Here is a 72,089-nt window from a genome sequence, read left to right as displayed (position 1 = left end):
AGGATCTCAACCTCGCCCTGTGCAACTGGGTCCTGGACTTTCTGACGGGCCACGGCCAGGTGGTGAAGGTAGGAAACAACATCTCCACTTCGCTGACCCTCAACACTGGGGCCCCACAAGGGTGTGTGCTCAGCCCTCTCCTGTACTCCCTGTTCACCCATGACTGCGTGGCCAAGCACGACTCCAACACTATCATTAAGTTTGCTGACAACACAACAGTGGTAGGCCTGATCACTGACAACGATGAGACAAAGGAGGAGACAAAGGAGCAAGACAAAGGAGCTGATCGTGGACTACAGGACAAGACGGGCCGAACAGGCCCCCATTAATATCAATGGGGCTGTAGTGGAGCGGGTCAAGAGTTTCAAGTTCCTTGGAGTCCACATCACCAATAAACTATCACGGTCCAAATACACCAAGATAGTCGTGAAGAGGGCACGACAACACATTTTCCCCCTCAGGAGACTGAAAAGATTTGGCATGGGTCCCCAGATCCTCAAAAGGTTCTACAGCTGCACCAGAGAGCACCTTCACCAGTTGCATCACTGCCTGGTATGGCAACTGTTTGGCATCTGACCGTAAGGCGCTGCAGAGGGTAGTACATATGGCCCAGTACATCACTACTGGCCAAGCTTCCTGCCATCCAGGACCTACAGTATATACTTGGCGGCGTTATAGGAAAGCCCAAAAAATTGTCAAAGACTCCAGTCACCCAGGTCATAGACTGTTGTCTCTGCTACCGCATGGCAAGCGGTACCGGAGCGCAAAGTCTAGGACCAAAAGGCTCCTTAACAGCTTCTACACCCAAGCCATAAGACTGCTGAACAATTAATCATATGGCCACCAGGATTATTTACATTGACATGTCCTCCCCCTTGGTTTTTACACTGCTTTTTTTCTTTGTCCCATGGCAAAGCGTGTAGAATTTTTTTCCATATATATTTTTTGGACCCACACAAATTTCAGCAGGCCCACCCACCAACGAATTTCTGGCTACACTACTGGTCACGAAAGCTTCCGTTTTCTCTGTGTGCTCTTTGTAAACAAACATGCCATTGACTGGCTCAATCAGCTGCTTTGGGGAACGGCTCCATAATGAACAAATAATGCAACAGGCAAAATTAACAACATGATCTGCAATATCTGCACAAGGTGACTGCAGGATTATTTTTTAAATCGTACCGTGGGTATATATGGTATACCGCCCAAGCCTAGCTGGAAGTGGTCAATAAGATCAGATCACAATCCTATCACAATGCGTCTTTTAATCGTCTACACCTGTCTAAAAATGTGGGCACAATCAGAATGTGGGCACGGTCAGGACAAAGGATACATGTTAGCACCAGGTATTAACAAGGCTTTTTATTTGCACTTTCCTCTTCCCAGCACGCCCACCCATACCCTCCCAACAGAGGTCTTGTACTGTGTTAATGTGTTGACAGGGAGCCTACTCTGTAGTGGTCTATGGGATTATCTCTAAGTGCATACCAAATGTCACCCTATTCCCTCCATAGTGTACTTCTTTTGACCAGGGCACATAGAGTTCTAATGATCAAAAGTGGTGCACTATGTAGGGAATAGGTTGCTATTTGGGATGCAAGCCCTGCCTTGAAAGATGAAAGCTAGCCGTTGTTTATTGATCAGACCTGTCCTGTCTCTGTGTCCCAGAGCCCCTAAACGCATCACGCATGAATTACTGGACCAAACCATCACAGCAGCTTTTAGGAAGCAACATGACAACATGAAAAGACAGCCATGTTTCATATCTCTGTGGTCATCATGGTGGAAGGTAAGTTGATCAGGGAGGGACTTACGGGGTGGACTTCTGTCAGGGAAGTGCAGGAGGTACAGTGTAAGGAACAGAGTAGGGAGGGGTGACATGAATCATTCTGTCTCATATGTGATCCTGTGGTACCTCTGTTCACTAATCTCACGAGAATGATCTTACATTAGCTACAGTATTTGGTTCCTTGTGGAATATAGGCAGGTTCCAAACCAAAAACACTTAAAGCATGAGGAGCAACAATACATTGCTGGAGAAGAGAAGTGTTTGAAATGATTTAATGTTACGGATTTAAAGCAGCAATATGTAACTTTTTGGGCGACCCGAACAAATGCACATAGAAATGTGAGTTATAGATCTGTCATTCTCATTGAAAGCAAGTATAAGAAGCGGTAGATCTATTCTATGTGCACTATTCCTATGCTTCCGGTTCTTTAGTTACATTTTTTTATATTTTACCTTTGGTTGTGTACACCAGCTTCAAACTGTAGCGGTGCTTAGGTAAAATCAATGAGGAAGCCAAGCCAAGCCAGTGAAAAAGGCATATTACAACCTATGTTGTCATAATTGCGCTGTTTGCTCTATAACCCATTCGTTCATATGCCACCGTGATATACAATCATGCTGTGACAACAAAAAGACAACAGTCACACAGTTGCGGAATAAATTCAATAACACATACATTTGTTTCATCACAAAACCGGATAGCAACATCTGTTCAGTGAAGTCCACAACACAAATATTGCATAGAAGAAACAGTTATATCACCTGCAGCATGGTCAAGCAAGTTAATGTTTGACAGTTTACTAAACAACTACTGATTTAGAACCACAAAGTTACTGTAAGTCAGCACAAAGACAACAGGAGCACTGCCTCGACAATTCAAGCACCATTTCAACTTAAACATGTAAACATCATCAAATCAACAAGACTGTATATGCTTAGCTAGTTTAATAGAATCAAAACCAGAGCAATTTCTGCATAGTGCATCTTTAAGTAATGGAAAAAAGGAACTCCTTTTTGTTAAATGATTTAGTTTGATAGGCAACATCGTTTCCCTCTTAAAATAACAAATTATAGTATCTCATCCTCTAATGCGTGAGCTACTGAAAACAGCAGTGACCCTCCTGGTTTGGTTCTAGACACAGCTATTATCTCTCTGTAGAACCTGCAGAAGCCAGAATGAGTGTGACACAATGCTCACCGGAACTAAAACTCTTTATTTCGTTAAGTTTTTGTACAATGTACAAAACAATAAACGCAACAATGGACATTGATGGGAACTGGAACACACTATTCATACAAGTCAATCAAGAGCATCCCAAACATCAAATCAAACTTTATTTGTCACAGGCGCCAAATACAACAACCTTACCGTGAAATGCTTACTTACAAGCCCTTAACCAACAATGTAGTTCAAGAAAGAGTTAAGAAAATATTTACCAAATAATCTAATGTAAAAAATTATAAAAAGTAACACAATAAAATAACAATAACGAGGCTATATACAGGGGGTACTGGTCAATGTGCGGTGTCCAGGTTAGTCGAGGTAATTTGTACATGTAGGTAGAGGTAAAGTGACTATGTTTAGATAATAAAACAGCGAGTAGCAGCAGTGTAAAATTAAATGGAAGGGGGGGGGGTCAATGTAAATAGTCCGGGTGGCCATTTAAGTAATTGTTCAGCAGTCTTATGGCTTGGGGGTAGAAGCTGTTAAGGAGCCTTTTGGTCCTAGACTTGGCGCTCTGGTACCGCTTGCCGTACGATAGTGGAGAGAACAGTCTATGATTAGGGTGACTGGAGTTTTTAGAGAATTTTTTGGGCCTTCCTCTGACACCACCTAGTATGTATGTCCTGGATGGCAGGAAGCTTGGCCCCAGTGATGTACTGGGCCGTACACACTACCCTCTGTAGCACCTTATGGTCAGATGCCGAGCAGTTGCCATACCAGGTGGTGATGCAAACGGTCAGGATGCTCTCGATGGTGCAGCTGTAGAACTTTTTGAGGATCTGGGGACCCATGCCAAATCTTTTCAGTCTCCTCAGGGGGAAAATGTGTTGTCGAGCCCTCTTCATGCTCAATGGGTGGTGACATGTCTGGTGAGTATGCAGGCCATGGAAGAACTGGGACATTTTCAGCTTCCTGGAATTGTGTAAAGATCCTTGCGACATGGGGCCATGCATTATCATGCTGAAACATGAGGTGATGGCGACAAATGAATGGCACAACAATGGGCCTCAGGATCTCATCATGGTATCTCTGTGATTTCAAATAGACATTGATAAAAGGCAATTGTGTTCGTTGTCCATAGCTTATGCCTGCCCATTACCATCAGCCCACCGCCACCATGGGGCACTCTGTTTACAACGTTCACATCAGCAAATGAGCTTCCCTAAGACAGTTTCTGACAGTTTGTGCAGAAAGTCTTTGGTTGTGCAAACCCACAGTTTCATCAGCTGTCAGGGTGGCTGGTCTCAGATGATCCCGCGGGTGAAGAAGCCGGATGTGGAGGTCCTGGTCTGGCGTGGTTACACGTGGTCTGTGGTTGCGAGGCCGGTTGGACGTACTGCCAAATTCTCTAAAACGTTGAAAGCAGCTTATGGTAGAGAAATGAACATTCAATTCTCTGGCAACCGCTCTGCTGGACATTCCTGCAGTCAGCATGCCAATTGCACACTCCCTTAAAACTTGAGACATCGGTGGCATTCTGTTGTGTGAAAAAACTGCACATTTTAAAGTGACCTTTTATTGTCCCCAGCACAAAGTGCACCTGTGCAATGATCATGCTGTTTAATCAGCTTCTTGATATGCCACACCTGTCAGGTGGATGGAGTATCTTGGCAGAGGAGAAATGTTCACTAACAGGAATGTAAACAAATTTGTGTGCAAAATGTGAGAGAATTAAGCTTTTTTTGTATATGGAAAATGTCTGGGATTTTATTTCAGCTCATGAAACATGGGACCAACACATTACATGTTGCATTTATGTTTTTGTTCAGTATAGATTAGACAGCGTATCCAATCATGGCCCGGTACTAGGGAGCCACCCTCCACCCCACTGGCCCCATGCCCACAGAAAGTACACCATCTGGGGACCACAGAGCCCTCACCTCTACCCCCACCAGCCCCTCGCCACCCTGCCTTTTTTATTCTGTGTATAGTGTGGAGCCATAAAACAATGTAACTATTAATTAAAGCTCTTCATATCTCTGGACAAATTCTGTACTAAAACACAGTTTGCAGGCTGAAGACATACACTCACTAGCCAGTTTATTTGGTACACCACCCCGTTCACGAAAATGGATCGTTCCTACAGACAGTGAGTCACATGGCCGTGGCTTGCTATATAAAGCAGGCAGACAGGCATCGAGGCATTCAGTTACTGTTCGATTGAACATTAGAATGGGCAAAACGAGTGACCTAAGCAACTTTGAGCGTGGCATGATCGTCGGTGCCAGGAACGCCGGATCCAGAATCAGAAATGGCCGCCCTCCTGGACTTTTCACACACAACAGTGTCTAGGATTTCCCCAGAATGGTGCGACAAACAAACGATAATCATGCAAGCTAACATGCAGACCACAAACAGCATGGACCAACATCCCTTTGGAACATTTCCAACTTGTAGAATACATTCCCCCAGAAAACTTCAGGCTGATCTGGAGGCAAAGGCGGGTCCGACCCGGTACTAGATGGGTGTACCTAATAAACGTTCTGGTGAGTGTACTGTACCAAAGTGATGTTGCAGCAGGAGAGGTGTTAGCGTTTTCCATTATTTCCTTCCCTCTACTTCCTCTGAATTGTCACAGTGCAGTTCCAGGGCTGATTGCCGCCGGTGGGCATGAACACAACTGACAGGGAGAGAACACACATACGTACACACACACAGGGAGTTTAAACTCTATGACTTCATCTGTCTGGGTGGGTTGTTGGCCTCCTCCGTGTAAGCTGTAATTCAGTGTGTCATCGCCCCCCTGCAGCACGTACAGTATGACACACTGACACACACACACACACCACAGTGAGGTAAACATTGCCTCTCTGACATGCCTGATCATCCCCATCTCCTCCTAGACTCAGGAGTGGGATGAAGGGCAGCAGAAAAAAACACATTCCATTTGCCGAGGGGCGTTGGAGCTCCGCACTGTAAACAGTTTTTCACTGTCACTTTCTGCTCCCTGTCTGAGTAGTAAAAATAGGTAACTATTTGTGAGGTTCCCATATATGTATGGATAAAGGGCTGTCTAGTTGTGGATAAACAGGAGTAGGCATCAAGGGAGAAGGGTGTGAGTTTGAAATAAAGACCTGCCACTCACCTTGCACCAAAAGTCTCAGCAACACAGTTCTGTGCCTGAAGAATGTTCCGTGTTTGTTCAGTTCGTCTGGCCTGGGAACAGAAGGCTGAGTAACGGTTAACACGTTGTCATCTTTCACACCACTGACTGGACTCCCACTCTTTGAAAGTCAGTGGGGCTTTTTAACAGCAAGTTATAACAACTTTTTTCTTACCAAACAACCACCTGTTTACTTAGTTTCAATAACAAATTGTATTTATTTTATTTGAGCTTTTTCACTGGTTTGCTCTTTGTGACTGATTTATGGAAATTGGATGGGTGTCTTGTCTTTGCCATTTCAACTAGCCTAACAAACTGTCACGACTTTCCCCAGTCTTGTATAGACTGCAGCTTCAATAGCCCTACAGCCGTTGGTTTTGCAGTTATGAACTCTTAAACTCTATTAACTGTATTCTTCCTCAGGGGAATAAAAAACACAGAAACGGAACAGGTAGCCGAGGTTTGTTTTTCTAAATCTGTCAGTCATCTCTGCTCAACACATGGCCAGCTTGCTGAGTCGTCAGCCCATCTGCATTACTATAGGCTTCTTTTGACACTAATGGAGCTATTTCAGAAAGCAATAAACTGTGGGGAACATTAGCTGAGATGCAGAGGGGAACACACTGAAATGAAGAGTAGCTGACGTGCGGCACATCGCTAAGATGTCTCCCCCAGGCCTCCAAGGGGAAATTATTATTCCAAATAATACTATTAAATTGAGAAGGGGGAAAAATGAAAGAAATAAACCACATGTATTCGCCAAGAGATAGAGTAACGAGACTCACGTTGAAGATGTGAAAAAAACACTGTGTTGTTATGTAGCCAATCAGGCAGTCTCACCTGTCGTCCTTTATGGTGCTCTGTCTCTTTAATTCTCCCACGTTCCCCTCCATCTATGGTGTTTTTACACATGATTGCATGTGCTTGGCATGCTGACACTGACAATTAATTCCTCCATATTACTAATTGAACGAGCAGAAATAGAAGCAGAAATAGTAGCATAATTAAAAACAGAAATCCAATCAAATATGCTTATTTAATGCAAGTCCACAGATGAGGTTAACTATTCAATAAAGATGTACAGCACACATTTAGAAATAAATCCCTCTCACTGTTCAGCAAGCAATCCCTTCAACAATGCTAATTAATCACACTATCTTTTCCCACACTGGATACATCAGCCCTGGCTCCCCTCTTCAATTAGATTTACCTTCATACTGTAATGTTAGTGTTTGGATTAAGTAGAATTACCCAGGAATACTAATGTTTTAAATCCTCCTTAGCCTTTGACTCATTGTGTATCAGCCGCTTGACAGCTATCTGGGATTTAACATGCTGTGTTGTGGGGTTTTATATAGTATGTTACGCAAAAATATGCCACAGATATTAGCAGGAGCTTCCCTGTTGGGTTGGAACCCTAGTCAGTCAGTTCTGTGTTCCAACTCAGAGCTGTGGAATGATTCCATCATTCTGGAGATTCTTTCCGGGTTCCGTCAGAGGATTTTGCTGTCCCTGTATGGTCTCCTTTAGAATCTCTGGATGGTTATTAAAACCAAAGAGTAATGGGGCAGAAGTGAGGAGGCAAAGGAGAAAATGAGGATATCTGGGGGGAGGAAGAAGAGAGAAGAGAAGGAGGGGCGGAAGGGCTATTGTTCTCTGCCTCTTCAATCTTCTCCTACATGATAGGGTTTGATTTTCAAAAGGCAGCTTTGTTATAAAATGGGTCCAAACAGAGGCGACATAGGGACCCAAGTTGAAACACACATTCAACATTTTCCTAGAGCTGGGGGATTCGTCGTGAGAGGAGAGTGACTGTGGAAATATGTAAATGTTCCCTGATACTCTCCCTGAGCGTCTTGCCTCACCCTCATCCCCACCACACACCCTCTCCCCCATTGTAAGGAGTCATTGACAAACTGTAGTGTGTAAAGTGGCTCCCCTGTAATCCATCACTGCAAACACCCTCCAAACCTCCCTACTCTTGTCTCTTTTTCTGTCTGTCTCTCTCTCCAACTCTGTCTGTCTCGCCATCTCTCTGTGTGTCTGTCTGTCTCTCTGTCTCGTATCTGGCAAGCCTTACTGAATTATTCATACAATATGCTTTCTGATTAGTCCCATCACTGCAGTATTTCAACACTCACTAAATGTATATTCTTTTTTTCCCGGCTGGTTTTTCTTTCTCTCCCCTATTCTATGCCTCCAAACACCATATTCCATTCTCCTTACTGCCATTCACTGTCACACAGATTTGCTAAACTGGATGTGACAGGGGAGAAGCTTTTTCATGCCACTTATAAAAGCCATACATTTGGTTTAATGGACATTTCTCTTCCCTTTCCATTTTCTCTCTCTCCTGTTTTCATGCATTTGCCTTGACCATGAGGATGCTTCTTTTCGTAAGATGTTTAATTTTAGTTTGTCACAGGGATTCAAGGGCTACTATTTGCATATACAGTACCAGTCAAAGTTTGGACACACCTACTCACCAAAGACATCAAAACAATGAAATAACACATATGGAATCATGTAGTAACCAAAAAAGTGTTAAACTAAACAAAATATATTTTATATTTGAGATTCTTCAAAGAATCTGGTGTGTCCAAACCCTTTGCCTTGATGACAGCTTTGCACACTCTTGGCATTCTCTCAACCAGCTTCACCTGGAATGCTTTTCCAACAGTCTTGAAGGAGTTCCCACATATGCTGAGCACTTGTTGCCTGCTTTTCCTTTACTCTGCGGTCCTGTAGGCCAGGTCATCTGATGTAGCACTCCATCACTCTGACTGACCTTCATGTTTTAAAGTAATGATGGACTGTCGTTTCTCTTTGCTTATTTGAGATGTTCTTGCTATAATATTGTAACGACCCTGGGTTTATAAGCGCGGAAATCGGCTCTGCCACACGAGCATGCTTTTGCGGCACAGTCGATAGCGCGCCGGACCTCGGGCTAGAAGGTCGAGGGTTCGAGACCTGCTCCCTGCTGTTTCATTATTTCATTATTTCATGGTGTCAGAAGTGGGGTCGGACCTTGCATCCACGACAGTGCGTGTGCTTGGCCGGTGAGCGCGTTCCTGTAAGACGTAGAGCCGCAAGCTAGCACGAGGACACGCTCTTTGAAAGGAGGAAGTAGTGTAACAACCCTGGGTTTATAAGTGTGGAGCGAGCATGCTTTTCCGGCACAGTCGATAGCGCGCCGGACCTCGGGCGCTATTTCATTACAATATGGACTTGGTCTTTTACCAAATAGGGCTATCTTCTGTATACCACCCTGACCATGTCACAACACAACTGATTAACTTTTAACCATGCACACCTGTTAATTGAAATGCATTCCAGGTGATCTCATGAAGCTGGTTGAGAGAATGCCAAGAGTGTGCAAAGCTGTCATCAAGGCAAAGGCAAAGGCAAAGGGTGGCTACATTGAAGAATCTCAAATATAAAATATATTTTGTTTAGTTTAACACTTTTTTGCTTACTATATGATTCCATTTGTGTTATTTCATCGTTTTGATGTCTTCACTATTATTCTACAATGTAGAAAATGGTAAGAATAAAGAAAAACCCTTGAATGAGTAGGTGTGTCCAAACTTTTGACTGGTAGTGTATATGTGCAAATGGTAGCCCTTGAAAAGTAAGTATATATATTTTTTGGTAATCAGCTCCTGTTTACATAAACAAAGAAATTAACTTGGCGTGTATCATTGTTTCCCAGCAGCTACTCTCAGGCTGCCTGACTTGTTTGAGCAGCCTAACTCTGCCAATATGCTTTTCTCCTCATCTATATTTTAGTGTACAGAGAAAGCAATAAGCTCAATGAATGAATTATAGGGACTTGTTTTTGGTTTGTAGGCTACCATTGTTGAATCAGAAAGGGAGAGTCAATGTGCTTGATACTGTATGTCACTGTGCGCTGAAAAAGTGGGCTGCTTGAAAAGTCTAAATCTTCTGTCCTATTTTTCTTTTTTAGCTCTCACTCTCTCTCTCTCTGTCTCTCTACATGAAACATCTACTGTAAGTAGCCCAGTATATTTTGGTTCCTTTATATAACAATGCACTGCTATTCAAGACCTACACATCTCTCCTTCTCTGTTGCTCTCATAGAAATGACATCCGGTGATCCATTTCTTCACAGGTACTATACATGAAGAAACCTAAACATTCCCCAGGCATTAGCCATAATGCCTTATAATAACTAGACAGATCTGGAGGCAATACAGTTGTAACAGTCCTCAAAATGGTACGCTATTCCCTATATAGGGCACTGTTTGACCAGAGACCTATCAATCCCGGTCAAAAGTAGTGCACTATATAGGGAATAGGGTGCCATTTGGGACAAACCCATTTTCAGACACCCGTTTTAGATGTCTTCCAGTCATATGTGGAAGAAATCATGTAAAATGCCCTATAAAAACTATCCAGTTCTGAAGGCCATACAGTTATCAGACTTGTAGAGCAGCAGACACTCGTTTTAGCCGCCTCCCACAGCTGCGACCTTCCTAATGAGGGTTGGAGGGGAGAGCTGCTGCTGTTTACTCCATCTCTCTGTCTCTCTCTCTCCCCCCCCCCCCTCTCTAGTCATCATTAAATATCATCATTTTAAGCTGTTCCCGTGTCATTTACACTGCCACACAACCAGTAATGACGTCAGGAAACTGCAAGGTACGAGCTGACAAATAGTATTTTTTTTTTACTCATCCTATAGGGAGATAAATATGAGTGGAAAATGGATGTGATAGATGCATCTATGACATCCATTTGCATCTATCACATCCCCTGGGACCTGGGGACCTATGCAGTCATAAGTAGCATGTTTATGGATCATTTGATCCCACTTCATGAAACAGGAAGGGAAACGTAATCAAGATGTGAGCAGCTGCCTAGTTTTCCCTAGTCTTTCTGTCTCTTTAATCCTAATCTCTTTTTGCTCTCATCAAACCCTCATCAAGACTCGTCATGTTTGACGATTACACACTTGAATACATCCTCAGAACAGGAAAATGGTTTTTAGAGAAGTTCAGACTGTAAACATTAGATGAGTTCTACAGTACATCGCGGAACAAAGCAATAGAATAGAGAACTATGGAGATTGAGCAACAGTAAAACAGTGCTCTAGTGCTCTCTAAAGGCCATTCTGGAACAGGGCATAACTTCTCTTACTTTACATACTGTATGCTTTCTGTACACATTGGTTACATTGCCTGCTGCTGTATGACCTGGAATCAACACTGAAAAGTGATGAAATGGAGTGATATTCCATTTAGTTTCCAGGTTAACTGCTGACTGAAGTTGACTGAAGTTCAGTGATGCCGTGCTAGAGAAGATCTCCTGCTAGAAGGGACCCACAATAACAGTGATGCCGTGCTAGAGAAGATCTCCTGCTAGAAGGGACCCACAATGACAGTGATGTCGTGCTAGAGAAGATCTCCTGCTAGAAGGGACCCACAATGACAGTGATGTCGTGCTAGAGAGGGATCTCCTGCTAGAAGGGACCCACAATGACAGTGATGTAACAGACTTTTAGGGCACAGCCAGGCAGCAGATAGTTTGTTTACCCTGGAGGATCATATGTTTGACTGCACCATGGAGATGAACCTATTGAAACATTGATGCCTGTGTTCCATTGAGGTATTCCACAAGCATGGTTTAAGCCTCACAACCTGCCTAAGTTTCTTCTCTGTGGCCACTTCACTTTAAGAACAACAAGAGAAAGGAACTATCTCTTTCTGTGTTGGTAAGTGGAAGTGCTTCACAGCTACTTACCCATATTTTATGGGGAAGGTGAAACAAACTGACTGTTCTGAGAATATCCTTCTCTGTAGGTCTCACAGTATGCATGGCTCTAGATCGGAAATGCACCAAAATGTGAATACCGGTACGAATGTAAATATTAAAGCATGTAAATGCAGGTCACAGTGTTATAGCTACAGTTCTGAGGTGAGTCATGTCAACAACATCTCCATCTGACTAGGAGAGCCAGGGTTGGAAGAGCGGGAGCTGTGTGTGTGTGTGTGTGTGTGTGTGTGTGTGCTGTCTGAAGCAGACAGAACCCTCCCCCACTCCTTCTCCTCCTCATCCAGTGTCATTTACAAGCCTGTCCTATTCTGAGCTACGATTACACACTGCCTCTTCACTGATTATGGAGAAACGTGGGTTGGCAGGACATAGCACAGAACATAGCCCAGCTGGGTACAATTTAGCAGCACAACATACACACACTTATGCAACCACTCTACCTTGTCATGGTCTTTTCACTGCTGTGTTCCCCTATGCCTCCCCAGAGGAATCATTAGTGTTTTGTTAGTGGTAAATATTGTAGATTTTGTCACCTGATTGTATTTCCCTGCTGGCTCTCAAAATCCCCTGAAGGTGGACATTATGCATGATAATAAGTTGGGTTATACAGTACATCACAGGTGGCTGGTGGTACCTTAATTATGGAGGACAGGCTCATCGCAATTGCTTGAACGAAATGAATGGGATGGTATCAAACACATCAAACACGTGGTTTCCATGAGTTTAATACCAATCCATTTACTCCATCCAAGACATTTATGAGCCGTCCTCCTCTCACTAGCCTCCTGTGCAGTACATGTCCAGTCTGTATGATGGATACTGTACATATTCCTACTGTAAACAGTTACTATTCCACTACAGCAGATGGCGCTAAAAATCCTGTCGCTTCTTCCCGCTTCACCGTTACGTGACCGGATATGCGATTTCCAAAACATTGGTGGGATGTGCAGGCTAATACATTGAAGCTCAGAATAACTCCTAATGTATGCACTTGGGGTTATTTTCTTACAACTGATGATATGCAGGTACCCCGAAAGCAGTTTTAGTTAGCAAACAAGTTAAATGTATTCGCTTTACCGACTCGTTCTTGCAGAGTACAACCATGTTGAATAGCTAGCAAGCTAGATAGCATTCAATCTATATTGTCTGACTGACTGACCAACATTATTACTGACAAAAACGCACAGGACACGGAGGGAGATGGCTGGTCAACTACTTGAATTTGAGACGGAGATGTTCCTGAGTTTGTTTGGCTCGGACGGGCTGCTGGTGACTGCGGAGGGCATGGGGATAGACCGCATCCTGCTGCAGTTCATGCGGGTGTACTCCGAGGAGGGGAGTCTGGTGCTGCTGCTGAACACTACCACGCCCGAGCAGGTGGGTGAATAATAGCGGTGCTAGGGGAACGAATGGTCAGGGGCCCAGTTCAGGAGGGGCCAACGTTACACATCGATTATAGGTGGCTACTTGTCATCACCTGTTTGACTTTCAAGGTTGCATCAGGAGGGCTTCAGCTAGGATGGACGTCCTTGGTTGCAGATCTTGCATGAATCGAACTCTAGGTGAAGTTTGAACAACGTTACATGTCTTTCTATGTAGAAAGTTTGTAACAGTAACCAATAACCCATGTTCCTATTTGTGCTTCTATTTCCTCTGCTAGGAGTTCTTCACAGAGCAGCTGCGAGCTGAGGGAGTGAGCCACCTGCCCCGGACAGTGACCAGTGATGTTCAGAGTACAGAGCGCTACGAAGTTTATACACAGGGAGGGGTCCTGTTTGTCACCAGCCGTATCCTAGTGGTGGACTTCCTCACTGACAGGATACCTGCACACCTCATCTCGGGTCAGTATATAGTGTAGGCAAAACTATAGTTTTTACCTACCAGTTATATTAGTATGGATAATGGTACCAAATGGTCCTGGATACAAATCAGACTGGGATGTGTGAAGACAATGCCCTAAGATGTAGTTGCTCAAAAGGACACTCATATTGCTCTCTCTGTCTAAGCACTATCCTTTCTCTGTTTGTGCTGCTTCACTTTATTTATTTACCTTGTTTACACCGACCCACAACTTTCTCTGTTTTCCCCAGGTATACTGGTGTACCGGGCTCATAAGATAATTGAGTCTTGCCAGGAAGCCTTCATCTTGAGACTGTTCAGACAGAAGAATAAGACAGGCTTCATTAAGGCCTTCACAGACAAGGCCACATCCTTCTCCTCAGGCTTCTGTCAGGTGGAGAGAGTCATGAGGAACCTCTTTGTCAAGAAACTTTTCCTCTGGCCCAGGTGGGTGGGGGAGACCTTTTTATTTACTTTTTTACTCCTTTGTGTGGTACCTTCTTGGAATATTGATGATGATGGATAGTTCTCTCTTTCTGCTCCCACCTCTCTCTCTTTTTCTCTCTCTGTTTCCCCGCCTCTCTCAGGTTCCAGGCGTCAGTGAACTCGGTTTTGGACAGACACAAGCCAGAGGTGGTGGAGCTGCATGTGTCTCTGACCCCGGCCATGAGGGCCATCCAGAGCTCTGTTCTGGACATCATGAACGCCTGTCTGAAGGAGCTGAAGCGCTACAACCCCACGCTGGAGGCAGAGGACCTCTCCCTGGAGAATACCCTTGGGAATGCCTTCGAAAAGGTCAGACTTGTTTGTTACATAGGAATTAAGCATCAATACCCACTGGAGTAAACTAACTACAACTTCTTGCAGTTCAGCAATAACCATTGTATGCATAACACAACTCAATGTGAATGTAAATTTATTGTTCTTCATATTAGCGTTAGTGATATAAAAATATGACTGCACACTGCTCGTCTCCAGACTAAAGGTCGACCGAATATGATTTTTCAACGGCGATACTGATTATTGGACGACCAAAAAAAGCTGATACCGATTAATCAGACGATTTTATATATATATTTGTAATAATGACAATTACAACAATACTGAATTAACACTTTTATTTTAACTTAATATAATACATAAATAAAATCAATTTAGTCTCAAATAAATAATGAAACATGTTCAATTTGGTTTAAATAATGCAAAAACAAAGTGTTGGAGAAGAAAGTAAAAGTGCAATATGTGCCATGTAAAAAAGCTAACGCTTAAGTTCCTTGCTCAGAACATGAGAACATATGAAAGCTGGTGGTTCTTTTTAACATGAGTCTTCAATATTCCCAGGTAAGAAGTTTTAAGTTGTAGTTATTATAGGAATTATAGGACTATTTATCTCTATATCATTTGTATTTCATATACCTTTGACTATTGGATGCTCTTATAGGCACTATAGTATTGCCAGTCTAATCTCGGGAGTTGATAGTCTTGAAGTCATAAACAGCTCAATGCTTGAAGCACAGCGAAGAGCTGCTGGCAAATGCAGGAAAGTGCTGTTTGAATGAATGCTTACGAGCCTGCTGCTGCCTACCACCGCTCAGTCAGACTGCTCTATCAAATATCAAATCATAGACTTAATTCTAATATAATAACACACAGAAATACGAGCCTTAGGTCATTAATAAGGTCAAATCCGGAAACTATCATTTCAAAAACAAAACGTTTATTCTTTCAGTGAAATACGTAACCGTTCTGTATTTTATCTAACGGGTGGCACCCCTAAGTCTAAATATTTCTGTTACATTGCACAACTTTCAATGTTATGTCATAATTATGTACAATTCTGGCTCTTCCTGTACAGAACGCAAGAGAAGTGACACAATTTCCCTAGTTAAAATAAATTCATGTTAGCAGGCAATATTAAGTAAATTTGCAGGTTTAAAAATATATTCTTGTGTATTGATTTTAAGAAAGGCATTGATGTTTATGGTTAGGTACACAGTGCTTTCTTCGCGAATGCGCTTGTTAAATCATCACCCGTTTGGCAAAGTAGGCTGTCATTCAATGATAAATTAACAGGCACCGCATCGATTATATGCAACGCAGGACAAGCTAGATAACCTAGTAATATCATCAACCATGTGTAGTTAACTAGTGATTATGTTAAGATTGATTGATTGTTTTTTATATGATAAGTTTAATGCTAGCTAGCAACTTACCTTGGCTCCTTGCTGCACTCGCATAACAAGTGGTCAGCCTGCCACGCAGTCTCCACGTGGAGTGCAATATAATCGGTGTCCAGAAATGCCGATTACCGATTATGAAAACTTGAAATCGGCCCTAATTAATCGGCCATTCTGATTAATCGGTCGACCTCTACTCCAGACGTTACTTAAATCAAGGCATCCACTGTACTCTATTGACCACTTACAGATTTTCTCTCATATTCCTGTTTGTTGTGCCTGTTTGACCCCCCAGACCATCCGTCACTACCTGGACCCTCTGTGGCACCAGCTGGGAGCCAAGACCAAGTCTTTGGTCCAGGACCTGAAGATCTTACGTACCCTGCTGCTCTACCTCACCCAGTACGACTGTGTCACCTTCCTCAACCTCCTCGAGTCACTCCGCTCTAGCCAGAAAAACTTTGGAAGCAACTCTGGTAAGAAGTTGTAAGAACTGTCCTTGGAGAGTAAGAGAATATGAATAGCTAACTGCATTGCTTAGTTTCATTGGAGAGCTATCATATGAAGGTCTCTGTGTTTCCCCTTCCATTATGTTCGGCAGCCCTAGATGCTGATTCAAAGAAAAATGTCACTTGACTGTGGTTCATTTCAACAGGGTGGTTGTTCCTGGACTCCAGCACCTCCATGTTTATTAACGCCAGGAGTCGGGTGTACTGCATTCCTGAGTCCAAGAAGAAACTCAAGGTGGGAGCTGACACAGAAAAACAACAAAGCACTTCAGGTAACTAACTGCTCTCAAAATATACATTCAAGCACAATCTCTATGGCTATATTATATGTAATTCTACTTCTTTCAGAGGAAGAGCTTGAACATTTCGCTACATCCACGATAACATCTGCAAAAAATGTGTATGCGAACAATACCATTTTATTTTATGCTTTCTGGAGCTGAAGAAAATGATTTTTGTGTGTCTGCCCCAGAGGTGAAAAGGGTGCTGGTGCTGGAGCAGAACCCAAAGTGGGAGGCTCTGACAGAGGTGCTGCAGGAGATAGAGAAGGAGAACAAGAGCTCTGAACTCAAACCAGGTCAGCCACTAGCAAATTACAATATAGACAAAGTATTGTATATGGACACAGAAAGCGTAACATATTCCTACCAAAGCTATGACATGCGTTGTTGGTAAACTGTTCAGTCCTAGGTGGTGAGTCTCACTATTCTTTGTCTGATTCCCCAGGCCACATTTTGATCTGTGCCAGTGATGACAGAACCTGTTCTCAACTTCATGAGTACATCAGTCGTGGCTCAGACTCCCTACTCAATAGACTCTACGCTCGCACCATTGGCAAAAGAGATGCCCTGTTCGACCCAGACGCACACAAACAAGAGGGCCAGAGTTGGGCCAGAAAACAACAGCCTGAGAAAGAGACCAAAGGAAAAAAAGCCAAAGGGAATGCAGCAACCAAGCCAAACTCAAAGAGTAAAAAGAGGCCGTCTCTGACCCTGACTCAAATGGTTGGCAACAGAGAGGGAGAAGTGATGGGCAGCAGTGGGGATGAGGGAGGCCTGTTGGAAAAGGAGGAGGAGGAGGAGCTAAAGTTAGACTTGTCGTCTGACGCCTATTACGGTGTTCTGAAAGAGCCATTGACTGTTATCCACCCTCTGAGGGGTTGCACTGACCCCTACAGTCTGACGCGGGTACTGCACGAGGTGGAGCCCAGTTTTGTGGTGCTTTATGACGCCGAGCTCAGCTTTGTTCGTCAGCTGGAGATTTACAAAGCCTCCAGACCGGGGAAATCACTGAGGTAATCAAACAAAACCTTTATCCCCTCATTCATTTTACACAGATCTTCTGAATTACATGTTGTTGTTTTCCCAGATGAAGTCATTCATGAAGCATTTCCTCCTCCTCTCAGGGTGTACTTCCTGATCTATGGTGGCTCCACAGAGGAGCAGAGGTACCTGACTGGTCTGGCTAAAGAGAAACAAGCCTTTGAACACCTCATCAGGTCAGACATCTGCTGCATTATATTATGATCATCCTTCAGTTTCCATACCATGTGTTAGTTTGTGAGCTGTGCTGACTGACTGGGTGTCTGTGTGTGTGTGATTGCAGGGAGAAGGCCACTATGGTGGTTCCTGAGGAGAGAGAGGGAAGAGAAGACACCAACCTGGATCTGAGCAGGAGTCAGGAGCCTGCTTACTCTACTACCAACACACGCAAAGCAGGTAAGTGATGTGATTAAATTGCATCTGATTTATTACACTGTGGGCGGCTTAGGTCTTACAATCCACATCATCTATCTGAGTCTGATTTGTTGATGTAATTTCATGTCATGTCTCTCCAATCAGGGGGCCAGGAGCAGCCCAAGGAGCCGTCCCGTGTGATTGTGGACATGCGTGAGTTCCGCAGTGAGCTCCCTTCCCTCCTCCACCGACGCGGCCTGGACATCGAGCCTGTCACCCTGGAGGTGGGCGATTACATCCTCACTGCCGACACCTGCGTGGAGCGCAAGAGCGTCAGTGACCTGATTGGCTCGCTTCAGAGCGGACGCCTCTACACCCAGTGCCTGTCCATGACGCGGTACTACCGGAAGCCCGTCCTGCTGATCGAGTTCGACTCGGCCAAGCCCTTTTCCCTGATGGCCCGCACCGACTTCCGCCAGGAGATCTCAGCTAACGACGTCACCTCCAAGCTGACCCTCCTCACCCTGCACTTCCCCCGCCTCAGGATCCTTTGGTGCCCCTCCCCACACGCCACCGCAGAACTTTTCCAGGAGCTGAAGAAAGGTCGACCCGAGCCGGATGCCGCCGCGGCCCAGGCCATCACTGCCGAGTCGGACACGGTGGCAGAGTCAGCTGACCTCTTCAACCCTGGGCCATACGACTTCCTGCTTCGGATGCCAGGGGTTAATGCGAAGAACTACAGGGCTCTGGTTAAACACGCAGATAGCCTGGCACACCTAGCCAAACTAAGCCAGGAAAGGCTAGCACAGATTCTGGGGCATGCTGGCAATGGGAAGTCGCTCTATGAGTTCCTGCATAATACTGTGGACATCCCTGCCCCTGCACAGAAAAGTAAATAGTCATACACTTTAAAGGAACAGATGCTGATATGTGATATCAGCTATGCTCAGGTTTGACTTTTAGAAAGACTATGGAAGGAACTGTGCCTTGTGTATAGACTGAACTCAATTGTGTTGTCATTTTACGTGTTTGTGAATTTTGTTATCCAACTTTGACTTTGTAAATCTTTGAATATGTAAATGGATGTTTTGCTTACATGAGCTGAGTTATATTTAGGATCTGCTGTTGGATTTGATACTTGCAGTACTGTAGTGGAAAACTGCTGATACAGAGGAGTCAGTAAGCAGAAAGTGTTTTAAATCGGGTGTGAAACATCCGGTCTGTGGGTGGTTTCATAAAAACAATCAAATAAATGTGTGGGAGGAACGAAGTCAATATACTTTCAAATTACTAAAACCAAATAGAAACTAAAGCATCAAAAATTCCAGTTTTGACAGCAAGGAAATATAACACATTTTCAGTGCGGCCCTCCAAACCTCATTGATGATCAAATGTGGCCCCCGGGGCTAAATTTATTTGACACCCCTGTTTTAAAACAAATTAAAGTTTATTTGTTGCATTTACAGCATACAACAGATATTAATACTGCCCAGGGAAATGCTTAGTTACAAGCTCTTACTCAACAATGCAGTGTTTAAATACTAGGTTTTATTATGATGAATGAATTGTCTGATAATGTTGGTAATGAAACATGTTTATACTGTTTGTCAGAACTAAACTAGGGCTCTATTAAAATATTCAGGTATTGAACATTGGCTCTACATATATCGTTTGGTCTTATCTCTTGCAAAATAAACTTTCCAGAAAATGCTTCATGATTTGTAATTCTTTGTTTGCGTTAATGATATATTGCTGCCAACGATAAACATGTATTTATTTATACACTTAGGGGGTGTAGAATGATTTGCCATCTAAGTTGAAGACTCGAGCGCCCCCTGTGTCTTGAATGCAGGCGAGGCAACGCAAAGCTTCCGTTTGACTACTGATTACGTCACCAAATTTATCCGAACATATCAGCAGGAGCCATTTTATTCCGCGAATGAAACTTCCGATTTCCTAAAAAACACAAGACATTCTCCTCGACATCAATTGCAGTGCGTCGTTGAATCGAATGGTAAACCTTTTCATACGGCAATGCGAAGGAATCGGGTAAGATATTTGAACTGGGTAGGGCTGTCTTGTTTTTAACGTGCGAGCAGAACTAGCAGCATGGCTAGTAGCAGAGTAGCGTCAGTGAGTGCAGAGGTTGTTGATGCAGTCATGCCATGTAGAATACAGCGAGCTAGTTAGCTATCAGTGCGAGGGGTTAAAGCCACAGTAGACAATGTGTAAACTGATTTAAAATACAAGATGACAATATTGTTCCGTGTCTTTTCTTTCACCACCCCCCCCCCCTATATTTTATTCGGTTTACATGCTATCTTGCCTGTCAGATAACCGCACTGACACGCTGTCTCTGTGATGTTGGAAGCTAGCTAACGTTAACTTCTCACAAATTAAAACCAACGTCTCGCAATTAACTGTAGTGCCTTCTCTTTAATCAGTCAGCCTACCAGTAACCGCTAGTGAACTGAATGCAATGTTTTTTGTGTATGCGGTGATATCTCTAGACCTCCCAGTAATGCCACCTGTTACAATGTAACGTTAGCAGCTAGCAAGTCAACACTGATATCCTACGCCATTTGCTTCATTATCACCAAGGATATATGTTAAAGGGCAGCCACACATTTTGTCAACTGTTAGCACTGTGAATGCTTGACTCTGCACACAGACACAGGTAACTCGGTGAGGTCAACGTGGATCTCAGTCATAAATGGGTGAGGGAGGATGAGCCAGCCCCTTGGGATAACTAGCACCAAAGAGAGAGACTGGCAGATCAAAGAAGCTAAAGATGAAAGTGAGGCTGAGAGTGAAGTGGTTGCTGCCTGCAACACATCACTGGATGATGACACAACACAAACACCTCACCTGACAACAGTCTTGCTTGAAATGGGATAAGGTAGATTTGAGATTTTGCATAGCACTTTGTCAGAGCCACATATGGCGCTGCCTTATGAAGCTAACAGATGGTGAGGAAAATAATAGTGAATTGTTCTGGCGTACTGTGTTGTGATTTATAATCTGTCTTGCCAAACTTTTTACTTCTAACCGATGTTGCCAAGTTTTTAAAGCTCCTCTCCTCATCCTAACAATGTCTTGATTGTTGGTTCATTGGTTGCCAGAGTTAGGTTTTTTTTTCCTGCACAAAAAAAATCTTATCCGGTTCTAACCTTCACACCAGAGTAACCTGAACCATCCACCCAATTTAAACCTCGTATGATGTCTCAATGAACTTTAACCTTTGGTCTATATATTAATGGATGCATTCTCCTCTTGGATTTCTGCCTATTTTCTCTGTTTGTTGTGATATGGCCTCATGGGTCACAGATTAGGCTAGGTTTGTTGTGCCTGTCTTTCTCTAGAAGTCAGTAGAAGAGTCACAGTCAACTGTCACGTTCCACGCAATAACTTATTTCCCTCAAGGAGTAGGTGGGATGTGAGTGTGCTTTGGTTTTGTATTTGCATTCGACTTTCTACTTATTTAGCAGATCTTATCCAGAGCGACTTACGGCAGTGAGTTGTACTAGTCCCCTGTGGTAGTCTAGTTCCCACAACCCTGGAGTTGCAAGTGCCATGCTCAACCAACTGAGCTACACGGGACCTTTTATCTTGTCTGCATTAATAAAAAAAATGTGGGGGGGTGGGTGAAAGCAGTTGTCTAGCGGGAAATGGTTTGTCTGGCCAGCTGGCTGAGGTGATAGAGCAGACTTCCACTGTAGTGAACTCTATGCAGTAAAATACTAAAAAAAGTGTAAATGTATTTGGATTTAAATATACTTTAAATATAAGTATAAATATTAAGCAAATCAGATGCCTCCACTCTTTATTTTATTTATGGATAGCCAGGGGCACACTCCAACATAATTGACAAACAAAGCATTTGTGTTTAGTGAGTCCACACGATCAGAGGCAGTAGGGATGACCAGGGATGTTCTCTTGATAAATGTGTGAATTGGACCATTTTCCTTGCCTGCCAAGCATTCAAAATGTAATGAGTACTTTTGGGTGTCAGAGAAAATGTATGGTTTAAAAAGTACATTATTTCCTTTAGGAATGTATCGAAGTAAAAGTTGTCAAAAAGACACAGTAAAGATGCCCCAGAACTGTTTTTACTTAAGTACTTTACACTACTGACTCTGACATGAACCATAATAACATCAGCCATAATAACATCAGCATTGGCCTTATCTCAAGAAAAAGCAGTCATTTTTGTTGGACTAGACTTGTGGGCTATTTCGGTCTCTGAGAAACCAACTTCAAATCGCTAGGATTTGGTTTGAGGGGCAATAAATGTCCACAGCACAAGATACTGTTACTGGGCTGTGACTTGCTGCAAAGGGACTGGTTTTATATCTGAGACACACACACACATATCAGGAGATTGTGTGTTTAAGTCTGCCGAGAGAGACTAGACCACCCTGACTGAACGGAGAGGAGAATACTGGGTGGGTATTTTCCTAAAGACTGTGTTAGGAGTTCCTCCCTGTAGTGAATATGAAGAAGCATGTTACCACTGCAGTAGCATAACCCCTTTACAGACTGGAGAGGGGCTTGTGTTGTGTATAGATACTTAGCTGACCTATGACCTCTTCTTTGTAATGATGAGGAAGGGGCAGTCCCAGACCCTGTGGGATAATGTGTTTAGTTCATCTGTGCTCTTGATATACAGGCCAAGCTGTCTTATTGTTTATTTGATATTCTGGAACTATGTTATCCCAGGCTGTAGACTGCTATTATGCAATATTACAATATATTAATTGCAAAGTTATGTTTACTGTTAGGTGTACGTCTCCATCCTGCGTCTGTATGCCCATGGTTGGTGATATGTACCTTGTATCGTTCCTTTAATACTGCTGGTTCAATACATACTGAATCAGTAGGATACTATTAGGCAGGAGCAGAAGGTAATCGATCTGTCGTACCCTCGTGCATTATCATGCACGGCACACTTAGACCCTTGTAGACTTTGCACCCAACAACCTTCAGTTTTATGAAAACGCAAAACAACAGTATTTTAAAGCTGAATTGTAAGCACCAGCACATTTACATACACCTATAATCTCCAAAGCCATCTACCATTAGGCCTAGCTGGGCACGACCTTTTCCCTTCTGTGGGTTTCCCTTTGATGAACACATGGTACTTGTTGCTAATGCCTATAGCAGGACAGAGCAGTTGGGTAGGAGCACGGTTGATATTTGCCACACATTGTCTAGTCATGCATGATGTTTGCTTTCCCTCTGACAGGACCAGGTACTTCCCTCTGTTTGAATGTAAGCAAACCTGTTGACCTCGATCTTCAGTGGTCAGTCACCAACTGTTCCTGGAGAGCAACAAGTTTTGTGCATGCTCACTGTTTTGTTCCAGCCCAACAATTAAAAACTCCTACTGATTCAACGATCATCAATACCTTGATGAGTTGAATCAGGTGTTTTAACATGATTCCCGAGCGCGCACACGCTATCCAGGGTGCAGTGATTGTGGCCCAGGACCTGAGGAGAGTGCACTAGATCCTCTGTAGCTTATAAACTGAGTTCTGAGGTGTTTTGTATCTTGTTTGAACTGGTTGGTGCTACTGTCACGGTTTGCTTTTCAGTAAAGAGCCCCTCATGTAGGTGAGAGCTTGTCCCGCTAATGTGTCTCCTTTCTGTCTCTTTCAATTTAAGGGGCTTTGTTGGCATGGGAAACATATGCTTACATTGCAAAAGCAAGTGAAATGGATAATAAACAACAAACATTAATAGTAAACATTGCACTCAAACTCTGGCTCTCTGACTCTCAATTCAATTTCAATGTAAGTCCTTTATTGGCATGGGAAACATATGTTGTCATTGCCAAAGCAAGTGAAGGAGATAATAAACAATCAAATGATCAGTAAACATTATGCTCTCAAAGCTCTCTCTCTCTCCCCCCTCCAGAACACCCTTCATCTCATGCCACAAAGACCGCAGCATGCTGTTGCTATAGCAACCGCCGCTTGCCGCTGCAGTCCCGGTGTTTCTTTGCAATATCTGTTTTTTGTCTCAGGTAGCCTGTATGCTTTGGTACTTTGGCAACTAGTAAGTCTTTTTTTAAATTCTCCGCTTTGGGCTGGGTGTGTCAATGTCTAGTTTATACATGCAGAATTACTGTTACCTCAATTAGTCACGAAATCCCTAGTTTGAAAGTGTCTATTTTCAGTAAGTTGTGCTGTGCCATTTTTTAAAAAACATTTCCCCCCACATGGACCAGCACCCTAGCAATTCAAGTTCCAGCCAATCAGATTCAGCCATTTGAGTGACCACTAGCAAGAATCACATACAGCAGAGCAAGAGTGCAATGACGTGGTGCACATGGCTGTACCAGACAATCCCTTTGTCCTTTTTACTAGTGAACTATAATATCTCTTAACGGTCCCCCCAGCATGAGTTTTCTAATGCGCGTGATGTCAGAATTTACTCACTGTTCATAAATGTGATCTTTACGCAACAGGACAACTGCCCTCAAACCAGGACATGCTAATTATCAATAGGGTGTGTTTCAACTTGTCAATATTACATGATTTTCTAACAACAGTTTGAAATGAGGTATGTTCCCCCTCTTTAATTCACAGAAGTGGTTCCAAAACTTGTTATAATCCCATACCTCTTCAAACATTCAACCTCCAGCTGCGTACCCTCTCTAGCACCAGGGTCACCACACTCACAAATTTTGTTTTTTTGCCATAATTATAAACCTGCCACACACACACATACATTTATTAAACATAAGAATGAGTACGTTTTTGTCACAACCCGGCTCTTGGGAAGTGACAGAGTTCTTATAGGACCAGGGCACAAATAATAATATAATAATCATCTTGCTCTTTATTTAACCATGTTACATATTAAACCTTATTTGTTCATCGAAAGTTGTGAATAACTCACCACAGGTTAATTTGAAGGGTGGGCTTGAAAGGATGCACGTAACTCTGCAAAGTTTGGTTGCATTGGAGAGTCTGTCTTAAATAATTTTCCACACACAGTCTGTGCCTGTATTTAGTTGTCATGATAGTGAGGGTTGAGAATCGTGGTTGCAAAGGGCATCAGTGTCTTAGCACGATTTGCCAAGGAAGGACACACTCGGCGCAGGCCAAAACAGAAATCTGGCAGTGGCTTCTGATTTTAAATTCAATTTTCACAGAACCTCTTGTTCAGATATTGGTAAGTGGACTGGAGGCAGGGCATGAAGGGATAATGAATCCAGTTGTGTCATCCGTCTCGGGAAAGTACCTGTGTAATTGTGTACCCAACTCCATCAGATGCTTCGCAATCTCACATTTGACATTGTCCGTAAACTTGAGTTCATTTGCACACAAAAAATCATAATGATTGGAGTACCTGTGTGTTGTCCTTGTTAATGCAGACAGAGAAGAGCTCCAACTTAATCAATTTTGTCCCGCACATTGAATATAGTTGTGGAGAGTCCCTGTAATCCTAGCTTCAGATCATTTAGGCGAGAAAAAACATCACCCAGATAGGCCAGTCGTGTGAGAAACTTGTCATCATGCAAGCCGTCAGACAAGTGAAACTTATGGTCAGAAAAGACCTTTAAGCTCATCTCTCAATTTAAAAAAAAAACATGTCAATACTTTGCCCCTTGATAACCAGTGAACTTCTGTATGTTGTAAAAGTGTTACATGGTCGCTGCCCATATCATTGCATAGTGCAGAAAATACATGAGTTCAGGTGCTTTGCTTAATAAAGTTAACCATTTTCAAAGTAGTGTCCAAAACGTCTTTCAAGCTGTCAGGCATTCCCTTGGCAGCAAGAGCCTCTCGGTGGATGCTGCAGTGTACCCAAGTGGCGTTGGGAGCAACTGCTTGCACACGTGTTACCACTCCACTATGTCTCCCTGTCATGGCTTTTGCGCCATCAGTACAGATACCAACACATCTTGACCACCAAAGTCCATTTGACATCACAAAGATGTCCAGTACTTTAAACATATCCTCCTCTGGTTTTCAGTGGTTTGCAGAAGAGGATGTCTTCCTTAATTTACCCCCCCCCCCCCCCATAAATGTAACAGACATATACCAGGAGCTGTGCCAGGCCTGCCACATCTGTTGACTCATCCAGCTGTAATGCATAGATTTCACTGCCTTGTATGCGATGCAGGAATTGTTTCAAAACATCTAATGCCATGTCACTGATGCGTTGTGAAACAGTGTTTGATGAAGTCATGGCCTGCATACTGTGTTGTGTGATGTGCATCTTAGTGGCCTTTTATTGTCCCCTGCACAAGGTGCACCTGTGTAAGGATCATGCTGTTTAACCAGCTTCTTGATATGCCACACCTGTCAGGTGGATGGATTATCTTGGCAAAGGAGAAATGCTCAGTAACACAACATTTAAGAGAAATAAGCTTTTTGTGCATATGGAACATTTCTGTGATCTTTTATTTCAGCTCATGAAACATGGGACCAACACTTTACATGTTATCTATTTTTGTTCTCCTTTTTTGAAGGTTGTACTGATTATGATGAGCTAATGCTAAGCCATTTGCTGTCTGTGTGGAGTTATGTTTGTTAACATCATTCAATGCATTCTGTGTGTCACGTAAATGTCTGTCAGACACACAATGTTTATAGCAAAACGAGGAGAAGGGATGGTTCACTCGCCTTTCAAGTAAACTTCCGTTAGTGAGTGATGGTAGATTACGCACTCCCTTCAACATGCATACTGCAAATAGACCCAACTCATCTTGTTTAGTTGACGCAGAAAAACTAACATGGTGGCACGCACAAAAACTAACATGGTGGCACGCACAAACTACCCACTGTGGGATTACTTTTGACTTTTAGAAAGTATTTTACTCAATTATTTCAATATACTGGTTAGCTCACCCATGATGTGATGAATTGTACGTAGTATTTGATATTAGCTAACTCATATTATGGTTTCTATCAGCCGATTTGTTGGCTATATATGACCGCTAGTGTTAGCTGACTCTTTACTCAGTTAGCATTAGGACTATTGTAGCCTACATTTTCAGATTTGGATGAGTATTGTGTTATGCTACTTCTGTGACTGTCTGAACATTGCATCGATAATAAACTGTTCACATTGAGGACATAATATTGTAAAGACTGTGTAAAATGTTTCTGTGAAATAAGTGTGGCCAGCTCAAATGCTGACTGTTGTGTCAATTGTAACTACACGTTCTAATCACACTGGTTTGAGTCTACGCTGCAGGGACCGCTGTGTTCATATGCGTTAATGATTTTCTGATCTGATACAAATCTTACAAAGGTTGGTGGTCAAGGTCTTTGACATTCAAATTTGCACAAAATGCTTTCTTTGTTCTGATAGCGCATTAATTATATTTTGTAGCGCATTAATTATAGTTTGTAGTAGAATGTCATTTTAAATCGTCTGTCTTCTGTTCCCAGGTCTGTCTCCATGGCTTAGTGTGCTGTAGCATTTGGACCCAGGCAGAAGTCTCTCTTCATCTTCTCCTAGCGGTGGTAAGGAATGGCATTATGAGAACGTTTCCATACCAAATGGTACTATATCGACAACCTTTTACATTTTTATTAAGACTCCTATTAGGCTATATAAACACATTTTGGCCAACATTCAGTTGTCTAGTAACAGGTAGGCTTTTTACTAAAAATTAACAATCCATGGTAGAAAAGGTACCTACACCATTCAAACAGAAAGATTAGGCTGCATCAACCTACATTTAATTTTATTTTTTTAACCTTTATTTAACTAGGCAAGTCAGTTAAGAACAAATTCTTATTTTTCAATGACTGCCTAGGAACAGTGAGTTGGTTCCAATGATATTAGGCCTAAGTCTGATATTTAGGGCCAAGTACTTAAATCTGGAAGATAGGAATCTGGTGTCTTAAATTTCACCTGAACTCCTTTTTCCTTTATTAAGAGCTGAATCTGAGACTCAACAGCCTCTTTTGAAATGTCCTCTTTTAGAAACTCAGAACCAGCTGTGGCGGGCTGCACTCCCCTCACTAGGGCACAACACTAGAACTTTCAGACTCATGTTGTGTAGAACAGACTAGGGCTGTTGCAGTGACCGTATTACCGCCACACCAGCAGTCATGATCACAGTAAAATTCCACATGACCATTGAGTCACGGTAATCTCTTATACACTCTGGACATGCGTTGATAGTAGCCAACTTGCTAACGACCATCAGGTCGCTAATGGCTTGGTACTCAGTGCTCTATTGTCCCTCTAACCACTCTGACATTAGTGTAAATGCAATGAAAAATCACGTCAAACACTTAAGCCTGATACTGTTTCGCAGTTAACACTCACCTCACTGTGATTGATCAATTTGAAGAAGTTCAACAACATTTTTATTTCACTTTTATTTAACCAGGTAGGCCAGTTGAGAACAAGTTCTCATTTACAACTGCGACCTGGAGAAGATATAGCAAAGCAGTGTGACAAAACAACAACAGAGTTACACATAAACAAACACACAGTCAATAACACAATAGAAAAATCTATGTACAATGTGTGCAAATGTAGAGGAGTAGGGAGGTAAGGCAACATGGTTGTTGTGGATGTTGTTTCACAGCCTAACACAATGAAATGGACCCTGCTTTCTGAGGTGATGATTAATTCATAACACCCAGACGCATAAGCTCTAATACTCATAGTCCTATACAGTGCAGACTCCAGCCACCCTTGTCCCCCCCCCCTTCACACCACTGCCACTATCTGTTGTCATCTATGCATAGTCACTTTAATTAACTCTACCTACATGTACGTACTACCTCAACTAACCGGTGCCCCTGCACATTGACTCTGTACCGGCTCCCCCTGTATGTTATTTTTTTACTGCTCCTCTTTAATTACTTGCTACCTTTTATCTCTTATTCTTATCTGTATTTTTTGAAACTGCACTGTCGGTTAGGGGCTCGTAAGTAAGCATTTCACTGTAAGGTCTACTACGTCTCTATTCGGCGCAAGCGACTAATAAAATTTGATTTGCATTCAAAGTATTCAGACCCCTTGACTTTTCCACATTTTGTTGTTTAACAACTTTATTCTACACTTGATTAAATAAGTTGTTTTCCTCATCAGTCTACACACAACCTCATAATGACAAAGCAAAAAAAGTTTTTTAGAAATGTTTGCAAATTTATTACAAATTAGAAACAGATACCTGAAAGGGCTCAAATTCTAAATCCAATAGCTAAATTATCCATGGTATGACCATCTAAACAATTTTGTCTTTTTCTTGACTGACCGCCTGACAAAGTCATGACTGCCACATCCCTAGAACACACACAACTTAGTAAGGGATCATGTCATGTGGAGTTGGGGATCATGTCAGCTCTATTCATTAAATCTCGAATGGGTTTTCTGCTATGTTCAGAAACTTGCACCCTCTTCAGCGTAACCCTAATATCACAGTCGGTCTCCAGCCCATCTTTCCTCTACCAGACAGACTGACGTTATTGTTCTAACCTGGGTCTAGTCTCCAGTGACATACGTTGAATACAAAGAGCCTCAAGATAAAGTAACATTTAATTTGAACTGTTTTTAAACTGGCTCATGTGGTGGGCTCGACTACCTCTGTTTGGCTGAGGAGAGGTGGAAGACGAGTGCTGACTGACCAGGTTATAGAAATTGCTTGCCTCTTGAAATGTGAATATTTGTGTGTTTAGATGTACTTGTGTTGACACTTTGGTCAGTACATGTGATCTGAAATAAAGACTGCTGTAGATTGACAGTCATGTGAACCAATGCATAGAGGGGTTGATAGCTGCTTGGTTACTCATCGACGTCTGTAGTATCTAGTGTCCCCACTGTCACCAGTTTTTCTTCTTGGAAAAGAAAACATAACCATAGATACTGATAATGGATATTTGTCTCTTGAGGCACACTAAAGTCAGCCATGGCAGAACAGTGGTTGTCTTCTGTATTTGTGTGTGGGTGAGACTGCTGGGTCTCTTAGCAACAGTGGTCATTTAAGGAGTGGCTGCTCTCAAATCACTGTCTTCTGGACCATGTAAGATAATGTTTATTATCCCACAGATGTAACAGTTAAGTTATTGAAACGATTGGACCACAGCAACGGAAAGGCAACAAACATCCCTCTCTTCGTTCATTACTATGTGGAGAATCAACATTCCTCAAGGGATTCACAGAAAATCCCTGATATGGTCTTAAGTATTGTATTCTGAAGTTGGTTACAGGTTTTTACATTTAAAAAAAAATGTGGTTGTTGTGAACATAAGTTATGAAGTGTGTGAGTCCATGTACAGCCATATACCTAGATGCTTTTAAAATCTTTGTCCTTTAAGTTGGTACATTGGTTGGAATGTTGGTGCTGTTTCTGAGTCCAGAGGTGAAGCAAAGTAAGAACAGAGCTGCATGGTGCAATGCCAATACCAACATGTCAGGATTGTGCCCCTTAGCCCTAGATGGATGTGGTTTGAATGGCTGAACGGAGCTGATGGTGGGACCCGGAACCATCATCATAAACCGGTTATTCGGAACTATAGTTGCCAAACTGTTTGATTTTTTTTCTTTCCCTTAACACTAGAACTGCCTGGCCTTTCAGCCTATAGGTACCCGCTAGAGAACGTTGCTGGGCATCCCATTTATCATATGCATCAGATCAGTGGTGTGAAATACTACCTAAGTAGTTTTTGGGGGTATCTGTACATTACTATTTTTGACAACTTTTACTTCATTTACATTCCAAAAAAAAAAGTACTTTTTACTCCAGACACCCAACAGTACTTGTTACATTTTGAATGCTTAGCAGGACAGGAAAATGGTCCAATTAATACACTTATCAAGAGAACATCCCTGGTCATCCCTATTGGCAGACTCGCTAAACACATGTGTTGTTTGTAAATTAGTGTTGGAGTGTGCCCCTGGCTATCCTAAATAAAAATTTTAAAAAATTATGCCCTCAAGTTTGCTTAATATAAGGAATGTGAAATGGTTTATACTTTTACTTTACAACCTCTTAAGGATCGTACCCCCCTTTTTTATAATTTCACCTAAAATGACACGCCCAACTCTAACTGCCTGTAACTCAGGACATGTATATTGTTGATACCATTTGAAAGGAAACACTTTGAAGTTTGTGGAAATGTGAAATTCATGTAGGAGAATATAACACATTAAATCTGGTAAAAGATAATACAAAGTAACTTTTCTATTTATTTTTTGTTCCTTTGAAATGCAAAAGGACCATTATATGACTTAGGAGTCTAGCCACAATATTTTGGCCAATAGATGGCAGCAGTGTGTGTGTGCAACATTTTAGACTGAGCCAATGAACCATTCATTGCATTACTGTTCAAAATGTTGTATCAAGTCTGCCCAAATGTGCCTAATTTGGTTTATTTATACATTTTAAAGTACATAACTGTGCATGGCATTCTTTCACTGTAATACCTACTGTAAATTGGAGAGTGTAGTTCAATTAGCAAGAACGTCAGCTTTCTGCCCGTATAATACATGTCTATGTCCTGGAAAGTTTGCTGTTACAACTGTCATGCTAATCACATTAGCTCAACTGTCCCGGTATAGAGACACTGATCCTGTATATTTGAGCAGTTACATTTAATTTGGATTCTTAAGTATATTTAAAACCAAATACTTTTAGACTTTCACTCAAGTAGTATTTCACTGGGTGACTTTTACTTGTCATTACTCAAGTATAACAATTGGGTACTTTTTCCACCACTGCATCAGATGCATATCAACCCGCAAGGTGTGCAAACATAAGCACCAACGCTTGATAAATAGTGCATAAACTATTAGAAATAATTAATTGCATGAAGAAATATTTGTGCAAATGTATAATTAAATAACAATAGTGTTTAGATAGTCAAGGATATGTTTTGTATAATTCTACAAACGGCTCCCGAGTAGCGCTGCAGTCTAAGGCACTGCATCTCAGTGCTAGAGGTGGCACTGCAGACCCTGGTTCTATCCCAGGCTGTATCACAACCGGCTGTGATGGAGAGTCCCATAGGGCGGCGCACAATTTGGCCCAGCGTCGTCCGAGTTAGGGGAGGCCGGGTAGGCCATCATTGTAAATAAGAATTTGTTCTTAACTGACTTGTCTAGTTAATTACATTTTTTTTTTTAAGTCCTAGAAACAAGTAGGCCTATAGCCTGTTTTTGTTTCCCTTACAATAATAATGTAATCCATTTAATCAACTTTATTTGTTGATTTGATTCATTATACGTTCCACTTACAGCTTATTTTGACAAAATAGAAAGGAAAATATGAATAATTAAACCAGCCAGGTGCACAGGTGAAATTATTTCCATATTCCAAAACAAAAGCACCAGTACATGAACAATTTTAAAGGATGAATTGCATAAAAAAAATTAGTGGAAATATATTCATAAGTCATTTATTTTATCTGTGCCCGTATATACGCATGCCTTTAACTTCTTATGGCTGCAATCCCGTTAACGGGATGATATGACAACAGCCAGTGAAAGTGCAGGGCGCCAAATTCAAAACAACAGAAATCTCATAATAAAAATTCCTCAAACATACATGTATTTTATATCGTTTTAAAGGTCATCTTGGTGTTAATCCCAGCACAGTGTCCGACTCAAATATGCTTTACAGCGAAAGCACCACAAACGATTATGTTAGGTCACCACCAAGCCACAGAATAAACACAGCCATTTTTCCAGCCAAAGATAGGAGTCAAAAAGCACAAATGGAGAGAAAATTCATCACTAACCTTTGATCTTCATCAATGACACTCATAGGACTTCATGTTACACTATATGTATGTTTTGTTTGATAAGTTCATATTTATATAAAAAAAATCTGAGTTTACATTGGCGTGTTACGTTCACTAGTTCCAAAAACATCCAGTGATTTTGAATAGCCTCATTGATTCAACAGAAATACTCATCATAAATGTAGATGATAATACAAGTTATAGACATGGAATTATAGATATACCTCTCCTTAATGCAACCGCTGTGTCAGATAAAAAAAAAAACTTTACGGAAAAAGCTAACAATGCAATCTGAGACGGCGCTCAGAAAAATAATCAAATTAGCCTCCATGTTGGAGTCAACAGAAACCAGAAATTTACATGATAAGTATTCCCTTACCTTTGATCTTCTTCAGAATGCACTCCCAGGAATCCTAGTTCCACAATTAATGTTTGATTTGTTCGATAATATCCGTTATTTATTTCCAAGTAGCTACTTTTGTTAGCGCGTTAGGTATACAAATCCAAACGCTCGTGCATTACTTTGGACAAAATCTTCAAAAAGTTATATTACAGGTCGAAGAAACATTTCAAACTAAGTATAGAATCAATCATTAGGATGTTTTTATCATAAATCTTCAATAAAGTTCCAACCGGAGAATTCCTTCCTAGAGGAGCAGGTCGATATCATGTGGAATGCGCGTGACCAGGAAATGATTCATTCAGCTCTTATTCAGTCCCACAACACAGTAGAAGCCTCATTCAAGTTGCTAAAGACGGTTGAAATCTAGTGGAAGCCCTAGAAAGTGCAACTTCATTCATATCCCACTGTGAATTCAATAGGGCCTGGGTTGAAATTCAACCAACCTCAGATTTCTCACTTCCTGTTTTGATTTCTTCTCAGGTTTTTGCCTGCCATATGAGTTCTGTTATACTCACAGACATCATTCAAACAGTTTTAGAAACTTCAGAGTATTTTATATCCAATAATAATATGCATATATTAGCAACTGAGACTGAGGAGCAGGCCGTTTACTCTGGGCACCTTTCATCCAAGCTACTCAATACTGCCCCTGCAGCCATAAGAAGTTAAGCATGAATCAATCTGGTCTTCTCTTTATACTTCGGGTCCACAGTCAGCACACAGCTTCGGGGCTTTGTGTGAGCAAGCCCCACAAACAAATAGTTTGCACTGCACACAGTTTTCATTGCCCTTGTTTCGTGTGCACCTGCCGCAGGTGTCTCATCTCTGAAGCGGCTGAGTGTCATGGTCTCTCAGAATTGTCCACCCCATACCTATCAGACCAAAAAGACTCCACATCCACACTGAATGTCACACACTCGTCACTCTTTTCTACCCAAATTGTGCCATCCCTCCCAGACTCCTGTCTCTTGGCAGTTGGGATCACCGTCTCCGTTGGCTCTGTTCTGGTTTCTCTGCAGCAAGGCTCGAAGTCAACATCAGAGTACGACGAAGACTCTTCATCAGCGAAGTCGATTTTGAGCTCAATCGCCAATCCAACTCTTGCTATTTTCTGTAGCATTTACAATGCTGTCAGTGCGTCCATTTGTTTTGGTTCGGCTTGCCATTGTGAACTACACACTGTATGCTGTACTAAGTGTCTGATTTGCCTCTGCAAGGGGCAATGATATACCATTTCCAGTCTTTTCATAATAAAATAATTAGACCGCCCACAATTCTTCATTACACTGTTCTAAATTCAATCATCCTATTCACTCTTATCATTCAGATCAATCAATCACCCTCCAGTTCATTGAAGTAACATGCACCATTGCGTTTCTATCGCCTGTTCAGCCATTGACGACCGAATAGCATATTTACATTTTAAGTGTGTTACTAGTGTTTGCGTAGTAGCCAGATCAATGCTGCTGCGCGAGTGGTCGTGCTGAATGCATGGATATTCTTGGGAAAAGTGAAATTTGGAAATCAAGCTGCACCTCTTAATTTTGAGCTCTTTCTGATACTATATAGGAATCAACATGTTTTACCTGCATGTGACTCGGAAGGAGGATTTTATAAAGTTTTGCTCCTTTCCCTGCATCTCTCTATTACAGATGAGGCACCCATCTATTCATATACAATTTGTTAACTGATAGGCCTAATATAGTCACTCATCAGATTGTCAATTTAATATTGTCTATGGGCTAACTCTTGTGTGTGAAAATGTGTACTTATGATGAGCCGGCAGTGCAGGCTGACTGGCATCGTTTTCCTACTGCCTACTGCAACACAGCATGTTTTACTTTCCCTTACAATACATTTGATTAGTAATAGTTATAGTAAATATAACTTCCATAACAGCTTCTTTTTACAAAGTAAAACATAAGAGAATGGTATCAACTAGAGGTTGACCGATTAATCGGAATGGCCGATTTCAAGTTTTCATAACAATCGGAAATCGGTATTTTTGGGCGCCGATTTTGTATTTTTATAAATAATAATAATAATAAATACATTTTTTTATATATTTTTATTTAACTAGGCAAGTCAGTTAAGAACACATTCTTATTTCAAATGACGGCCTAGGAACGGTGGGTTAACTGCTTTGTTCAGGGGCAGAACGACAGATTTTCACCTTGTCAGCTCGGGGATCCAATCTTGCAACCTTACAGTTAACTAGTCCAACGCAATAACAACCTGCCTCTCTCTCGTTGCACTCCACAAGGAGACTGCCTGTTACGCGAATGCAGTAAGCCAAGGTAAGTTGCTAGCTAGCTTTAAACTTATCTTATAAAAAAACAATCAATCATCACTAGTTAACTACACATGGTTGATGATATTACTAGATATTATCTAGCGTGTCCTGCATTGCATATAATCTGACTGAGCATACAAGTATCTGATTGAGCGGTGGTAGGCAGAAGCAGGCACGTAAACATTAATTCAAACAGCACTTTCGTGTGTTTTGCCAGCAGCTTTTCGTTGTGCGTCAAGCATTGCGCTGTTTATGACTTCAAGCCTATCAACTCCCGAGATGAGGCTGTTGTAACCGAAGTGAAATGGCTAGCTAGTTAGCGTGCGCTAATAGTGTTTCAAACGTCACTCGCTCTGAGCCTTCTAGTAGTTGTTCCCCTTGCTCTGCATGGGTAACGCTGCTTCGATGGTGGCTGTTGTCGTTGTGTTGCTAGTTCGAGCCCAGGGAGGAAATAGGAGAGGGACGGAAGCTATACTGTTACACTGGCAATACTAAAGTGCCTATAAGAACATCCAATAGTCAAAGGTTAATGAAATACAAATGGTATAGAGGGAAATAGTCCTATAATTCCTATAACTACAACCTAAAACTTCTTACCTGGGAATATTGAAGACTCATGTTAAAAGGAACCACCATGTTCTGAGCAAGGAACTTACTCATTACACTATTGTCTTTCTAAATTAAATCAACCTCTTTACCTTCATCATTCAGTTAGGCCAAATTTAAATGTGAATTAAGTTGCACAATTATCATCCATTCATCCGTTTGTCATTCAGTGAGGAGAGCGAGAGACTCATTAGCGCCTGGCTGGGTACCAACATCCTCTAGCACATTGTCATGGGGGGGTTACGTTGGGAATAGGTGTGAACTGGTAAAAAGGCTCAATACTTTTCTGTTTGTGATTTCAAAATTCAGACATGAGCAGTGTAAAATACAAACATTTAGGAAGTCATGGAAGGAGCAGGGCAGATGTTGTTTTTTTTTCAGTGTCCTATGGCGGTTCTAGTGTTTTCATTCCCACTGTTTCAAACCACCATCAGTTAGGCAACTCTGGACACGATTCATTCATCTTATTGACTGGGCTTCTTTCTTATAACGGTTGGTTAAAACGTGTGTGCGTGTGTGTCTGTGTGTGTGTGAATAAAATACCCATCAATACCTCCTAAATGAATAATACGGTTAGAAGTCTTCCAGGTGGTTGGTTCTGTATTCCACACCACCACTCCCAGTAGGGAGTTTAGAAGAACACTCTTGTCCCAGGGCATGTTGTAACATTCTTTACTCATTTATAAGTGTAAAAGTTGATTTAGCCTTTCAACACATCCCTGTTCTGTTCTTTGTGTCTTGTAAAAAAACAGATGGGGGGGGAAAAAAATATCCTATTCTCTCTTCCCATGCAGAGATCATCGTGACATCACACCGGGACGGTAACTGCCCCTGCTGGTTACTAGGAAGCCCCCTGATTTCCTCCCCCCCCCCCCGTGGAGATGGAGCCCCAGGGGCTGCCCAGAGCAGAGGGGGATTATGAAATGTTGGGTCTGCTGGTGCCCAGTCCCCAGAGTGAGGCGGTCACCCATGAGCTGGAGGAGCTGACCCTACAGCCCAGCAACAACCTGCCTCCCCTCAACGAACGCAAGAACGGTGAGTGGGGAGGAGAAACAAGCACACACTATGGTGATCGTCAAATTGATTGTCCTTTTCTCATACATAATGATCATTTTGTTTTGCTCCACTGTGATAGATGTGGTTGATTGGTTCCTCACTTGAGCAGTGAGATGCTTGAAAATACCTTCTAACTCAAAGCCTGGAAGATGGAACTCCAGTGAACCTGCCATAATCATGTTTATAGTGTCTTTACAACTGTGATTGGTTTTTTACCCCTTAACACTTGTATATGGGTTAAAAATAGCAGATGTAGGTACTGATAAGTGTATAAATTGGAACCCTCCAGCTCAGTAACATGCTATATATTACGTCATAGCTCAGGCTCTGCACTTCACAGCGTTTTATGGGTTTTGACTGCCAGCCGTCCTGAACTTGAGCACTGCATGCGACAAGAGGTTGACCCCCTCCCTCCCCCAATTGGGTAACTTTGCTATTTTTTGGGTAGTCGGAGTGAGGTAAATGGAGGACTTTATGTATTTTAAAAGATGAGACGGTGAGGATTATAATATTTACCAAAGAATGGAGTTTCGCTGAGCAACTATCATCTTTACTGCCCTTGAGACCGGTATGTACTTCCAAAAAATGTCTAAATAAGTTGCATGCAACTGAAAGAGAGAAATGCCTTTGCTGGAAAAAATCAGGTGTTATTTGAGATGCAGAAGAGGTGGATTTGGCTCATGTGAATTTAGTCTAAGTAATGACTATAGTTGCTCAGCAAAACCCCATTCCTTGGTAAGTACCAAATGTATTTTGACATTAAGCTTGAAATGCTGGTGAATGGTACATTTAATGGCTGCTTCCTAGGCTTAAAGGAGAATCTCCATATTCAACGTTTCATGTAAACCCAGATTCTGATTCATCAATAACACATCCCATGCACTTCAGACGTTGTACTGTTGGATGTTGAATCACGGGGGAGTGGTGAAAGTGTCAAGCATGTCAGACTCCTTGGAATCCTAGTCTGAATCTCTCACCCTCTGAGCTGACCGGGACTGTGGTCACTGAGCCGACCCACAGCTGAGGAAACACTGCTTAGTGTGTGTGTGTGTGTCTCTCTCTCTAACTCTCTCTCTTTCTGTGTGTGTGTTAGGGCTGGGAATTGCCAGGAACTGCAGGAATACGATATTATCACGATAGTTAGACTACTGTTCAAAAGTTTGGGGTCACTTAGAGATTTCCTTGTTTTGAAAGAAAAGCAAAAAAAATGTTTGGCCATTTTTTTTTTTTTAAATAACAATAAAATTTATCAGAAATAGTGTTGACATTGTTAATGTTGTAAATGACTTGTAGCTGTAAACTGCTGATTTTAAAAATATATTTTTTAAATGGAATATCTACAGAGGCCCATTATCAGCAACCATCACTCCTGTGTTCCAATGGCACGTTGTGTTAGCTAATCTAAGTTTATCATTTTAAAAGGCTAATTGAGCATTAGAAAACCCTTTTGCAATTGTTAGCACAGCTGAAAACCTGCCGTTCTGATTTAAAGAAGCAATTAAACTGGCCTTTAGACTAGTTGAGTATCTGGAGCATCAGCATTTGTGGGTTTGATTACAGGCTCAACATGGCTAGAAACAAAGAGCTTTCTACTGAAACTCGTCAGTCTATTCTTGTTCTGAGAAATGAAGGCTATTGAAGATCTGGCACAACGATGTGTACTACTCCCTTCACAGGACAGCGCAAACTGGCCCTAACCAGAATAGAAAGAGGAGTGGGAGGCCCCGGTGCACAACTGAGCAAGAGGACAAGTACAATAGTGTCTAGTTTGAGAAACAGACTCCTCACAAGTCCTCAACTGGCAGCTTCATTAAATAGTACCCGCAAAACACCAGTCTCAACGTCAACAGTGAAAAGTCACGTTTAGTGTGTGTATTTACATCGAATGTGTCGTCAAATTGAATGAGACGGAATTCACGACAAGCGGTTCACAAAATGTTTCGTCTTAGGCTACAAAAATGGATTTTATCGAACAAAAGACCTTTCATTGTGTAACAATGAGCATTGGGATTGCAAACAGAGGAAGATCGTCAAAGGTAAACAATTTATTTTATTGCAATTTGGGATTTTGTTACGCCTGTGCTGGTTGAAATAGTTTTTTTTATGGGGCTCTGTCCTCAGATAATCGCATCGTATTCTTTCGCAGTAAATCCTTTTTAAAATCTGACAACGCAGTTGGATTAGCAAGATTCTAGGCTTTCGAAACATGAGACACTTGTGTTTTCATGAATGTTTAATATGACTATGTAGCGATCACCGTATTGTCGAATTTAATCCCGCTAACGGGTTCGGTGCGCAGAGGTTAAATCACCCATTTGGCGAAGAAGGCTATGATTCAATGATAAATTAACAGGCACCGCATCGATTATATGCAACGCAGGACAAGCTAGATGGTTGACACACATGGTTGACAATATTACTAGTTTAACTAGTGATTGTTAAATGTGATTTGTTTTTTTATAAGATATGTTTAATGCTAGCTAGCACCTTGGCTCCTTGCTGCACTCGCATAACAGGTAGTCAGCCTTCCACGCAGTCTCCTCGTGGAGTGCAATGTAATCGGCCATAATCGTGTACAAAAATGCTGATTACCGATTTGTATATGAACTTGAAATCGGCCCTAAATAATTGGTCGACCTTTAATTCAATCTATTGAATTTACCACACTCAATGACTCCCTAGGAACAATGTTCAGGGGCAGAACGACAGATTTGGCATCTCTGGGATTTGAACTTGCAACCTTCCGGTTACTAGTCCAATGCTCTAACCACTAGGCTACCCTGCCGCCCCAATGAAGTTGTAGAAACATCTCAAGCATGATCAATGGAAACAGGATGCACCTGAGCTCAATGTGGAGTCATAGCAAAGGTTCTGAGTACATGTAAAATAGTCAATTCTGTTTTTCATTATGGGGTTTTGCGTGTAGGTTGAGTTTTTTTTTTATTTATTTTTTATTTTTTACCATTTTTAGAATAAGGCTGTAACAAAATGTGAAAGTTAAGGGGTCTGAATACTTTCTGAATGCACTGTATATATTTTCTGTATTTTTATATTGTATTCTAGAGGGCACATTTAGAAAAGAGAGACCTAGGTATCTTTGTCTATCCTGTCAAAATATTAAAATACTGTCAATGATTTCTTTGAAGTTTTTCAATAAATATTCATATTTGTAGCTACTTTTTAAGTTAATACCTGCAATCAACTTGTGCATATGTTAGGAGATTGAGCAGACTGTATTCTTCATTCCACCTGTCACATTACTTTACAGTAAGAAGCTTATCTCAGATGAGCCAGTCACATGTTTTTTGTAAATAGCACAACGGGAGAAAGCGACCTGGTGAGTCCGTAGCGTTCTATGTCTATCGGCGAATCTCTGTTGTGCTGTGCACATGAGGTGATGTTACACTTGTATGCAGTTCACTACTAGATGTTTGCCATCAGATAGCCTATAATGTCTATAAAGCTCTGGATGAGTTATTTCTTCCCTGTGCTTCCTACTGGCGTTTTTCTCCCATGCTTTTCTGAAGAGCAGCACATCATAACTTTGTTCATTTGCACAATTTCTGTCATTCACTTTCGCATGTAAATGTTCACACTCACCGAAAATGACATTTGGTAGCTATTGGCTATGCTTGTATAACTTTATGATCTGTATTTTGCTGTGTTTGCAATTTAGTTTATGTTCGTTTTCACTCGTTAGCATTTAGCTGACAGCGTGTACGTGATCTCGCTATTAGTATGCTAATTTTTGTAGCTTTCTGGTACTAGAGGCCCAATGGGCTTTTCTTGTGTGCTATGCCGGTAATACCATAAATCCCGGGATGAGAGAAGGACGGTATGAAAATCTAGATACCGCCCAAACCTAGTAATCAAGTACATTTAGGCTAGCTGATTTAGCTGTTTGAAATCTTGATTTAGCTGTTTGAAATCTTGTTTTGCCTGTTTTAGCTATTTGAGATAAATCACAATTCCCCCTGATATTTGTTCCTGTACAATTTTCAAATGCTTTTGATTATTGAAATGAGTTTGTGCCGGATTTGATTAGCCTTGGCTGCAGCCAAAAATAACAAAGAATGCAATGGTATTAAGTAATGAAATTATTGTTCAGAAAAGGGATTCAAGTGAATCCAACCAGGCTTGTTAACCACTGCTGGTGGTAAAGGAAGTGAGTTGTGGTGGCCGTGGGAGTCCAAACTCTGCTGGTCTGTGTGTCTAGCGTTCTAACAGAACCACATCCTCTTGTGAAAGCCTCAGTTACTCATGATGACTTCAGACCCGCAGATGCAGGCAGATTCTGGTTGTGTTTACTGAAGTGTCTACATTTCTCTCTCGCCCCCCTCCCCCAACAGTCCTTCAGCTGAGGCTACAGCAGAGACGCACCCGTGAGCAGCTGGTAGACCAGGGCATCATGCCTCGTGAGTATGGGCACTGCCACTTTATGTAGTCATAATTGAGTTATGTGTTCGCGTTAGAGGTGTCTGTTGAGAAGCTGACAATGTGTTTCTCCCCATGCAGCTCTAAAGAGCCCAGCGGCATTTCATGAGCAGATACGCAGCCTGGAGAGAGCCAGGGTAAGAGCTCAGCCTTGCAAATACATTCCCCAATATATTCCATGTTCTTGTATGGACATTTCTTGAAAATGCCCTGTCCCCGTTTTCCCTTTCCCAGACTGAAAACTTCCTGAAACACAAGATCCGCAGCCGACCAGAGAGATCTGAACTGGTCAGAATGCACATCCTTAAGGAGACTGGGGCAGAGCCCTCCCTGCAGGCCACCCAGATGAAGCTGAAGAGGGCCAGGCTGGCTGACGACCTGAATGAGAAGCTGGCCCAGCGCCCCGGCCCCATGGAACTGGTAGAAAAGAACATTCTGCCTGTAGAACCCAGCGTCAAGGAGGCCATCATTGGTAAGGCCTGGTAGAGAGAGAGAAAGTGATATGGAGCCGTATCAGGAGTGAGTGTAGGAGTGCTGAATTAGGATCAGGTTTGTTTTTTAGATCATAATAAATACGATTAGATGGGCAGCCTGAACCTGCCTAAATCACAGAATTCTGAGGCCTGTTCACCTTTACCCCTTTCTAAACTTGATGTGGACCTTTTGGTTAATGTGCTGTGTTAATGTTGAATGTGTTGGTCCCTCAGTAAACTACCCCAAAGCGCTGGACACGTACGGGTTTGATGAGGACAGCGGGGACGCCCTGTCTCCAGAGCAGCCAGCCAGCCATGAGTCCAAGGTCTCCACACCCTCCCCTGGGGAACCTCGGGCCCTGGAGGCCCCCTGCCCACCACCGCTGCCCACAATCACCAACAACCACACAATCCTACAGGTAGGACATGGGAGGTTCTTTATCCACTTGAATTTCCTTTTGAAGGACAATACATATGCTTCATTATACCTAGAGTTGCAAAGAGAAGGTATATTACTTGAAACTTTCAGAGTTTACCAGTAAAATACTTGAATTTTGGTAGCTTTCAAGTTTTGGGGGGGAATTTTATAAGATTAATACCATTGGTGTTTTAATATGAGGGGTTCAGCATGAAATATATTGTATATTTCTTTACAGTTATTTATTTTACAATGTCAATATGTCTTTTATCAATGTTTTGCCACCAAACTGGTGGCAGTTGTGAAAAAAGTTAATAGTTGAAAGACATTCAGTTAATTGAAAATGATGTTGATTTTAGATGATTTTTTTCATTACTTAGGCTATTTTGTCTTGAACAATATGGTCTATCCACTAGAGCAGTGTTTCCCAGCTCCAGTCCTCGGCTACCCTCCAAAAGTACACATTTGTTGTAGCCGTGGACAAGCACACCTGATTCAACTTGTCAATAAATCATCAAGCTCACAATGAGTTGAATCAGGTGAGTTTCTCGGGCTACAACAAAAATGTGTGCTGATGGGGGTACTTGAGGACTGGAGTAGGGAAACCTGGACTAGAAACTCATGGACAATATGGACACAAATGTATAAAAAATGAGTGTTTATATGAATACATTTATTTTTTAAAGTTATCTAAGTATAAATGACCAAAGTAACTTTGGTAAATTACCAGTAGCTTTGCAACCCTAATCATACCTCACATTCTTTATCTACCCCTGAATGATTGTAAAAATGTAAGTAAATGTTCAGAGAAATGCAAATTATTAACAAGAAACTTAGTTATGTAAGTTATATGCTTAGAGTTATGACTGAAATCTGTTCTTCTGTCCCAGCCCTTTCCTGTTGTCACCCAGGCAACGGCAGACTTCCTCAAAGCTCTCTCCACCCAAGAGCTGCCAGTCAGTCGCCCAGCACCCGCGTCTCAGCCTATCATCACTGTCGTTCCTTCAAAGCCAGGGCCCACCCTAGTGAAAGTAAGCAGACACATTGTTCTGTCAACTGTTTGGGAAAGTATACTTTCTAAACATTAAACTTCACATTGAAACAAAAGCTCAGTCTTTTGAACTAGCGTTGAATCCAAATCACTGAATAAATAAATGTAAATGTGTCTTTCTGTGCTAAAATCTGGATTGTCATCTTTCAGTCATAGAAAAAAAAACAGTACTTGAGTCACTTCTAAACACTGTTCATTAAAACAAGTCTGTAAGGCAGACTGACTAGTTTTCAATCATGTGCAACTTCTTTATCTTGATGTTTCTCTTCTCTCATCCCACAGCAGAGCCAGCCCAAACAGCCGGGAGAGAGGAATCGCAGTAAGAAGGGCAAGGACCCAAAGCCCCGGGTCAAGAAGTTAAAGTACCACCAGTATGTCCCCCCAGACCAGAAACAGGAGGCCAGCGATGCCCCCATGGACTCATCCTACGCCAAGATCCTCCACCAGCAGCAACTCTTCCTCCAGCTGCAGATCCTCAACCAACAGCAGCAGCAGCACTACAACTACCACACCATCCTCCCAGCACCCTTAAAGTAGGATATTACTGTCATATCAGGGCAAAAGAAGTAACACTCCTGGGGTCAAATCGAAACTTCCACTTAAGTCCGATCTCCACTTTGTCAGTGGGAGACTAAGTGAAAATGTGATTTAATTTAGCATTTGCCCCAGAGGCTCAACAGACCTGAAATTCCGAGATCCGACCCGAGCGGGTCCGGCCTCGCTGGTGTGCGTGCTATGACACTGCTTGTAACTTAAAGGAAAATTCCACCTAAACTATATTTTGATATTTTTCTTTAGTCCATTGTTGACATAGTCAATGTTTTGTTTGTCAGCAATCAAGATACTGTATGTAACTTTCAAAATACAGAAATCATCCCTGTATGAGGCATTTAGCATCATGTGATGCTGTGTTTTACATCATATGGTGGTGATTTCTGTATTTTGAAAGTGAAGTATAACTATACGAAATCTGTGTCAAATTATATCCAGCTCAGGGCTCCAGCTATGTATTTGGTTTTCTAAATTGCTAGCAAAGTTTTCTAGATTTCAAGATGAACCTTGGTTACAGCAGAGACATTCATTCCCCTCTTGGATCAAGATCCTGGTTGCCTAAATTGTTTTGGGCATAATTATTTTTGAAATAGCGCCGCTGTGTATATACTTTATACCCCAGTAGGGTACAAAAACAGTATGACGGTATGAAAATCTGGATACTGCCCAACACTAGGTCCGGGTCCTAAATTCAGACTTTTGTCTCGGGTCTGGTCTGATATAATTGTGTGTGAAGTGATTAGAACTGTGCAAGCTTGTTATTTGTGTCAGCCAATTGCAACTCAATAAAATGTATAGATCATGTCCATTTGAAACTGGTTCTGGCTGCTCACCTCACATGCCCCTGCTGCTGAGGGGAGAGGGAGAATGCGAGTGATAGGAGCCTTGGTATAGGCCAGTGGTTCCCTTCCCTTTTCACTTACTGTACCACCAACTGTATTTTGCTCTGCCCGGAGTACCCCTAAAGTAACCCCCTCGTGCATTTTACCAGTAAGCCTATGGTCTCATGAGTCCTGGTTGGGAACCACTGGTCTAGGCTACTGTTGATTGCGAAGATGGAGGCCTTTTTCTTTTGAAGTAAAACTAAAGTTAGGAGAAGAAGTATGGTGAAAAGAGGCCAAGGGGGAATGTCCTCAGTGACAAGTTCTAATATTATAGTGGACAAAGATGAGAAGAACGTTGGCACGGCCAGGTGGACTGTGTGCAACTCGCTATTCAGGTTTCATGTCATTTTCTAACTTTTATTTACTGTATTTTTCATTTGTTTGATCATCATTATTGTTGTTTATTATTGTCGGCCAATTTAAGAATCTAAACCAGCTGTTTTAAAAATAATTTACACCAGTTCACTTAAAATAATGGAGACATAAAATACCTGATTTACTTCTTATCCCTTGCACAAATAGCTTACAGCTGTGTCCGTTGATACAATGTTTCAAGTTCATTGCAGACAGGCCACGCGTAGCCAATGTGAGGTGGACATTTATGGCTATAAAGTTTTGAATATGCTACACATAAAAATGCAACGAATAGTTAAACAAATGTTATAGGCAGTTAAGGACACTTAACTGTGCATTATTTGCCCAATATCACTTGTTTATTGATTGCGCTGGCAGCACCCAGTCGGAGGTTTCTTCCTCCCTCTCTTTCTACTCTCGGATCTGAACGGATCTCTCGGATCCAACCCAGCACGGGTCTGTTTTTCCACGGGCCTTTTCGTAACGCTTCAGACTGTACTTCGTTATTTAAAAATATATATATTTAAGCATATCGGGTCGGGTGGGAAAGTCATGGATCCATTTCAGAACGAGTCCAACTATTTGGACCTGTGAAGACCTCTAATTTCCCCTTACTAGGTTAATAACCTCTGTCATTACGTCAATCTGTCTACCTGTTGTTCAAACAAAGGTTTACACGAGAATATTATGTTAGCTGGAAAGCACCTAAAAAGCAAACCAACTGTTGTTTCCAATGGCCTGAATGACAAACTGACAATTAGCTAGTTTCCAATAACAAATCCGCTATAATGATATTAATAACCTGCAGGATGTTCTTTTGGCCTTTTCTATAATTTCCCTGTTAGTCGGAGTTGATCCAAGGTCAGTTATTGTTGGAACTCTGCATTGTTCTATTGACTGATTGTGTACTAAGATGCAGGGCAGAGGAGGCTCCTAATATATATTGCTAACACATTTCCCTTCTCTCTCCACCCCTCTTTCCCCCACATTTCCCCTCTCCCTCCTTCGCCATATCTCACTCCACCCTCTTTACACTCCCTTTTCCTCTTGTTTCTCTCTCCATTCACTTCCCTCTCCTCCTCCAGACCTGTAGCTGAGGGTCAGAACAGCGGTGTGAGCGGCCTGCCAACCTCTATAGTGCTGTCCCTGCCTCCTGCCCCCCATGTCACTGTCCCTCCTCCCACCCCTGTCCGTCCCAACAACAGCCTATCCAACCGCAAGCCTGGCCAACTGCCTCCTAACCTGGAGGACATGAAGGTGGCCGAGTTGAAACTGGAGCTGAAATTGCGAAGCCTCCCTGTCTCAGGGACCAAGACTGATCTCATCGAGAGGCTGAAGCCCTACCAGGAGAGTCCAAGCACCCCGGCCCCTACCACAGTCCCAAACCCCGGCCCTAAAACCCTCCCCTCAGTTCCCATAGAGGTTGGCTCATCCCCTGCACTTCTACCTGCCCACCAGGTGGCACCAGAGAGCATGAGCGCCACAGCCCCAGTGTCCCCAATCCCCACAGACCTCGCCACCTTCAGAGACGACGGAGGGATGCCCAGGGTATCCAAGCTCCTTTGCGACCCCCAGAGGGTGAGCCTCTGTCGGACAGGCGCGGGGATGTCCCACCTTGGCCTGGGTGTTGTCCCGGAGGAGAAGGACCGGCGGCTCCATGAGAAGGAACGTCAGATTGAGGAGCTGATGAGGAAGCTGGAGCAGGAGCAGATGCTGGTGGAGGAGCTCAAGATGCAGCTGGGGGTAGAGAAGAAGACCCAGCCCCTCCAGGGATCCTCAGACCCCGTCCCCATGATCCAGACCTTCAACGCAGTCAAAATGGAAGGCAGGGTCCTTCCTAACTGCTCAGCCATGATTAACTCAACCCTGGCCCCCCAGACTCTCCCCACTGTGGTGAAGGTAGAGGATGTCATTTGTAACTCCAGACCCCATTCCCAGCCTAATCCGGCCCCCAGTCTGCCCCAGTTTTTCATCAGCCACCAGGGGAGAGTGTCTCAGGTTCTAGGCCAGCCTGTTTCCCAGACCCTACTCACGGCCCAGGATGGCTCTACTCAGATCCTCCTTCCTGTCCTCCAGGCTACGTTGTCAAATCAGGCCTCAGGTCTGATGCAAGCCTCCATCTCCCAGCTGCATACCACCAAGATGGAGACAGCCTCCACTCAGCAGATAACTAATCACAACCACATTTTGCAGGTGATTTCAAGTTACATAGATGCACATCTTAAATCAGGTTACAGACCAGTTAACTAGGCGTAAGACCCCTAGACTTAGCGAGTGCAGTGATATTAGCAGGCTAGTTAATTGGTTTCTTAACACTACGATCCTGTATTTTTACCCCCTTCTGTGTCTTTTCTACAGACTGTTACAGTTTGTAACGGCTCTGGGATGGTGGAGAACCAGACTATGCCCGACATGCCTCCCCAGTGTTTCCTGAGCAGCTCCCCAGATAACAGGCTCTCTCCCCGTGGGGCTTCACCCAGCCACAACCTTTCCAATGGGCCTGTTAACAAGGTACGCTTTCTCTATTTATTATTTGGAAAACATCATACTCTATCCTAAATGTGATGCAAAATACATATTGCAAACCTGCCTTTCTCTCTCAAATCCTTTCAAATCTTACATTCGGTATATGAGTTCTTATTACAGACCAGGTAGGTTGTGTTAAATGTTTTCCTCTTCTCTCAATTCCTCCAGTCCCCCTCTCCATCCCAGCCCACCTTCATCCTCCACCCCTCCTCCCTCGTTACCCAGCCCCCCAAGACCAGGGAGCCCCCTCGCTACGAGGATGCAGTTAAACAGACCCGCAACCTGCAGCAGGCCAACAACCTCACACAGGTGAACACTAGGGTTGATTGGCATTTACCAAGATTTACTGCCAAAACCACTCCCTTTTCCCGGCATAAATAACTGCGAGAAACCGGTAAATTAGAATCAAATTTGTATGAACAGCATGACGTTTAATTATATGCAATGTCTACATCTGAGTTCTCTATGGCCTTCTCTCTGGTCAATGCATGATGAATCATCAATGCTTAGGTTGGGGACAGACAGCCCATCTAAGTATAGTCCTATCATCTCATCGTGGTAACATTCTATTGTGACAGGTAGACCTACATTTGCTGGAGCATAGCCTGTGCTACAGTAATATAAAGGCCGAATGAGCATCTAATTTACACATCGCCATCTGTCTTTCGGGGGTCAACTTATTATTTTATTTGTATATAAGATTATAATTTTTTATTTTATTGCAGCTGCAGACTTTTAAAACAGGTCTAAGGCACTGCATTTCAGTGCAAAAGGTGTCAGTACAGACCCTGGTTTGATTCATGCCAGCAGCATACCACCCTGCATTCTACTGCTGGCTTGCTTCTGAAGCTAAGCAGGGTTGGTCCTGGTCGGTCCCTAGATGGGAGACCAGATGCTGCTGGAAGTGGTGTTGGAGGGCCAGTAGGAGGCACCCTTTCCTCTGGTCTAAAAATATATATGATTGGGGACATTGCCCGGTGTAGGGTGCCGTCTTTCGGATGGGATGTTAAACGGATGTCCTGACTCTCTGTGGTCACTAAAGATCCCATGGCACTTATCATAAGAGTAGGGGTGTTAACCCCGGTGTCCTGGCATACCATCATGGTCACTTAATCATCCCCAGTTTACAATTGGCTCATTCATCTCCCCTGTAACTATTCCCCAGGTTGTTGCTGTAAATGAGAATGTCTTCTCAGTCAACTTACCTGGTAAAATAGGGGTAAAATAAAAAAGGGGTTATGGTTTGGACGGGGTAGGCCGTCATTGTAAATAAGAATTTGTTCTTAACTGACTTGCCTAGTTCAATAAAGGTTAAATTAAAAAATTTAATAGAAATATTAATTCCTTAAAACCTGTTATGGCTGCTGTCCCTGTACAGGGACCAACATCAGGGGAAATTTCAGAGTGACAACTAAAAATACAATTTCGTAACATTAAACATTATTGAAAATGCAAGTGTCTTACACCCTTCAAAAGATTAGAATCTTGGTAATCAAACTACGTTTTCCAATTTAAAATAGCTATTACAGAGAACAAATCCCATGCTTTTGTTTAAGAAGAGCAATCAACAACAAACATTTTCTGCCATGACAGTTTTTACACATTTACATCTGAAGGTAAAATTATGAGTTACATTCTGATATCTTGCTCTTATTTCTCTTCCTGAGTATCCCATTGATCAAATGAAGTGCCGTTTTTCTTTGATAAAATCCATTTTTATAGCCTAAATCTAAACATTTTGTAAACTATTTGTGCAGTGAATTCCATCTCTATCATTTTTTTACGGAGCATTCAGCTTGATTCGCCCCTGTAAACAATAGTTTACATAGTCATGGTGGGTGTCAGTGCATTCCTCTGGATGTTTGCAACGCAGTCAAACAACGTTGTTTTTTTTTTGCGGGGAGAATTGATTTGAAGACAACGATAAATGACTACCTGACGCACCAATAATTTTAGCGAAGCTTCATTGATTGACTATATTTCTGCCCAATGACCACTGATCTTCTTGAAATCTAGCTGGGTAGATAGCCAATGAGCTGAGGTAAACGCCAGTATGTAATGGTTTGGGGTTGGACCACAATTCCTTGGCTGTAATCGCACGTGCAGGGAACTCCATTTTCGCCTTGACGATCAGAGGGGTTGCTGTAAGGCTTTTTACGCGCAGCTGTATTTCGGAAAGTTGTTTCAACGATTTCATTGAAGATATCCTGGCGAATACTTCATGTAAAGCGAAGTCAAACTCTAAAGTAAAAGTGAGACAGATTTTTTGTTTGAGGAATCTTGGAGTGTTATCATTCAAACGAACTGAGGAGCTGTTTCTGCAAGGACAGGACGTACTTCTGGACGGGTAAGTGCTAATGCCGTTTTATGAAATATAAAAATATATATATAATATATATATATTTTTTTGCAATGAAATGTGTAGTTTGTTTTTGTGTGTGTGTGTATATACAGTGCCTTGCGAAAGTATTCGGCCCCCTTGAACTTTGCGACCTTTTGCCACATTTCAGGCTTCAAACATAAAGATATACAACTGTATTTTTTTGTGAAGAATCAACAACAAGTGGGACACAATCATGAAGTGGAACGACATTTATTGGATATTTCAAACTTTTTTAACAAATCAAAAACGGACAAATTGGGCGTGCAAAATTATTCAGCCCCCTTAAGTTAATACTTTGTAGCGCCACCTTTTGCTGCGATTACAGCTGTAAGTCGCTTGGGGTATGTCTCTATCAGTTTTGCACATCGAGAGACTGACATTTTTTCCCATTCCTCCTTGCAAAACAGCTCGAGCTCAGTGAGGTTGGATGGAGAGCATTTGTGAACAGCAGTTTTCAGTTCTTTCCACAGATTCTCGATTGGATTCAGGTCTGGACTTTGACTTGGCCATTCTAACACCTGGATATGTTTATTTTTGAACCATTCCATTGTAGATTTTGCTTTATGTTTTGGATCATTGTCTTGTTGGAAGACAAATCTCCGTCCCAGTCTCAGGTCTTTTGCAGACTCCATCAGGTTTTCTTCCAGAATGGTCCTGTATTTGGCTCCATCCATCTTCCCATCAATTTTAACCATCTTCCCTGTCCCTGCTGAAGAAAAGCAGGCCCTGAACCATGATGCTGCCACCACCATGTTTGACCGTGGGGATGGTGTGTTCAGCTGTGTTGCTTTTATGCCAAACATAACGTTTTGCATTGTTGCCAAAAAGTTCAATTTTGGTTTCATCTGACCAGAGCACCTTCTTCCACATGTTTGGTGTGTCTCCCAGGTGGCTTGTGGCAAACTTTAAACAACACTTTTTCTGGATATCTTTAAGAAATGGCTTTCTTCTTGCCACTCTTCCATAAAGGCCAGATTTGTGCAATATACGACTGATTGTTGTCCTATGGACAGAGTCTCCCACCTCAGCTGTAGATCTCTGCAGTTCATCCAGAGTGATCATGGGCCTCTTGGCTGCATCTCTGATCAGTCTTCTCCTTGTATGAGCTGAAAGTTTAGAGGGACGGCCAGGTCTTGGTAGATTTGCAGTGGTCTGATACTCCTTCCATTTCAATATTATCGCTTGCACAGTGCTCCTTGGGATGTTTAAAGCTTGGGAAATCTTTTTGTATCCGAATCCGGCTTTAAACTTCTTCACAACAGTATCCCAGACCTGCCTGGTGTGTTCCTTGTTCTTCATGATGCTCTCTGCGCTTTTAACGGACCTCTGAGACTATCACAGTGCAGGTGCATTTATACGGAGACTTGATTACACACAGGTGGATTGTATTTATCATCATTAGTCATTTAGGTCAACATTGGATCATTCAGAGATCCTCACTGAACTTCTGGAGAGAGTTTGCTGCACTGAAAGTAAAGGGGCTGAATAATTTTGCACGCCCAATTTTTCAGTTTTTGATTTGTTAAAAAAGTTTGAAATATCCAATAAATGTCGTTCCACTTCATGATTGTGTCCCACTTGTTGTTGATTCTTCACAAAAAAATACAGTTTTATATCTTTATGTTTGAAGCCTGAAATGTGGCAAAAGGTCGCAAAGTTCAAGGGGGCCGAATACTTTCGCAAGGCACTGTATATATATATACACACACACACACAACAATGGCCGTAGTTGAATGGAACACCTTAGTGACTGTTCCCTCTGCTCTATACAATCAATACATATCTGTTTATTTTATGTGATGATAAAAGGCTCAGACAATACAAATATTTTTTTTATGTTTTCTTTCACAGTGATAGCGACTCCGACTGGGAGGCCCCGGTGCCAAGCTGCCCGCTCTACCTGTGCCCCCAGTGGTGTTCATATGCCACAGTTCATTACTGCAGGCATGACTGTGCCTCAGGGCCAAAAGGGCACAGCATGGAGGCGTTGTTGTGTTCCGTGTCGCATGAAATGCACCACTTGTTCAGTTTGCCTCTGCTTTACATCAGAAAGAGACTGCTATGGGACAGGGCACAGGCAGCAAAATACTGTGACGAGGACTTCTAAGGGGTGTACTGTTTTTTTTATATTTTTTTGTATTTATTTTCTAATATTTTTTTTTAAACATTTTTTGTGTGTGTGTGTTAGAATTGCTTTTTGATATGTTGTGTATATAGTTATTTGCACTGCTGTATATAGTTATAGGTCATTTCACCAATTCGGCCACTTGGGTACATTTGGGCAACTTGTGTGGGACACCTGGGTGACTTCATGCTAAATGTCATGTAGCTCACCCATTCCAGAAGTTATCTGTCTCAAACTTTGCACACCTACAGTTGCCCTCTTGTGTTATCCATCAAAATTATCTTCAGCATCCTATCTGACTGTGTGGCTATTCTAGTACATGTGAAAGATGATACTACAACAATAAAAAACTGAAAACATTTATATTTTTTTCTCTTTTCTTCCACCAGATCTACTGTGTTATATTCTCCTACATTTCATTAACATTTCCACAAACTTCAGAATGTTTCCATTCAAATGATACCAAGAATATGCATATCCTTGCCTCTGGGGCTGAGCTACAGGCAGTTAGATTAGGGTATGTCTTCAGGCGGAAATTAAGAACAAAGGGTTGCAGCCATAACAGGTTAAGTCGGTGCACATGCGAACACTCTCTTGCAGTCTTTATCTCTCCAACTCTATTCAAATTGCATCCAAAATAGATCATCCTGTTCAAGATTGATATATAGATATCCTAGCCTACCTCGTTCAGGTTTTATTTTTATTTAACTAGGCAAGTCGGCTAAGAACGCATTCTTAATTACAATGACGGCCTACCAAAAGGCAAAAGGCCTCTTGCGGAAATACAAATATAGGACAAAACACACATCACTACATAGAGAGAGACCTAAGACAACACAACATGGCGGCAGCAGCACAACACAACATGGTTAGAGCACAAAACAGGGTACAGACATCATTGGGCACAGACAACAGCACAAAGGGCAAGAAGGTAGAGACAACAATACATCAAGCAAGCAGCCACAACTGTCAGTAAGAGTGTCCATGACTGAGTCTATGAATGAGATTGAGTGTTTGTTGCAGCTCGTTCCAGTCGCGAACTGAAAAGACGAGCGACCCAGGGATGTGGGCTTTGCGGACCTTTAACAAAATGTGACTGGCAGAACGGGTGTTGTATGTGGAGGATGAGGGCTGCAGTAGATATCTCAGATAGGGGGGAGTTAAGCCTAAGAGGGTTTTATAAATAAGCAAAGAACCAGTGGGTCTTGTGACTGGTATACAGACCTGACCAGTTTACAGAGGAGTATAGAGTGCAGTGATGTGTCCTATAAGGAGCATTGGTGGCAAATCTGATGGCCGAATGGGAAAGAACATCTAGCCGCTCGAGAGCACCCTTACCTACCGATCTATAAATTATGTCTCCGTAATCTAGCATGGGTAGGATGGTCATCTGAATCCGGGTTAGTTTTGCAGCTGGGTTGAAAGAGGAGTGATTATGATAGAGAAATCTAGACTTGGTTAACTTTAGCCTGCAACTTTGATATGTGCTGAGAGGACAGTGTACCGTCTATCCATACTCCCGAGTACTTGTATGAGGTGACTACCTCAAGCTCTACTACCTCTGAAGGTTTAATCACACCTGTGGGAAGAGGGGCATTCTTCTTACGAAACCACATGACCTTTGTGTTGGAGGTGTTCAGAACAGGGTTATGGGTAGAGAAAGCTTGTTGGACACCAAGAAAGCTTTGTTGTAGAGCATTTAACACAAAATCCGGGGAGGGGCCAGCTGAGTATGACTATCGTCTGAACAGTAATGGATGAGAGAGCTTCTTCAGCTATGTTGATGTAAATGGAGAAGAGCGTGGGATCGAGCCTTGGGGTACACCCTTGGTGACAGGCAGTGGCTGAGACAGCAGATGTTCTGACTTTATACACTGCATTCTTTGAGAGAGGTAATTAGCAAACCAGGCCAAAGACCCCTTGGACACCAATACTCCTTAGCCGGCCCACAATAATGGAGTGGTCTACCGTATCAAAATACTTTGGCCAAGTCAATAAAAATAGCAGCACAACATTGCTTAGAGTCAAGGGCAATGGTGACATCATTGAGGACCTTTTAAGGTTGCAGTGACACATCCATAACCTGAGCGGAAACCATATTGCATACCCGAGAGAATACTATAGACATCAAGAAAGCCAGTCAGTTGATTATTGACAAGTTCTTCCAACACTGTTGATAAACAAGGCAAACTAGAAATAGGCCTATAACAGTTTGATCTCCCCTTTAAATAAAGGACGAACCGTGGCTGCCTTCCAAGCAATGGGAACCTCACCAGAGAGGATAGACAGGCTTGGCGGTTATAGGGGCAGCAACCTTAAAGAATAATGGGTCTTAACCATCTGACCCAGATGTTTTTTTTTGCGTCAAGTTTAAGGAGCTTCTCTAGCACCTCGGACTCAGTGACTGCCTGCAGGGAGAAATTTTGTAGTGGGGCAGGGGGGAAAAAGGGAGGAGCATCGGGGCTAGTAGCATTATAAGGCGCTAGCGTCCCACCTCGACAACAGCCAGTGAAATTGCAGGGCGCCAAATTCAAACCAAAAGAAATCCCATAATTAAAACTACTCAAACATACAAGTATTATACACAATTTTAAAGATAAACTTCTTGTAAATCCAACCACAGTGTCCGATTTCAAATAGGCTTTATGGCGAAAGCACACCAAACGATTGTTAGGTCAGCGCCTAGTCACAGAAAACTATACAACCATTTTCCAGCCAAGGAGAGGACTCACAAAAGTCAAAAATAGCGATTAAATTAATCACTAACCTTTGATGATCATCAGATGACACTCACAGGACTTCATGTTACACAATAGATGTTCGTTTTGTTCGATAATGTCCCTATTTATGACCAAAAAGCTAATTTGAAATTGGTGGGTTATGTTCAGAAATGCATTGTCTCAAACAAACATCTGGTGAAAGTGCAGAGAGCCACATCAAATAACAGAAATACTCATCATAAACATTGATAAAAGATAAGTGTTAAACATACGAAAAAAGAAACTTCTCCTTAATGCAACTGCTGTGTCAGATTTCAAAAAGGTTTTACGGCGAAAGCACACTTTGCGATTATGTTAGGTCCGCGCCTAGCCACAGAAACCCATATAGCCATTTTCCAAACAAGGAGAGGTGTCAGAAATAGCATTAAAATGAATCACTTACCTTTGAGCTTCATCTGGTGGCACTCCCAGGTCTCCATGTTAGACAATAAATGTTATTTTTGTTCGATAATGTCCCTCTTTATGACCAAAAACCTCCTTGTTCGCACGTTTTGTCCAGTAATCCGAATGCACAAGGCATGGGCACTAAGTCCAGATGAAAACTTTTTTAAAAGTACAATAAAAGTTTGTAGAAACATGCCAAACGATGTTTAAAATCAATCCTCCAGTTGTTTTTGTCATAAATAATATTTCGACCGGACAAAAGCTTTGTCAATAGAAAAGGAGAAACAAGAAAGGCGCGTTCCTGATCAGGCGCATGGCTGATGTCTGGAAATTTCCGCTGTCCACTGATTGAAAGTGGTGTATCTCCCTCATTTTTCAGAGTAAAAGCCTGAAACAATGCCTAAAGACTGGCCACATGTAGAGGAAGCAATAGAGCTTGTGAACTGGGTCTTTATATGGTGGATAGGCTTTCAATGGAAAAACAGCCTTTCAAAATAATAGTACTTCCTGGTTGGATTTTCCTCAGGTTTTTGCCTGTCATATCAGTTCTGTTATACTCACAGACATTATTTTAACAGTTTTGGAAACTTTAGAGTTTTCTATCCGAATCTACTAATATGCATATCTTAGCTTATGGGCCTGAGTAGCAGGCAGTTTAATATGGGCACGCTTTTCATCAGGAGGGGAAAATACTGCCCCCTTCCCAAGACCGGTTAAGGGACATGGGCAGCTGTGTTTTAACCTGTCTTTTAACCATTTTCCAGAACTTCTTGGGGTTAGACCCACAAAGGGAGAACTGCTTCTTAAAATAACTAACTTTGGCCTTCTGGATAGCCTGAGTGCACTTTTTCTCATTTGCCTGAACGAGAGTATGCCTGAGTATGCATGTGCTGTGCCTTTCACCAAATGCAATTCTCGTGATGGAGTAACTCTGCAAGATCACGGTCGAACCAGGGGCTGAACCTGTTTTTAAATCTTATTTTCTTTATGGGGGCGTTTTGTTAACAAAATCACTTACAATATTGAAAAATAAGGTCCAAGCGTCTTAGACAGAGGGGATCAAGCGGATTCTTTACCAATTTACAGAGGCCAGGTAATGCATTCAATGCCTTATATTTAGGTAATTAAGGACGGCTTATGCATAAAAAGCTTTTAACTTATAGCCTCTGTCTCTTGCGCAATACGCAAGCATCTATGCTCCGTTGGCCTCTCTGTTAAAAAGGCTCCTTAGCTCTTGGAGTCTCATGTAAATAAAGCTAGACTATAATAGCTTGCTGGACGTTATGCTTTGAGAGTTTCTTATACGTATAGTCTGTTTGAAGAGGGACGGAAGCTCTTTTTTTCTGAATGTTAAATACAGCAGCCCAATAGAACTCCCAGTTAGATTGAAAGAAGAGCGAACTCTCAATGGCGGTAGGCAAAAGCAGTTATTTATTCAGACCCATAACAATTCAATGCTCGTGGAGAGAAGTGAAAGCCGTCTGCATCTAATTCTAGTCATACATTATTCAAGCATGTCAGAATGATGAAGATAAGGACAACAAAATGTATTTAATTTAACTGTTGAAAGTGAGGAAGGAATGAAATGACACTAAAGAGAGAGGGGAGGAAGGCTAATTAACTTTTGTGGAAATATTATGAGAAGTGTAAATCCAACTCGCTAGCCTGTACTTGTAACTTTATAGGCCTCTTGTGCTGCACCAGAATTCAATGTTCTGGCTCTGCTTTATCGTGGTTTGAACGAGGTGTGTAATTTCAGTCCATATAATACAATCCAGTAATAGTCTACACTCAAAAAGATTTGCCTACCGGAGCTAGTTTAATTTATTTACCCAAGAGAGCATATAGCTAGCAACATCTATGTGCTTTTATGTTTTTCTGTCGTGCGTAATGTGGAGTAGCAAATATCATAAAGGCTATGTATTGAATAACGGCACAATCATTTGAGTTTTTGGGGCTTGGGCTCATTAAATGTATTTTTAATGTAGGACTCATAAAATGTATTTAATCAGGCTCAGGTTGCATCAGATTTGAATTTTCAATCAAAGCTCTAATCAAATCCAGACAGGCCTATTTATATGTTTTATAACGCTTTTGAATGACACTTCTGGTTTTGGCGGAAAATATCGGGTTACATGGGAGAAAAGTGATTTATTCTCTGGATGAAACATTTTGTGAAATACTGGGAAAATATTCAACCCCAGTTGAACACACACGCTCGTACAGTAAGACAGACACACAAACACATTCACAAATGTATGATGTGCGCTTTGTAATGCAATTGGTCACACCCAAGAGTCATGTTATTGGTCGTGCATCTCCACCCCCTTACCTTATTGGCTCTCTCAGGTTTCCACGGCAACCAGCCAGCAGATGGATGACCTGTTTGACATCCTGATTCAGAGTGGAGGTGAGAACTCACAGCATGAAGAAGCATTTACACCTTTAGCTCCTTGTTCTAACCCTGAAGTGACTAAGTTACAGCCATCTGGTCTTTTCAAACAGTGATAAGGTTGGCGTTTCTTTTTAGACTTCAGCCTGTGTTACAATACAGGTAAATAATCTTTCCTATCCTATTCCTGTCTCTTTTCTCCTCCAGAGATCACGCCATTCATCCAGCAGGACCTGCCTTCTCTAAGCACTAAGACTGTCCCTGTCACAGCCAACATCACTACCCTACCTGTCAACACTGCCCTGTTCAGAACCCCTCCACAGATCCAGGTTGCTCCCCCTCCCACCCCTCCCTTCAACCCCCTGCCCCTCCCCAGCCTGGCCTCCGACAACCAGCTGGAGGCCTTCCTGGAGGGGACTCTGAACAACCCGTCCCCAACCACGGATCCCCGCACCCTGGGTCTGATCGAGGAGTTGCAGTCCCAGCTCCTGGATCAACCCTACTCCCCAATGGACACCTCAGAGCTGTCCTTCTGCGACTCCACGTCTCCCCCTTCCTCCCTCAACATGGGCTTGTCCGACACAGTCCTGGACAACATGGAGTGGCTGGATCTAACCATGCCGTCCGACCCCGCGGGGGGGCTCACACCCCTGGGGATTCCTTCAGACTTCCTGGATACACACGACCTGCAGCTGCACTGGGACTGAGGGAGAAGGGATGGATGGAGTGAGGAAGGAAGGAAGAGGAGGAGTGGTGCAGGGATAGAGGGACTCAATGTAACAAATACAGACTTGGTCAGGTGATGTTAGTCCTCCTTGTGTATTTAAAACATAAAAAATATTTAAAATGTTATGCCATATAATAAGATTAGCCAGCTGGTGATCGGGGCAGTGGATGTTTAATAGGAGTACTGGGACCAGAGCCAAATGAACAAGGAGGCAGGTGGTATGTAAATATCCTGTAAATGTTAGCTGTTCCCTCAGCCCTGCTGGAGTTTTTATTGAATTGGGCAAAGCTTTCACTATACAACACATGGCAGTCAGCCTTACGCTGTTCAGCTTTCCTTGCGGTGAACACGTGGATGTGTTAACTTAGCATGCGTTTCACATTGGTCATGCTACAGGGTCTGGATCTACAGCCATTGCTCTGTGGAAGCATGCTGCTGTGCCATACAGTCAGTCTGAGAATGTGGTTTGTTTATTACAGATCTGCTGTGCACAAGCCACGACAAACAGCATAACTGACCCAAGTAAAACTGACAAGAGTACAAGGCTGTTTTACACTGGTCTTTTTTTTTGCGCCATACCTATATTTGGTATTGCGACATACCTATATTTGGTATTGCGACATACCTATATTTGGTATTGCGACATACCTATATTTGGTATTGCGACATACCTATATTTGGTATTGCGACATAGCTACATATAGTTTTGGATGAGACTGTTTTTTTCCTGAACAAAACAGACGCTGTGGTCAGTTGGACTATTTAAGCAACTGAACTGACACTGAGAACAAAGACTCACTCCTATTGGATGAGGAGGAGTGGACTCCTCCCACTCTGAGCTATGCACTAAGGAGGCGGGCCTTACACCTGCCCCTCACACAAGGAAATCTGAATCACAGATAAAGATTTTAATGAACCGTTTATTGAAAAAAACGTCGATCCACGTGTTGGTTATCTTTGTGTACTTTCAATTCAAGGATTCCAAGTTGATCCGTCTGAAAGAAAGTGGAGACTACATTGTTGGCAGCTTTATCTTCTGAAAGACAACTGACGTATCAGTGGCAAGGGAACAATTATGCTATCACACAGGTACACTACATAGAGGTTAATGTGTATATACTTACTGTATGCTAGCCTGGTCCCAAGGCTGTTTGTGCTCTTGCCAACTCCATTGCTTATTGCCAAGCATGTTTGACATGACAATGAGTGACAAGAAGTTGGCATGATAGTCTGAGTGCCAGTTGTTTTGTATGCTACAAGTGTTTGTGACATGTTTTAATGTGGCTGCATGACCTCTGGCAGAAAGAGGTGCTATACTGTAATCTTCTCTGTCTGTCCTGAAATCTGTCTGTCAAATCTCTGCATTTGTCTCGGTCTCTCAGCATTCTTCTCAGTCTCTCATTGTGTGTCTGTGGTTCTGTCTGAGAAATGATGCATGATGTCTCTGTCTGCATGTGTGTCTATGTGTGCCCTTTCTGTGTGTCTCTGTGTTGTTGAACGTTTTAAACCATGTCTGATATCGGGCTATATTTGTCTCTGTCACTGAGTTGGCTGCAACTCACTTGAGTCGTCTTTATTTTTATGAAGTTGGACGTTCATAAGACAAATGAACAACTTTTATAGGCTGAGTTTTAAAAAGGTTTGTCTCACAGAACAGCTTTGTAGGACTGTTCCCTCTGTCCTGTTTGGTTTGTGTTATGTGGTAAAACGCACAGTAAACACCCACAGTGGTGTGACCAACAGAGTTAAACTAAAAGGGATGACATTAAGCTTCTGGTATAGCTACCATTTTGTGGCTGAATTTGATGATGGTGTTTGTGTATAATGTATAATTTTTTTTTAAATTTGCGTTGTGTAGTTCTTTCTACCTGGCATATCATGTCAAACGACTTTAGTAGTACTCAGCATCTCAATCCAAATATTATTCTGATCAATATTGTATAGAACTAATACGGTTGTACTGTATAGCACTTTGGAATATCATGGCTTTATTTTGATGTTTGAACAATCATTCTTATCCAACAAGTCAAACACTAAGGATAACATATAGGCAGGTAATAATGCCAAATACTGTCCACACTGTCTGTTACCATTAGGAACCAGATGCTTGTAACTGTGGTTTAGGGCTATCAAGGAATTATTTGTTTTTCAATTGTTGCCTAATAAGGCAGTGAAACATTGGTGAAAATCTATTGTTGCCACTTTTTTAAAATTGTATTTATCACATTTTTGTGTTCTGAAATCCAATAGTTTTTTCTGTATATATGCAAGAGGAAGATTACTGTAAATGTTTTTTTTTTACCACCCATACCAGAAATATATGGCCAAAAGCATCTATATACATGGGTATGCTGTAAAATATGACGGTTGGATTCTAAAACATTTAGATTCTGAATCATGTCAAACCTGTGTACTACTACTGTTAATAGGATGTTAGTGAAGCAATAAGGCCATAGCCTTACACTTACAGCACTGGTTCATTTGTGTTGTCGCTATCTCATAACAAGATGTCATCGTGTTGATCATTGCAAGCGGATCTTGATTTCGGCCTTACCTAATTCTGTGTCTTCTGTATGGTACTTGTCTCCCGTTCAACCCTGGTTCTTTGTCTGAAATGTAACTACACTGAACAAAAGTGTAAACGCAACATTTTCAAAGATTTTAGTTCATATAAGGAAATCCGTCAATTGAAATACATTCACTAGGCCCTACTCTATGGATTTCACATGACTGGGAATAAGATGTGTATCTGTTGGCCACAGATACCTTAAAAAAGGTAGGGGTGTGGATCAGAAAACCAGTCAGTATCTGGTGTGACCACCATTTGCCTCAGGCAGCATGACACATCTCCTTCACATAGAGTTGATCAGGCTGTTGATTGGGGCATGTTGTCCCACTCCTCTGGATATTGGTGGGAACTGGAACATGCTGTCATACACATCGATCCATAGCATCCCAAAAATGCTCAATGGGTGACCTGTCTGAGTATGCAGGTCATGTAGGAACTGGGACATTTTCAGTTTCCAGAAATTGTGTACAGATCTTTCTGACAGGGGCTGTGTATTTTCATGCTGAAACATGAGGTGATGGTGGCACGACAATGAGCCGCAGGATCTCTGTGCATTCAAATTGCAATCAATAAAATGCAATTGTGTTCGTTGTCCATAGCTTATGCCTGCCCATACCTTAACCCCACCACCACCATGGGGTACTCTGTTCACAACGTTGACATCAGAAAACCTCTAACTCACACATCGGCCATGTACCCGGTACAGTTGAAACCTTGATTCAACCATGATTAGCACCAGTGGGAATCGAGGGTGCGCCTTTGCCCACTGCAGTCTTTTACGACGCCCAAACTGCAGTCAGGTCAAGACTCTGAGCACACTGATGAGCTTTCCTGAGACGATTTATGACCTTAAGGTCAGAAATTATTCGGTTGTTCAGACCCGCAATTTCTTCAGCTGTCCGGTTGGCTGGTCTCAGACGGTTACGCAGGTGAAGAAGCGGATGTGGAGGTCCTGGGCTGGCGTGGTTACACCTGGTCTAACCGGATGTGGAGGTCCTGGGCTGGCGTGGTTACACCTGGTCTAACTGGATGTGGAGGTCCTGGGCTGGCGTGGTTACACCTGGTCTAACCGGATGTGGAGGTCCTGGGCTGGCGTGGTTACACCTGGTCTAACTGGATGTGGAGGTCCTGGGCTGGCGTGGTTACACCTGGTCTAACCGGATGTGGAGGTCCTGGGCTGGTGTGGTTACACCTGGTCTAACTGGATGTGGAGGTCCTGGGCTGGCGTGGTTACACCTGGTCTAACCGGATGTGGAGGTCCTGGGCTGGCGTGGTTACACCTGGTCTAACCGGATGTGGAGGTCCTGGGCTGGTGTGGTTACACCTGGTCTAACTGGATGTGGAGGTCCTGGGCTGGCATGGTTACACCTGGTCTAACCGGATGTGGAGGTCCTGGGCTGGTGTGGTTACACCTGGTCTAACTGGATGTGGAGGTCCTGGGCTGGCGTGGTTACACCTGGTCTAACTGGATGTGGAGGTCCTGGGCTGGTGTGGTTACACCTGGTCTAACCGGATGTGGAGGTCCTGGGCTGGTGTGGTTACACCTGGTCTAACTGGATGTGGAGGTCCTGGGCTGGCATGGTTACACCTGGTCTAACTGGATGTGGAGGTCCTGGGCTGGTGTGGTTACACCTGGTCTAACTGGATGTGGAGGTCCTGGGCTGGTGTGGTTACACCTGGTCTAACCGGATGTGGAGGTCCTGGGCTGGTGTGGTTACACCTGGTCTAACTGGATGTGGAGGTCCTGGGCTGGTGTGGTTACACCTGGTCTAACTGGATGTGGAGGTCCTGGGCTGGCGTGGTTACACCTGGTCTAACTGGATGTGGAGGTCCTGGGCTGGCGTGGTTACACCTGGTCTAACTGGATGTGGAGGTCCTGGGCTGGCGTGGTTACACCTGGTCTAACTGGATGTGGAGGTCCTGGGCTGGTGTGGTTACACCTGGTCTAACTGGATGTGGAGGTCCTGGGCTGGCGTGGTTACACCTGGTCTAACTGGACGTGGAGGTCCTGGGCTGGCGTGGTTACACCTGGTCTGTGCTTGTGAGGCCGGTTGCCAAATTCTCTAAAACGACGTTTAGGCCGCTTATGGTAGAGAAATTAACGTTCCATTCTCTGACAACCGCCCTGGTGGACATTCCAGCAGTCCGCATGCCAATTGCACGCTCCCTCAAAACTTGACTGCAAATTTCAGAGTGGACTTTTATTGTCCCCAGCACAAGATGCACCTTAGTAATGATCATGCTGTTTAACCAGCTTCTTGATATGCCACACCTGTCAGGTGGATGGAGTATTTTGGCAAAGGAGAAATGCTCAGTAACACAACATTTGAGAGAGATAAGCTTTTGGTGTGTATGGAACATTTCTGCAATCTTTTATTTCAGCTCATGAAACATGGGACCAACATTTTATATGTTGTGTTTTATATTTTTGTTCAGTGTAGTAAGACATTTGCCCCCCCCCCCCCCCCCCCCCCACACACACACACTGTCAAGTCTGTCATCTGTACACCATACATACATTTTGCACATTGTGTACACACTTGTCATGCATATTTTTATACATGTGTAGCACATCCATTGTATCTATTTTGTAAATAATATGAAAACGTATGTACTGAATGCCTTTTGTGTCAATAAAATGTGGTGCATTGTGAGTCTCCTAACATCTGCGGCTGGAGGCCAGCGCTCACGTGAGGTTTGGTCCTGGGCTGCTGAGATTATTGTTAAAGTTCTACTGTGAATATCTTTTGAAATGATGTTAAGCTGTCAAAAACAAACACAGCATCATACTCCGTTGTATAATTGTGCTATATAAAAGTAGTAAGCATTTGAGGCATTATTAGATTTGATGTTCTGTAGTTCCACAAGATTAAACAAAACACTTGAAAGGAAAATAGAAAATTACAGTTCACAACATTTGCCAGGTTAATTCACTTACGTTGACCTTTGTCACTGTAAAGAAAGAGGGAAGTAGAATATACAGGCTATTGTTGCTTGCTGGTAAATGTTTGTCTTCATTTTCATAAATCCTAGGTGGTTGTGTGGTAAATGGCTTACTGTCAATGCATCACCTGCTTTCCCTTTGACATTTGCATGAACAATGCGTTGATTAGCCTTCAATGATCATGTTCTCATACAGTCTCTGGTGAGTAGAAACATTTTCTCTCTTAGAATATACAAACGTATGTTCTACAGATAATGAAGCAAGGAACGCTATATTCTTTCAGTATGTGTTATTCCAGTCCATCATTTTGGTCAGAAAGTCTTCTCAGGTTCTGTTGGATTCTGCACCGTTGATAGAACCAAATGCTGTCACAGCTGGACACTGCTCAAGATTCATAGTGCTTTTTAGGATCATCCTCCCAACTTTTTCAAGAAAGAAACTATCACCCCAACAACAATCTCCATCCCCTCAAACTGTGATCATAACACAGTACTGTACGGCATCTGCCACCAGGTGTCATTAGAGCTGTCCAGTCTCTCGCCTTCTAATGTCCCACAGTTCAGAGGGCATAACGCCCATCCAACCACTCCATTCACTGTCTCCCTCCATCCAACACCAAAGAAACAGTAGCCAGTGATATAGTATCTGTAGAAGTACCATTCTGTCTTCACATCCGTTCTGCGGTGTAGATGTTGCTGTGACACTCAGGGCATCGATGTCTGACGTCCTTTAGGTTGTCCAAGCAGAAGGGGATGAGACAGCACCCAGCCACACACCTGGCAGAGGGGGTTTATACAGTATTATGAACTGGGTGGTTTGAGGTCTGAATGCTGATTGGCTAAAAGCCATGGTATATCAGACCTTATACCACGGGTATGACAAAACGTGTCTTTTTACTGTTCTAATTATGTTGGTAAACAGTTTATAATAGCACAAAGGCATCTCGGGGTGGTGCAATATACCATGGCTAAGGGCTGTATCCATTTACTCTGCATCTTTGTGCATAAGAACAGCCCTTAGCCCTGGTATATTGGCCATATACCACACCCCCCCAGGCCTTATTGCTTAATTAAGACAGACTAAAATAAGAGCACATCTGGTTTCTGCTTATCTGGTTGTAGGATAAAGTTGCCCCTAGACTTTGATCTAAGGACGGATGTTTTAGAGGAGTGCTGACCTATGGTCAGTTTTGCTTTTTATACAACAATGAATAAGACCACATGAACAGGGAGCAGCTCCTAAATCATCACTCCTCTGTGACGTTTGATACTAGAACTTGTCTGACAGGACTCACCCTAACATGCTGGACACAAGGCATAGCATCCAGGCTGCCCCTCCTATTTTGCGATATGTTTCCGTGGTGATGACCTGCTCGCAGATAGGGCATTGGACGATCGCTGGGTCACTATTGAGCTTCTCCACCTCCACTATGTCCTCTGGGGCCTCTGGAGGAGAGGAGAAAACAGGCATTGTCGTTGCCATCTATGCTCACCTGGACATACTGTAGATGGAGAAATTACAAGTACTGTAGAGCTTATGTCAGAGCTTGTCTCATGTATCCACTCTACCTAATTGTTCATCCTACCAATGCTCACACACACATACCTGGCGCAGCAGGAGGTGTAGCCTGTGTATATTGTTTCATGTTCTCTGGTGTGTTACTCGGTAGGACATACACTCCTTGATAGGGGGCAATGAGATCCTCTGTATAGTCTACAACAACAAAAAAAGTGTGCTCAGTGATGAGGAAATAAAGTTATGAAACATCATATTGACATCTATCCAAACATGAATGGAAAGCATAAATCAATAGTTAGTTTTTACAGACAGGACAAAGATCTCTGCTGCACTTTAGGCTCAAGCAAACAATCAAGCTTAAAATATCTAAGATAAGGCAGCTTGTTTCAAAATGTATTTGCTGTGTACAGGACTGGTATAGTGAGCAGGTGTCTGTCTACCTGACAGTGGTTTATGATCCGGTCCAATGTTGTTGTCTGTCTGTATCTGTAGTAGCTCCTGTTCTCTTTCCACCAGATCATGTAGCTCCTGTTCTATGGCCTCCAGCTCTGTAGGCTCGGACTCCTCTGGGAAAGAGACTGTAGGGGACAGAGCTGGGCGACGGAGGGAGACAGAGTAAGATGTGGTTGAAAAGCTTTGGGATAGCTTCAGAACACAAGAAACCAACACTGCTTTTCAGTTCCTCAATAAGTAGAGGAGACCGGGGTTGGTTGTCTCCCTGGGTTGGTGTTCACAGTGCTAGTTACTCACAATCTAAATGGCACTCATTTATATTTCAACCTTGACTCGGGTACACAACATAGTAAATGTCTGGGACACTCCAATTAGTCTATTTTATGTTTCGTTTTAATTACTTGGATGTCCATCCATTTTGAATATGTTACGAATTACAATTCCTACAATATGTTACACATTTGCTAAACCTATGTTATGAATTCCAATATGTTGTCGCTAATGTTAGCGAGGTGGCTAACGTTAGTTAGGCTAGGGGTTAAGGTTAGGGGAAGGGTTAGCTTATATGCGAAGTTGCAAATTAGCTAAAGCTGTCCGTGATGAGATTCAAACACGCAACCTTTGGGTTGCTAGACGTCCCAACTTTAATATTTGCCTAAAGTACCTTGTGTCTTTTGTAACCAAACCAAATATAACATATCATACTAATTTGATTGCCCCGGATTGATGTTTACTATGTTACGTCTAGTCTATGAGACCAGGCCGGCTATTTAGAAATTGAATGTGTGAATTTCTTTGAAAGAACTAATCCACTTGGTCAATTCATGTCAGCATGAAGTGAGGAGAATGTATGTGTTTCTCATAGGTTAAAGTAATGTGTGCGTGTGTGCCACCTACACACAGTACACTATATATACAAAGTATATATACACCCCTTCAAATGAGTGGATAAGCCACACCCGTTGCTGACAGGTGTATAAAATCGAGCACACAGCCATGCAATCTCCATAGACAAACATTGGCAGTATAATGGTCTTACTGAAGAGCTCAGTGACTTTCAACGTGGCACCCTCATAGGATGCCACCTTTCCAAGTCAGTTTGTCAAATTTCTGCCCTGCTAGAGCTGCCCCGGTCAACTGTAAGTGCTGTTATTGTGAAAACATGGAAACGTCTAGGAGCCACACAAGCTCACAGAACGGAACGGCCGTGTGACGAAGCTCTTAGCGCATAACAATCGCCTGTCCTCGGATGCAACAATCACTACCGAGTTCGAAACTGCCTCTGGAAGCAGTATCGGTGCAAGAACTGTTCATTGGGAGCTTCATGAAATGGGTTTCCATGGCCGAGCAGCCGCACACAAAGGTAAGATCACCATGCACAATGCCAAGCGTCGGCTGGAGAGGTGTATAGCTCACTGCCATTGGACTATGGAGCAGTGGAAATACATTCTCTGGGGTGATGAATCATGCTTCTCCATCTGACAAATGAATCTGGGTTTGGCGGATAGCAGAGAACGCTACCTGCCCCAATGCATAGTGCCCACTGTAAAGTTTGGTGGAGGAGGAATAATGGTCTGGGGCTGTTTTTCATGGTTTGGTCTAGGCTCCTTAGTTCCAGTGAAGGGAAATCTTAACGCTACAACATACAATGACATTCTAGGCAATTCTGTGCTTCCAACTTTGTGGCAACAATTTGGGGAAAGCCCTTTCCTGTTTCAGCATTACAATGCCCCCGTGCACAAAGCAAGGTCCATACAGAAATGGTTTGTTGAGATCGGTGTGGAAGAACTTGACTAGCCTGCACAGAGCCCTGTCCTCAAACCAATCGAACACCTTTGGGATGAATTGGAACACTGACTGTGAGCCAGGCCTAATCGCCCAACATCAGTGCCCGACCTAATTAATGCTCTTGTGGCTGAATGGTAGCAAGTCTCCGCAGCGATGTTCCAACATCTAGTGGAAAGCCTTCCCAGAAGAGTGGAGGCTGTTATAGCACCAAAGGGGGACCAACTCCATATTAATGCCAATGATTTTGGAATGAGATGTTCGACAAGCAGGTGTCCACATGCTTTTGTGTGTGTGTGTGTGTGTGTGTGTGTGTGTGTGTGTGTGTGTGTGTGTGTGTGTGTGTGTGTGTGTGTGTGTGTGTGTGTGTGTGTGTGTGTGTGTGTGTGTGTGTGTGTGTGTGTACATTGCTCAAAAAAATAAAGGGAACACTTAAACAACATAATGTAACTCCAAGTCAATCACACCTCTGTGAATTCAAACTGTCCACTTAGGAAGCAACACTGATTGACAATACATTTCACATGCTGTTGTGCAAATGGAATAGACAACAGGTGGAAATTACAGGCATTTAGCAAGACGCCCCCAATAAAGGAGTGGTTCTGCAGGTGGGGACCACAGACCACTTCTCAGTTCCTATGCTTCTCGCTGATGTTTTGGTCACTTTTGAATGCTGGCGGTGCTTTCACTCTAGTGGTAGCATGAGACGGAGTCTACAATCCACACAAGTGGCTCAGGTAGTGCAGCTCCTCCAGGATGGCACATCAATGCGAGATGTGGCAAGAAGGTTTGCTGTGTCTGTCAGCGTAGTGTCCAGAGCATGGAGGCGCTACCAGGAGACAGGCCAGTACATCAGGAGACGTGGAGGAGGCCGTAGGAGGGCAACAACCCAGCAGCAGGACCGCTACCTCCGCCTTTGTGCGAGGAGGAGCAGGAGGAGCACTGCCAGAGCCCTGCAAAATGACCTCCAGCAAGCCACAAATGTGCATGCGTCTGCTCAAACGGTCAGAACCAGACTCCATGAGGGTGGTATGAGGGCCCAGCGTCCACAGGTGGGGGTTGTGCTTACAGCCCAACACCGTGCAGGACGTTTGGCATTTGCCAGAGAACACCAAGATTGGCAAATTCGCCACTGGCGCCCTGTCCTCTTCACAGATGAAAACAGGTTCACACTGAGCACATGTGACAGTCTGGAGACGCCGTGGAGAACGTTCTGCTGCCTGCAACATCCTCCAGCATGACCGGTTTGGCGGTGGGTCAGTCGTGGTGTGGGTAGCATTTCTTTGGGGGGCAGCACAGCCCTCCATGTGCTCGCCAGAGGTAGCCTGACTGCCATTAGGTTCTGAGATGAGATCTTCAGACCCCTTGTGAGACCATATGCTGGTGTGGTTGGCCCTGGGTTCCTCCTAATGCAAGACCATGCTAGACCTCATGTGGCTGGAGTGTGTCAGCAGTTCCTGCAAGAGGAAGTCATTGATGCTATGGACTGGCCCACCCGTTCCCCAGACCTGAATCCGATTGAGCACATCTGGGACATCACGTCTCGCTCCATCCACCAACGCCACGTTGCACCACAGACTGTCCAGGAGTTGGCGGATGCTTTAGTCCAGGTCTGGGAGGAGATCCCTCAGGAGACCATCCGCCACCTCACCAGGAGCATGCCGATGCCCAGGAGCATGCCCACACTACTGAACCTCATTTTGACTTTTTTTAAGGACATTACATCAAAGTTGGATCAGCCTGTAGTGTGGTTTTCCACTTTAATTTTGAGTGTGACTCCAAATCCAGACCTCCATGGGTTGGTACATTTGATTTCCATTGATCATTTTGGGGTGATTTTGTTGTCAGCACATTCAACTATGTAAAGAAAAAAGTATTTAATAAGAATATTTCATTCATTCAGATCTAGGATGTGTTATTTTCGTGTTCCCTTTATTTTTTTGAGCAGTGTATATGTAATATATATCACACATATAGTGTGTCTCTGTGATATATATATATGTGTGTGATATACAGTTGAAGTCAGAAGTTTACATACACCTTAGCCAAATGCATTTAAACTCAGTTTTTCACAATTCCTGACATGTAATCCTAGTAAAAATTCCCTGTCTTAGGTCAGTTAGGATCACCACTTTATTTTAAGAATGTAAAATGTCAGCTTTCATTTCTTTCATTATATTCTCAGTGGGTCAGAAGTTTACATACACTCAATTAGATTGTTTAACTTGGGTCAAACGTTTCGGGTAGCCTTCCACAAGCTTCCCACAATAAGTTGGGGGAATTCTGGCCCATTCCTCCTGACAGAGCTGGTGTAACGGAGTCAGGTGTGTAGGCCTCCTTGCTCGCACACGCTTTTTCAGTTCTGCCCACAAATGTTCTATAAGATTGGGGTCTTGGCTTTGATGGTCACTCCAATACCTTGACTTTGTTGTCCTTAAGCCATTTTGCCACAACTTTGGAAGTATGCGTGGGGTCATTGTCTATTTGGAAGACCCATTTGTGACTAAGCTTTAACTTCCTGACTGATGTCTTGAGATGTTGCTTCAATATATCCACATAATTTTCTTCCCTCATGATGCCATCTATTTTGTGAAGTGCACCAGTCCCTCCTGCAGCAAAGCACCCCAGAAGCTTTGCTATCAGAAGCTTCTAAAGTCATGACATCATTTTCTGGAATTTTCAAGCTATATAAAAGCACAGTCAACTTAGTGTTGTTAACAAGAAATTTGTGGAGTGGTTGAAAAACGAGTTTTAATGACTCCACCCTAAATTTATGTAAACTTCCGACGTGTGTGTGTGTATACGTGTGTGTATATATGTATATACGTGTGTGTGTGTGTGTGTGTGTGTGTGTGTGTGTGTGTGTGTGTGTGTGTGTGTATATACACATATATGTGTGTGTGTGTATGTATGTATATATATATATATATATATATATATATATATATATATATATATATATATATATATATATATATATATATATATATATATATATATATACACACACACACACACAACTGTTCCAAAGTTTGGGGTCACTTAGAAACGTCCTTGTTTTTGAAAGAAAAGCACACTTTTTGTCCATTTTAAAATAACATCAAATTGATCAGAAATACACTGTAGACATTGTTAATGTTGTAAATTACTATTGTAGCTGGAAATGGCTGATTTTAAAATAAAATACAGTTTAAAAAATGTAATATCTACATAGGCGTACAGAGGCCCATCAACAAGCATCACTCCTGTGTTCCAATGGCACGTTGTGTTAGTTAATCTAAGTTTATCATTTTAAAGGGCTAATTGATCATTAGAAAATTATTTTGCAATTATGTTAGCACAGCTGGAAACTGTTGTTCTGATTAAAGAAGCAATAAAACTGGCCTTCTTTTAGACTGGTTGAGTATCTGGAGCATCAGCATTTGTCGGTTCAATTACAGGCTCAAAATGTCCAGAAACAAATAACTTTCTTCTGAAACTTGTCAGTCTATTCCTGTTCTGAGAAATGAAGGTTAATCAAGAAACTGAAGATCTCGTACAACACTGTGTACTACTCCCTTCACAGAACAGACTGGCTCCAACCAGAATAGAAAGAGGAGTGCACAACTGAGCAGAAGGACAGTTGAGCTCAGTCCATGTTGGATTAAGATGGGAGGATAAAACAGGTCCCCTGAAATCAAAATCCAATCCAATTTTATTAGTCACATTCACCGAATACAACAGGTACCTTACAGTGAAATGCTTATTTACGAGCCCCTAACCAACAATGAAGTTTCAAAAAAATACAGATAAGAATAAGAGATTAAAGTAACAAGTCATTAAACAGCAGCAGGGAAATAACAATAGCGAGACTTCTTACAGGGGGCTACTGATACAGAGTAAATGTGCGGGGCACCGATTATTTGAGGTAATATGTACATGTAAGTAGAGTTATTAAAGTGACTATGCATTTCAACCCAAGACCTTGATCTTTTTCCTAATATTGAAAATGGTCTTGTGTAAAATATACTGGTCCTGAGAAATACACATGAGTAAAAAGTCGGACAACCAACCCTGGTTTCCTGGTATGGTTATTATGTTTGTGTATGCACACGTGTGTGCTATCTGTCTGTTTGATTCCCCCATAGCCCCACTCTTATGATTGTCTT

At 42.6% G+C, this 72,089-nt stretch overlaps 2 protein-coding genes, 1 long non-coding RNA gene and 1 pseudogene across 6 annotated transcripts; 3 read left to right on the top strand and 1 right to left on the bottom strand.

Annotated features, from left to right (window-relative positions):
* The first annotated feature begins 12,826 nt into the window (after positions 1-12,826).
* LOC149974358 (DNA repair endonuclease XPF-like) lies at positions 12,827-19,824 on the top strand. Of its 3 annotated transcripts, XM_090211897.1 has the most exons (12): positions 12,827-12,935; positions 13,098-13,287; positions 13,571-13,751; positions 14,001-14,196; positions 14,337-14,544; positions 16,222-16,402; positions 16,582-16,707; positions 16,908-17,012; positions 17,162-17,729; positions 17,841-17,933; positions 18,041-18,153; positions 18,277-19,824. In XM_090211897.1, the coding sequence occupies exons 1-12, from the start codon at positions 12,892-12,894 to the stop codon at positions 19,008-19,010; spliced, it is 2,739 nt and encodes a 912-aa protein (XP_090068023.1). In that variant the 5' UTR covers positions 12,827-12,891; the 3' UTR covers positions 19,011-19,824. The 3 variants fall into 3 exon arrangements, with proteins under 3 accessions (XP_090068023.1, XP_090068024.1, XP_090068025.1); XM_090211898.1 differs by lacking the exon at positions 12,827-12,935 and having other exon boundaries at positions 12,986-13,287; XM_090211899.1 differs by lacking the exons at positions 12,827-12,935; positions 13,098-13,287 and adding an exon at positions 13,390-13,472.
* Positions 19,825-19,950: 126 nt separating this feature from the next.
* Positions 19,951-63,895, top strand: mrtfba (myocardin related transcription factor Ba). Its single transcript, XM_021576115.3, has 14 exons — positions 19,951-20,160; positions 27,519-27,593; positions 36,928-37,168; positions 41,539-41,604; positions 41,705-41,760; positions 41,858-42,095; positions 42,331-42,515; positions 43,405-43,545; positions 43,848-44,098; positions 46,441-47,548; positions 47,714-47,866; positions 48,050-48,190; positions 57,903-57,963; positions 58,153-63,895. Exons 3-14 carry the CDS (start codon positions 37,015-37,017, stop codon positions 58,650-58,652), a joined length of 3,054 nt encoding a protein of 1,017 aa, XP_021431790.2. The 5' UTR covers positions 19,951-20,160; positions 27,519-27,593; positions 36,928-37,014; the 3' UTR covers positions 58,653-63,895.
* LOC149974357 (uncharacterized) lies at positions 49,996-52,746 on the top strand. Its single transcript, XR_016489234.1, has 2 exons — positions 49,996-50,228; positions 52,116-52,746. It is a non-coding gene; the product is annotated as an uncharacterized LOC149974357 (long non-coding RNA).
* Positions 63,896-64,761: 866 nt separating the features above from the next.
* LOC149974356 (LITAF domain-containing protein pseudogene) lies at positions 64,762-65,756 on the bottom strand (annotated as a pseudogene). The gene is made up of 2 exons (XR_016489226.1): positions 65,480-65,756; positions 64,762-64,961 (listed from the first exon to the last, which is right to left on the bottom strand). The product of XR_016489226.1 is annotated as an LITAF domain-containing protein pseudogene (transcript).
* Between the last annotated feature and the right edge of the window lie 6,333 nt (positions 65,757-72,089).

The sequence above is a fragment of the Oncorhynchus mykiss genome, chromosome 20 (assembly GCF_057628025.1).
Source record: "Oncorhynchus mykiss isolate SJ-2025 chromosome 20, ASM5762802v1, whole genome shotgun sequence".
Classification (NCBI taxonomy): domain Eukaryota; kingdom Metazoa; phylum Chordata; class Actinopteri; order Salmoniformes; family Salmonidae; genus Oncorhynchus; species Oncorhynchus mykiss.
The sequence above is the reverse complement of the archived record's forward strand: the minus strand, read 5'-3'. Positions and strand labels throughout refer to the sequence as shown.

Excerpts from the sequence above, each read along its gene's own strand:
- LOC149974358 (XM_090211897.1), top strand. The coding sequence starts at position 12,892 with ATGTATGCACTTGGGGTTATTTTCTTACAACTGATGATATGCAG. Across the intron at positions 13,288-13,570 it reads ACACTACCACGCCCGAGCAG|GAGTTCTTCACAGAGCAGCT; the intron begins GTGGGTGAATAA and ends TTCCTCTGCTAG. Across the intron at positions 14,545-16,221 it reads TTGGGAATGCCTTCGAAAAG|ACCATCCGTCACTACCTGGA; the intron begins GTCAGACTTGTT and ends TTGACCCCCCAG.
- mrtfba (XM_021576115.3), top strand. The coding sequence starts at position 37,015 with ATGGAGCCCCAGGGGCTGCCCAGAGCAGAGGGGGATTATGAAATGTTG. Across the intron at positions 42,516-43,404 it reads ACAACCACACAATCCTACAG|CCCTTTCCTGTTGTCACCCA; the intron begins GTAGGACATGGG and ends CTTCTGTCCCAG. Across the intron at positions 47,549-47,713 it reads ATCACAACCACATTTTGCAG|ACTGTTACAGTTTGTAACGG; the intron begins GTGATTTCAAGT and ends TCTTTTCTACAG.